This window comes from Uloborus diversus, unplaced genomic scaffold, assembly GCF_026930045.1.
Source record: "Uloborus diversus isolate 005 unplaced genomic scaffold, Udiv.v.3.1 scaffold_296, whole genome shotgun sequence".
Taxonomy (NCBI): Eukaryota; Metazoa; Arthropoda; class Arachnida; order Araneae; family Uloboridae; genus Uloborus; species Uloborus diversus.
The window spans coordinates 119,735-191,823 of NW_026558457.1; the positions used below are offsets into that span (position 1 = coordinate 119,735).

Sequence of the window (72,089 nt, forward strand, 5' to 3'; positions counted from 1 at the left end):
AGGGGGGTGGGGGCCTTGTTTTGGCACATTCCTCAAATTTTGAATAATTGTTTCATTTTGGTGAGTTCAGCCAGACTGCAGGAATTTCGCGCCCATTTGCCTGGTGCTGGCGGTAATGATGCGGTAATATTTGATGAACAAGAGCGCCAAATTCGAATCGCAACGTGATCCATAATTTGTTTTATCAATCCTGCAAATGCTTTTAATTTGCAGATTGATAATGCTGCGTTTCGAAGGAAAACGAAATGTTAATGATCCTACTGCATATCCTTCTTGTGCATAAAAAGTAGCATGTGAAAGCATTTTAATAAATCAAATTTAGAAAACAAATAACGAATATAAAATTAACAAAATTTCGAGTTTCAGTGCATAAGGAAAGGAAAGTTAGGCACAAAACACCGATTGTGTAGAAGATTTCGGTCGAAACTAAAAGAATGCGCTAAAAGAGTCAACGCAAAAATTGTATGTGGTCATCCAATACTATACACGGACCCTCTTCCCCTGCCAATAAATTTTGAGCGGTGACAGCATAGAGGGGAAGACGTCCCCCAAAACCTGTCAGCCGCTCCACGTAGAGGGGAAGGAAAACGCTACAGCTTTCTCTCTCTCTCTTCCGAAAGCTAGAAATTTTCTGTCTGATGAGTCCTCTTAACCGTTTCCCTCCATCCCCTTCCGAAGAAGACCCCACATTTGGTCAGAGGTCAAAAGTCAAGCGGGGGTGAGAGACGACCTTGGGTGAGCGTGGGAGCAGCTGCCCACAATAGAGCCCCTAGGGGCCTTAGCCCCCAAGAGTGCTGCTGGTAACTTGCGCCTGACTTTCGTGTCATTATCAACTCCGACTTGCAAAATGGCATCAACGTCTTCCGGTAGCTCATTAAACAAGTTGAGAAAAGATTTCTACATTGATCTTGTTGGCAACATTTCTAATCAAATTGTTGGAGCAAAGCTACCATCGAATAGACAAGTCTTGAGCGTCTTTTTTTACAATATAAAAGTTGTAAATATGACAAAAAAAGAAAGTGCAACATTAGTGATTCAAGAAGTATCTGTTTTTTGGCAAAAGGCAAGAATTCCCACTAAAAGAACGGATCACTGCGTTGACAAGTTAGTCAAACTCCATGATGAATGGAAACATTTGCAGAAAAGTTTTTCGAGAACTTCAGGGAAAGGAAAAATGAGAAGAGATTCTTTTGAAGAAATTATGGACGATCTCTTCGATATTGCTCATGCAAATGCTTTAGAAGACATCAAAATTGAAGAAGATAGGAAATTTCTAATTCTTCAGCGCCAAAAAGGAAGACCGGGCTCCATGGTTGGTGTTGACCTAAAATTAACACAAAAAGAAGAAAGGAAATCAAAGAAAAACAGAACAGAAGGTGCCCGAAAGAAACGAACTTATGAAGAAATGGAACGACAATTAGTCGACACATCTTATGATATAGTTTCAAGCAACCCAAGCAGTGACGGTTTTGACGACAGTAGCAGCCCTTCTTCTGTCATTGATAAACAATTACCAGAAACTGATATAGACACACTTGAGAGTACGGACAGTACGACTTACGCAGAAACTAGAGGTACATTGCATTTTTTTACTCCTCGTCTATCTGAAGTTTTTGATAGATGTAAAATCACAGATAGAAATGGAATTTACATACTGGTAGCTGCTGCAGAAGCATTTGGACTTGATACTAAAGACCTGATCATTAATCGAACTTCTCTTCAACGCCTCCGAAAGAAATTTAGAGAAGAAAGACATGCGGAAATTCAGAAAAAATTTAATTTAAATGATTGCCAAGAGCTTGTCTTACACTGGGATGGAAAATTGCTCCCAACACTTGCAGGAGTCGAAAAAACTGACAGACTGGCAATAATAGTAACTTTCCAAGGCAAGGAGCAAATGTTGGGAGTTCCTGAAATCCCATCCTCATCAGGAGAAGAACAAGCCATGGCTATTTATGAAGCAGTTGAAAAGTGGGGATTAAACGATAAAATTCAAGCACTTTGCTGTGATACAACAGCCAGCAACACAGGCCGAATAAATGGTGCCTGTATTAATCTAGAAAAATTGTTTGATCGTGATCTGCTGTACCTTCCTTGTCGTCATCACATTTTTGAGTTAGTTTTAAACAGGGCTGTGGAGTCGGAGTCGGAGTCGAAGAGTCGGAGTCGGACTGATTTTGGCGTAAAGGAGTTAGAGTCGGAGTCGGTAGAAAATATGCCGACTCCGACTCCGGTCTACTTTTTTTTCTTTAATTTTCGCTGACTCTCCTGGCATTTTTTGAAAAACTGACTACCAGTTGATTCGATTACATGTATAAAAGCCTACTAATAAGAAAACAACTGTCATTAATAACCAGCTGGCTTGATTGTTCATCGAATTTTCTGTAATAGCCACCTACGCTGTTCCCTAGTTTGCTTGTTTTTCAACATTCTTGAAATAATAGCAACTGTGAGCACGGTTTTCTTACCTAACATTTTATATTTTTTTAATCACTTTAAAACAACAATAATAAAAATTTTTAAAATCACTTTAAAACAACAATAATAAAATTTTTTAAAATCACTTTAAAACAACAATAATAACATTTTTTTTACTTCGACCTCAGTTATAAAATTGTAAAAGGAATGTACCCCTTGAGCAAGTTGGAGCCCGTAGTTCGAGAGGTATCTTACGGTGTTCTGTAATTCAACTTAGTGTTGGCGTGCAAAGGCGCAAATGTAAAAGACATGATAAAATATATCTGTCTTTTCAATTTAAGGACAACATCTACAAGCTTGATTCTCAACAAAAGTATGAAATAGAACAAATATCTTGGTTACAACACTCAAATAATTGCAGTTAATCTTAAAATCTTCATTTCAAGATTAATTCTAAAGCAGCCAGTAAAATTAAAATTAAAAATTGAGGGAATAATTATAGGAAAAAGAAAAGCTATTTGTACAAAGCTGTATATTGCCGCATTTTCTGTAAAATTTTCTCCAAGCGTACATGTACCCCATATTTTCCCTCAATACAGGTATAGTGCCTTATTTTCGTTGAAATTTTATAGATGAAATATAATTTCAAATTTATTGGGGATTTTTTTTTCAGAATTAAAGTATGTGTATTGTTTTTATAAACTCTGAAATATACTTGAGGTGTCACCCTCGGCCGGAGCGGACCGCCCTCGCTCTAGAAAGGTTTTTTGACTTAGCAAAAAAAGCGTTTTTGAAAATCACACGATTTGATCAACATCTATTCGTTAAACATTAATGGGGAGCAAGTTAAAGCTTTTCAATTTTTTTTAACAATAGGATGATTATGTTATTTCAATTTTAAAATCGTAATTATTGGAACAATTTGATTTTCAAATTCAATTTATGACGTTGTATGCTTCTTAATTTTACAAAAAAAAAATACAGCGCTTAAATTTCATAAGAAACAAATTAATATTTCAATCTCTGTATAGAGGTTTTCCTCCCTTCTCATGAGGGGGATAGGGGTTGAATTGAAAAATAAATAAATAAAAAAGCCGGAGTCGGAGTCGGAGTTGGAGTCGGAGTCGGGTGTTTCGAAACCCCGGAGTCGGAGTCGGGGTCGGAGTCGGCTATTTTCCTTCCGACTCCGCAGCCCTGGTTTTAAAGGGATGTTTTGACTCTCTAATGAGTGCAACTTCTGGTCCAGACATGCCACTTTTCAAAAGATTTAAAGAAACTTGGACAAAACTCGACAAAAAAAATTATACCACTGGTAGCAATGAAGTACCTCATGATATTCGTGCAACCATGCTCGAATTTCTTGATCAACACCTTTCAGCTCGGAAACAACAGCGCGATGATTACCGAGAACTGTTGGAATTAAGTATGATATTTCTTGGTGGGATTCCAAAGTGTGGAATATCATTTCGTAAGCCAGGAGCTGTAAGTCATGCTAGGTGGATGTCAAAGTCCATTTATGCACTCAAGATTTACTTATTTCAGGATCAGTTTCCCTTATCTGAAAGGGAGAAGAACTCTTTAAGAAGAATATGTATTTTTCTTGCTCGAGTCTACGTTCGATCTTGGTTTCTCTCCCCGGAAGCAGTTAAAGCTCCATATCACGATTTCCTATTTATGCGTCAACTGATCGATTACCAGGATATTGATACAGAAATCAGTATTGTTGCTCTCAAAAAATTTTCAAAACATCTCTGGTATTTAGCTCCTGAAACTATGGCTCTATCCTTATTTGATGATAATGTTCCAACCTCGGTTAAGAGAAACATGGCACAAATTATGTTGGAAGCAGATAAAGCTGAAGAATCGCAAGAAGCAGAAAACCAACAAAAGAGATACATTCCACATCAAAACAATTTTTCTAAGTTTATTAACAACGAATTTTCATCTTTTGTGACACCTGTTACAAAACATTTCCTCACCCGATTTTCTGTAAGTTCTGATTTTCTCAACAAAGACCCTTCAACTTGGAAAGATGACCCTGGTTACACAAGTGGGAAGGAAAAACTTGATAAAATAATTGTTGTGAATGATGCTGCAGAAAGAGGGGTCAAACTAATTCAGGAATACAACAATATTCTTACAAAAGATGAAAATGAAAAACAATTTGTTTTACAAATTGTTGCTGAAGATCGCAAAAGATACCCTACTGCTACTAAATCCTCACTTAGGAAAAAATAATGTTGAACATTCGCTTGTTCCCGCTGTGTTTTGGTTCTGTAGAAATTGTTTGTCATAATAAAATGTATTTATCCTCTAAAAGCTGTTGTGTTAGTAAAGAAAAATTAAATATTGTTAAAAAAGCACGAGATTTCTAGGATTTGCTGAACTTCAAGTCGTTTGCGGCACCCCTAGAAATTGTCCAAATGAAGAGAAATTTTACACAGCCTGCTTTATTATTCATTGGAACAAGATAAGAGGTTGGGAGCAATAAAATTTTAACTTTCGAAAAATACCCTATAGCTAAGGGCCACCCTATTGTATATGCTTAAATATAGTGCTTTCGTTTCTAAATCAATACTATTTTGTTCTTTATACTTATTGCTATTTTAGTTTTATGGGTAAGGAAGAAACTCAATTTTTAATCGCGTCAAAAAGATGTTTTAAATTCTTTCACTTAAAACAGAAAATAAAAGCAAGTAACGATTTTTTCTCATAATTATTACTGACTCAGGCAACACCGGGTATTTTTGCTAGTTATTAATAATCTTGATCAGTGACTGGGAATTGAGTAAATTTTACCGCTACATCAATATATTTAAATAAATAAAACTGAAATTTTATACTAATAACAAAACAATAAAATATAATTTTAAAAGAAATTCCTTAAAGACTCATTGTTGCGACATCTTGCCCGATAGATTTTAAAAACTGGTACGATTTTTTTTTTTTTTTTTTTTGGAAGTTTCAAAGCTAGAAATGTTTCAAGAGTGCAATATTTTGACTGCTTCATTTTGAAGCAACTAAAGTTGTTCATATAATTATTAACTAAATATAATTTAATGTAACTTATTTATTTCTTGGGAACTTTCAAGCTAAATTGAATATGTTATCAATTCTATTTCAGGGAAGGGGGGGGGGGGTTCTGGTTCCAAGGGTTCAGTACATAAACTTTTTAATTAAATATAATTTTCCACTAGATTTTGTGGTATGGTTTAGTTGTGTACTAGCTGCGTTGCCCGGCTTTGCCCGATCTATTTGAAAACAAAAATTGTGTCAATTCAACAATCAGGCATAAATAAAAGAAAAAACAATATCATGCAAAATTTCCCCTCCAAGCAATGACGACAGATATTAAAATACTTTTAAGAAATTAAAATAAAATGAGAAAGATGGATTTAAAAAGCGTAACCATGGAAACACAAAATAAAATAAGTTTCAGACTTGAAAATGAGAAAGATGGAAATAATAGATTCAAAAAGCGTTACCGTGGAAACGCAAAATAATATGGTTAAAAACTTGAATAGAGAACAGATTTTTGAACTTCATTTAATTCGCTTGTAACTTTTTTTCTAATTGAGATAGAGAATTAAACTTCCGACCATAGGTCAAGTTAGATCTGGAGTAAAAAAGGTAGCTATTTTCAATGGTGTCAAAAAGAAAACTGTAGGACAATTCCTTCACTTTTTATTGATAAATTTAATGAAGAAAGTAGTGCCTAAATTTCAGCTAAGCCTAAACAAATTCGAGCTAAAACGTAAATAACTCCCGCCGCAATTAAGTTAGAGCGTTTGAACAAATTGCGTAGAACGCAGAAAATTCTTCCCTTTCCAACGATATATAATATTACTAATTGCGAGTAATTTTTCACCCCCATATTCGGGAATTTATGTGAAAATTGGGCCTAAATTGGAATTAAAAAAAAAACTATTCATCGAATTGGATTCGAACTGGTCTGCAAACCTTCTCAGGACTTAAAGGAACAAATTGTGAAAATTTCAGCGAAATCGGCCGGGTAGTTCTCGAGTTTTGCGAGTTCAAACACACAGACGCTTTTTGGAGACTTCATTTTATACTATGTAGAGATAAGTAAAAGGACAATCTTAATATATAAAAATCTTCTGTGCGGACGTTTGTCACCATAAGGCTTTTAAACGGCTGGACCGATTTTGATCAAATTTTTTGTGTGTAATTTAGTTGTGGCAAGCATGGTTTCGAAGCGCGATGGATCGAATCGGAAACGTTTTTGCTAATGAATTAATTAATTTAAACATTGGATGGTAAAATCTCCCAAATAATTAATATTTATTTTAACCTATTGTTGAGCGAGAACTGAAATAAATATTTAATCCGTTGCCAAAGGACAATAAGAAAGTCAGTTCTGCTTTCTGTAATGAAATTTCCTGCTGTGATATGTCAATTCGCAACTCCAACGAACTATAGGGGGCACTGCAGTCACTGTTTAATGGCGGAATTTAAAACTAAAACAAACGCATGTGGTAACGAAGAAAATGCTAAAAGTGTTGTGATTTTTGTTGTTATGTATGATTTTTTTCGCTTTATTCATTTGAAAAGATTTTTCAAAGTCTTTTGGTTATTCTGACCCATATAGAAAGAGATTAGAAAGTAAACAATTAATGCAGAACACACAGTAAGTTGTTCTGAAGCAGCCATTTTCACGATGTTGAATTCGGAATTCCTAAATTTTTGGTTCGCTTCGAACGGCATTTTCATTTTGTACCGTTTTTTCTATACATTAGTACATATTCAGTTCAGTTTCGTGACGTTTCCGGCATTTGTTGACATTTTTGTCACATAGTGCACATACGTGACAGACTGTCAAGAGTAACGTTTAACACTAGATAATTTATTTCTATGACTATATGATTGGATATCCAAAGAAATCATGCATTTAATTCATTCGCCATGGAAATGATTTACCGGATATGCGAAATCTTGTCAAGATACATTATTCTTTCACACAATTTGAAAACCATAACCCTATAAACAGATTTTTGGCGAGCTTTTATTTTTTATTGTTCAAATTCTTAACGTTCTTTCTGGATTTTTCAATCTGTTCTGCGATAAATATTTTCAAGAAAATTTATTTGTCTATTTCAGTAGGATACTGTAGTAACAAAGGTTATTTAAATCATTTATGTGGAATTAGGTTAAGGAAAAGTGTCCAGTCAATGTTGTTAAGTTCGTTTTTTTTTTCATCGAATTGAAAAACTGATATTTATTCAAATTTACTCAGAACAAAATAAATAAAATGTGTACTCACAGTTTATATATGGTGGTAGTTTTCTTTTCAGTTGATTGACCATTATTTCTTTTTACTTATCGAATTCTGTAATCTTACTATCATTTTATTCCACTCATGATAAAAATTAAAAATGGTTTAACTAAAAACGCGAAATCTCGCCAAGGCTACTTTGCTCGCACAATTCCAAAACTATAACCCTAAACAAATTTGGCGAAACCTTTCAGCTGAGAATAAAAGAAATAAAGTAAATTCTTTCTCGGTTAAACATTTTTCATTTTGTTCTACGATAATAAATTCAAGAAAATATTTTGCATACTGTCCATTCCAACTAAATGCTGCTGTAAAATATGATTAATTAAATTAATTTAAGATTAAAAAAAACTCATATTCTTACAAATTCATACAAAACAATAAAAAATTTTACCTGGTATAACGTTATCCAATTTTGTTAATCCAGAGTTTTCTTGTTTACGCTTCCATCATTTAATACTTTTTTGAAAGAAATAAGGAAAACTAACATTATTTTGAGAAGCTCGAGAATACTACTAAGGGACGAATTAATTTCTGTTGTTGAAGGCGTTCTTAGACAGGTTGAATGCGTTACTCAGAACAAACTGACCGCGTTTACGTCAACAGATACACGTGGAGCGCAACGTGGCAATGTTTTAGTTGCATTCGCAGTTTTATAAATCACCGCAAGGTAGCGTATTCGAGCGCTGGAGTTCCGAATTGAGAATAGATAAAATGTAGAGAGAGAGAGAGAGTGAAGCCTTCCTTTCTTGAAAGCAACGATTTTAGGTCTCGACATATATTTTAAAGTAAAGTACTGGTAAAGTAAAGTTCACGCAAAACGTGTGTTCTGTCGTCGTAGTTGAACCATGTGACCGGATCGGTGCTTTAGGTTATCCTAACCAAATGATGAGAAAGTACCGTCCCCAGCAACATTTCTTTCTCGGCTCAAATCCATTTGAGTTTTGGCACCAATGTTAAGAATACTTTAATAATAAACTGATTAGTTTGATAATTCTTAAAGGAAAAGATGATGGAATTTAAAGACGAAACAAATTTTATTTTCGTCCAGATAAATTAATACAGGGTAGTTCTATACACAAAAGATCAGTGCAGTGGAAGATCTTTATATCTTTAAAGGAAAGAACAAATTAGACAATATTTGAAGTTTTAAAAGTTTTCGTTCAAAAGATCGGACCGCTAATCGATAGGAGTTGGCTTCGCTAACTGATCGGCTGGATTACAGTAACGTGGTGGCTTGGCGACTTCGGCTATAAACAATAGAGTTGCGTGATCATTAGTTTGCATTTTAAAGCTACTGTTAATGTAATTTTATTGTATTTTTTGTTTATTTGGCGAATCATTTCAAATTGCAAAGAATTGCTTTTCGTTTTTAAAGAGTTTTTAGTCATTTTAGTTGAAGAATGTGTTTATTTTGCATCGGTAGAGAGGGGGGGGGGGATGGGCGATTTTCGCTTATTCAGAGAACTGTTTTCACCTTTCTCATTTTTTTAAACGATATCCTTTCGATTGTTTTATTCTTTTTTATATGGGGGATGTTGCAGCGGGATTTCCCGTTTGTTCTAGATACGTAGTTAGTTTTTTACACTTAATATCTGAGGACGCTTTTTATCCTTTGAGTAGAGCTGAAGGAACAAACCATCGTATAAACCGTACAGATGGCAATCTCCCCGGAAATTTAAAGAAAAACCTAAAACCATAATTTTAATACCTATTCGGTTTCATCAAAGGGGATCATGACCCGCTTTAGATCCACGCTTGAGCTTGCTCCACATTTTTATTTGCCTCTTGCGTTGCATTCGTCCTGGTTTTACCCACCACTATATATCCGTCATAGTACATCTTAACCCAATAAAAAAAATTTTGAAAAAAAAAAAAAAAAAGAACCGACTTCAAAATTGCTCTAAAAAGTGAAAAATAATTTTATTCTTTAAACACCATCGATAATACTTTTAAACATAATTTTTGAAGTTGGCGCAAAAACGACCGATAAAATCATTCACAGCCATAACTCAACTACAAGTATAAATTTAACCAGGTCCAGTTTCTTTACTACCACATGCATTACGCATTGATGACAGCATATTTGAGTAACGATATAAATGTTTCGTTCCTAACTTTGGATGATTTTTTGATAAAAATATGAACGAAGCATAGTTACAATGGATTTTACTTTTTGTTTATGCGCCAACTTCAAAAATTATGTTTAAAAGTATTATCGATGGTGTTTAAAGAATAAAATTATTTTTCACTTTTTAGAGCAATTTTGAAGTAGTTTTTTTTTTTTTTTTTTTCAAAATTTTTCTATTTTATTCTTTTTAGTGTAAATGTAGATATTTCAGTAAAAGTAAGTTACCTTGTAAGAAGTTCGGCTCTATATCACAGTATTGCTTTAGAAAAGCCTTTATTCAAAATTATCATTACAATTACTATTAATGTTACTGTTATATGGCACCAAATTTTTATAACAATGAGTTTCATGTTGTCGCGCAGATGAAGATAGCAAAGACAATGTGAAAGCCAAATGAAGCGAATACTCGTTAGTGTCAACTCGAGATCTTTATTCAGAACCACGAATGAACGTTAGATCTCCTTATATACAACTTGAGAATGTGCTGGAACTTTCCAGACTTGGAAAGATACAGAAATTAATAGAACATTCGAGAAAATACGGGAAACAGTAGAAACGAAATTTTAGTAAAATTCACTTTGTCCTAGTCGGGATTTGAACCCGGGTCGCTCGTGTGGGAGGCGAGAATTCTACCACTGAGCCACCGTTATCCACGGACGAAAAGTACGAACTTCGCTACAATATCATTTTAATCATTTAATAGGGAAATTGCATATAATTTACTGTTTTTTGCCCATAACTTTTTTATAAAGAACAAATTTGGTCAAACAAAGTCATGGGACCTAAGTTGAGCCATCCTCTATCAATTAAAAAAAGAATCATCAAAATCGGTTCACTAAGTGAGACGCTTATGAGGTGACAAACAAAAAAAAATGAAAAAATTAATTTGAATTTTGTCATCTTGAATTCAAATTATGTTTTTCGCAATCACGAGTGTGTTTGCATGTGTGTGTGTGGGGGGGGGATGTGTATGTGTGTAGGGATGTGTGTTTGTGTCTGTGTGCAGTCATGAGTGTGTGGGTAGTTGCGTTTATGAGTGTTTGTGTGCGTGGGGGTGGGGTCTGTGTATATGTGTGTAAGCATATGTGTTTGTGTCTGTGTGCAGGCATGAATGTGTGGGCAGTTGTGTGTATTTGTGTGTATGTGTAGGTGTCTGTATGCATGCGTGTGTGTATGTGTCTGTGTGTAGGGGTATGTGTGTGTATGGTGGTGTATGTGTGTAGAGGTATGTGTGTGTATGGTGGTGTATGTGTGTAGAGGTATGTGTGTGTATGGTGGTGTATGTGTGTGCGTGTGTGTTGGTGCGTGTATGTATGCGTGTGTGTGTAGGATATGGACGCAACCTGGAGACGGTTTTCGCTAGAGGAGCAGCATCGTGAGGCCGGCCGCCGCGACGGGTGGTGCTGGCAGAGGGTGGCGCCGCGCCGGTGGGAAAAATGATAGCACGCCAAAAACAGTCAAATGAAAGCAATAAGCAATCGTGATTGCTCAAAAAAAAAAAAAAAACGTACATACGGTATGAACTGATAACCGCCTCCTTTTTGAAGTCGGTTAAAAAAGAAAAATATTTGTTATTTTTGACACAGCGAAATTTACCGCCGCTAAAATCCACCCCCTATCTTATTAGGTGGCAGCAAAGGTATCCCGATACAGGAACCATCCTGCACATACTTCCGTCAGTGATTATTAAATAAAACTGTTTTTAGCGCTACAGGGCAATAATTAATATAAACTAATATGCAATCATAACACAAAGCGAAGTTTTTAATTTCGAAGCTTTTTGCTTCCGCAAATATATTTTGTGTGTGTGTGTGTGTGTGTGGACTTTGAGCCAAGAAAATGCGAATTTGGGGACTACCGTGAAATCCGACTGAGAATGATCATCCTAGATAAAGATTATTATTTGAAGTGTAGTAGTCTTTGAATTTTAGACGGGGGAAAGTTTACAAAGACAATCACATGTTGAAGAAAAAAAAAAAAATGGGCGGACGCTTTGGTTGCGTTCGACGAGCTCAACCGATAGACCAGTGGCCAACCGCAGCGTTCTTGAAAGCCACCGGTTAACTGGTTGCTTCCGAGGTCGTTCTATGAACCTATAACTGGTTGATCTACCGGTAAACCGCAACTTTAGCTGATTCATTGGTTGATGGAACCACGTGGACATTTTTGACCAATAATAAGTATTTTTCACCTGCGTGTTATTCGTCTGCGCAAGTAACCGGTGATCAACCGAATGCGTTCGATGAAGCATTATTTCGGTCTAGGAAGATTGGGCGCCGCAGATTGGGCGCCGACTATTGGGCGCCGGGAACTTTGGACGCCGAGCACTTTGGGCGCCGGGAACTTTGGGCGCCGAGCATTTTGGGGCGCCGGGAACTTTGGGCGCCGAGCATTTTGGGCGCCGGGAACTTTGGGCGCCGAGCACTTTGGGCGCCAAGCATATTGTGCCCAGTATTCCCGGGGCCTAAAATGCTCGGCGCCCAATGTTCCCGGCGGCGAATTTTGAAAGGCTCTCAATGATTACGTTACGGTAGCTACCGGTTAGTTAACCACGTGACAGCTAATGATCACGTGCTCCAATCAACTGCTTAGAACGGTAACCGGTTGATCATAGAACGCTGGGGTTAGTAGCCGGTCGACCGGTGAGGTTCGTCGAACGTAAGGAATGCTTGCGTTCGCCGAGCTCAACTGGTAGCTACCAGTTAATTGATCACGTGACATTTATGATCACGTGCTTCATATTAATACGGTAACCGGTTGATGATAGAACGCAGCGGTTAGCACCGGTTACTCAGTGGTCGACCGGTTAGGATCGCCGAACAAAACCAATTACAGTACATTGGCGAAATGAGAAATAAAAACGAGCGCGTTCTATTAAACAGCATGGTAACCTGGATACATTAAAGCAACCCCGAGTAAAATGTAAACAGAGCCGCCCCTTTAAATTGTGAGGTAGAAATTGCAATGCGAAATATTACTGTTTAAAGTTTTAGTTCGTTTTAATTTCACGATTTACTGTTTTTTGTGTTGTGAAATATTTCCGTTTTCTTAGGGTTTCTTCTGAATCTTAATTTACGTCTGTATTGTTGTTATGTTTGGAAAATTCTGCTTGCTGTAAACATTCGCAATAAACTCACATTGAAAGAAACGCAGAGCAGATTTTAACATGGTAGACATGCTGTTTCAAAATGAGTTTCTTTGACTGTTGATTTTTTTTTTTATATTCTTGAGAATAGTAACTGAAATACAATCTGAGTGCGCTTCTCTTATGTTGTTGATATTTTAATTTATTGGTTTTTTCTCTGAACAATATGTTGAAGATTTTAGTTATTTCATAAAGTTTTTTAACAATAAAAATGTCGTGAGAAAATCTGTAAAAAATACTACCATTTAATGATCTAAGAAATACATTTTATCTCAGGAAAGAATATAATCCTTTTCAGTTAATTTAATTTCACCTTCATCTGTCTCAGTTTTTAGTTTTATAAAAAAAAATAAAAAGGGGAAAGGATGAGTGGGAAGATGTTGAGTCACTGCTCCTATGCTCTGTGGGGCTGGTGAGAATTTGTGCGAACAGTGTCAGCCTTTGCTCACTCCCCCCCCCCCCCCCCATTTCCTAGAAAAAACTAAAATGACACTTTTTGGCTACCACCAACTACTCGCAATCAGTAGTCATTGGCCCCAGGAACTGTAAGCTTTTTCATTTCGATTGTTTTATGCTCCGAGCTTGTGTCACTACTTAACTGTACTAAATCATTATAGTCTAATAGGTGTGAGTTCATTTGTATGCTAATGATAATAATATATTCAAAGCTCTAAAAAAATTTTTTTTGGCCTTGTTAATTTTGCCTGAATGAACTGATAATTGAAAACAATTTGCAGATTGCACCAAAAATTAAATTCTTAATTATATTAAAATGTTCCCTATCAAAGAAGTTTACAGCAAATATTGTATAATTGACTTTGAATTCATAGCACCTGTGATAGTTAAGTTAGAGGGGGGAGACGAGCCAAAGTGAGTGCCCTTGGCTAGTGCATTCTTGCACCCTTTGAACTTGTTCGTTTCCGTTTTTTTCCCTTACATTCATGGCATGCGAAAAATCCGGAAAACTTGCAGAAGGGGTTGCTATTCATATTGTATTGTAGTTAACTCTGAATTTGGAGCACTTCAGAAGTGATTGGTAGTTGGGGGAAAGGGTTCCAAACATAATAACAATACAGACGTAAATTAAGATTCAGAAGAAACCCTACGAAAGCGGAAATATTTCACAAAACAAAAAAACAGTAAATCGTGAAATTAAAACGAACTAAAACTTTAAACAGCAATATTTCGTATTGCAATTTCTACCTCACAATTTAAAGGGGCGGCTCTGTTTACATTTTACTCGGGGTTGCTTTAATGTATCCAGGTCACCATGCTGTTTAATAGAACGCGCTTGTTTTTATTTCTCATTTTGCCAATGTACTGTAATTGGTTTTGTTTGGCGATCCTAACCGGTCGACCACTGAGTAACCGGTTGCTAACCGCTGCGTGATCATTAGATGTCACGTGATCAAATAACTGGTAGCTACCAGTTGAGCTCGGCGAACACAAGCATTCCTTGCGTTCGACGAACCTCACCGGTCGACCGGTTACTAACCGCAGCGTTCTATGATCAACCGGTTACCATTAGCTATCACGTGGTTAACTGACCGGTAGCTACCGTAACGTAAGCATTGAGAGCGTTTCAAAATTCGCCGCCGGGAACATTGGGCGCCGAGCATTTTACGCCCCGGGAATACTGGGCACAATATGCTCGGCGCCCAAAGTTCCCGGCGCCCAAAATGCTCGACGCCCAAAGTTCCCGGCGCCCAAAGTGCTCGGCGCCTAAAGTTTCCGGCGCCCAAAATGCTTGGCGCCCAAAGTTCCCGGCGCCCAATAGTCGGCGCCCAATCTTCCCATTTCGGCATTATTTCGTGAAAAACCGGTTACTAACTACTAACGTCATTGTTGTCACGTGATCAACCAACCGGCCGTGCTCGTCGAACGTAAGCTTTGTGGGAAGACGCTTATGAAAACGAAACTAACTTCCTACTTCCGTCTTGGGTGTACTTTTAAATTTCCTATTCGCAACTCCAACGAACTATAGGGAGCACTGAAGTCGCTGTCTAATGGCGGACTTAAAAACTAAAACAAACGCACATGGTAACGAAGAAAATGCTAAAAGTGTTGTGATTTTTGCTCGTACGTATGATTTTTTCGCTTTATTCTTTTTAAATTAATTTTCAAAGTCTTGTGGATATTCTGGCCCACGTAGAAAGAAATGAAAATTCAAGAAGCATTACTAAACATCAAAGATTAATGCAAACTACGTAGTTCGTAGTTCTAAGCAGCTATTTCCACGATGTTGAATTCGATATTTATCAATTCTTGATAAAACTAAATAATAATTGTGGCCTGACAAGAATAACAATTAATGCTAGAAAATTCAATATGACATTACAAATTGTTATCGAAAGAAGATGATACTTTTTTGCCGTGCTTGGCTAGCGCTTATTGTTTTCCATTTGTAGCTGAGTTATTTCTCTCGAATTCCCGAATCGGTTAATTTAAAAGTTTTCTGTTTCGATTTTTCTAATTTCTGAGTTACGATTTAATTGTGTCATGTTATGCAAATCATCAACGAAAATCTCACGGATATATGGTGGTAGTTTTCTTTTCAGTTGATTGACCATTATTTCTTTTCACTTATCGAATTCTGTAATCTTACTACCATTTTATTTCACTCATGATAAAAATTAAAAATGGTTTAACTAAAAACGCGAAATCTCGCCAAGGCTACTTTTCTCGCACTATACTAAAACTATAACCCTAAACAAATTTGGCGAAACCTTTCAGCTGAGAATAAAAGGAATAAAGTAAATTCTTTCTCGGTGAAACATTTTGTTCTACGATAATATATTCAAGAAAATATTTTGCATACTGTCAATTCCAACTAAATGCTGCTGTACAATATGGTAAGTTTAATTAATTTAAGATTAAAAAAACTCCCATATTCTTACAAATTCATACAAAACAATAAAAAATTTTACCTTGTATTCGGAACTCCAGCGCTCGAATACGCTACCTTGCGGTGATTTATAAAACTGCGAATGCAACTATAACATTGCCACGTTGCGCTCTACGTGTATCTGTTGACGTAAACGCGGTTAGTTTGTTCTGAGTAACGCATTCAACATGTCTAAGAACGCCTTCAACAACAGAAATTAATTCGTCCCTTAGTAGTATTCTCGAGCTTCTCAAAATAATGTTAGTTTTCCTTATTTCTTTCAAAAACGTATTAAATGGTGGAAGCGTAAACAAGAAAACTCTGGATTAACAAAATTGGATAACGTTATACCAGGTATTTTTTATTGTTTTGTATGAATTTGTAAGAATATGAGTTTTTTTTTAATCTTAACTTAATTTAACTAATCATATTTTACAGCAGCATTTAGTTGGAATGGACAGTATGCAAAATATTTTCTTGAATTTATTATCGTAGAACAAAATGAAAAATGTTTAACCGAGAAAGAATTTACTTTAAATCCTTTTATTCTCAGCTGAAAGGTTTCGCCAAATTTGTTTAGGGTTATAGTTTTTGAAATGTGCGAGCAAAGTAGCCTTGGCGAGATTTCGCGTTTTTAGTTAAACCATTTTTAATTTTTATCATGAGTGGAATAAAATGATAGTAAGATTACAGAATTCGATAAGTAAAAAGAAATAATGGTTAATCAACTGAAAAGAAAACTACCACCATATATAAACTGTGAGTACACATTTTATTTATTTTGTTCTGAGTGAATTTGAATAAATATCAGTTTTTCAATTCGATGAAAAAAAAAACGAACTTAACAATATTGACTGGACACTTTTCCTTAACCTAATTCCACATAAATGATTTAAATAACCTTTGTTACTACAGTATCCTACTGAAATAGACAGTATGCAAATAAATTTTCTTGAAAATATTTATCGCAGAACAGATTGAAAATTCCAGAAAGAACGTTAAGAATTTGAACAATAAAAAATAAAAGTTCGCCAAAAATCTGTTTATAGGGTTATGGTTTTAAAATTGTGTGAAAGAATAATGTATCTTGACAAGATTTCGCATATCAGGTAAATCATTTCCATGACGAATGAATTAAATGCATGATTTCTTTAGATATCCAATCATATAGTCATAGAAATAAATTATCTAGTGTTAAACGTTACTCTTGACAGTCTGCCACGTATGTGCACTATGTGACAAAAATGTCAACAAATGCCGGAAATGTCACGAAACTGAACTTAATATGTACTAATGTATAGAAAAAACGGTACAAAATGAAAATGCCGTTCGAAGCGAACCAAAAATTTATGAATTCCGAATTCAACATCGTGAAAATGGCTGCTTCAGAACAACTTACTGTGTGTTCTGCATTAATTGTTTACTTTCGTAATACTTTTTGGTTTCTAATCTCTTTCTATATGGGTCAGAATAACTAAAAGATTTTGAAAAATCTTTTCAAATGAATAAAGCGAAAAAATCATACATAAGAACAAAAAACACAACACTTTTAGCATTTTCTTCGTTACCACATGCGTTTGTTTTAGTTTTTAATAACGTTATCCAATTTTGTTAATCCAGAGTTTTCTTGTTTACGCTTCCACCATTTAATACTTTTTTGAAAGAAATAATGAAAACTAACATTATTTTGAGGAGCTCGAGAATACTACTAAGGGACGAATTAATTTCTGTAGCTGAAAGCAAACTAAGACACATCGATTGCGTTAATAAATACTCAGAACAAACTGCCTGTGTTTACGTCAACAGACACACATGGAACGCAACGTGGCAATGTTTTAGTTTCATTTGCAGTTTTGTAAATCACCGCAAGGTAGCGTATTCGAGCGCTGGAGTTTCGAATGAGTTGTACGCATCTTTCGTGCGATCATATAACTTCTTTTTTTGAGTGCGATTAGTCCGTTTCATATACTGCTGATGAATCAAAAATTCATTATTATTTCAAATTTAGATTACAGATTTATCTATTCGTAAGTTGCCATTCACATTCGCAACCCTAGAACTCGAATACGCTACCTTGCGGAGATTAACAATACTAAAGAAAAAGGTAAAACATTCCATTCCACGTGTTTTCTTTGGGGCAAATTACAGGCATCAGACAGTTTGTGAAGTAATGTAAATTCAGAAGAATAGAAAAGAAAGACTTCCCACAAACACGATGAAAAATTACTGTCATTCACTAAGCGTCAAAGCAAGTTATAAGTTGCGGCGTGTGTTTGTTTTACCTTTTTCGCCCGCCATTAGACAGTGGCTGCAGCGCCCCAAAAGATTATTGGAGTTGCGAATTTGTTCTCCTCCATAAAAATGATGTCCTCCATCGATTGTTGTGTAAACGAGTGTGCCTTACGAAGACGAAGTGAAATGAAGTGACAACTTAACGAGCGATATATGTTTTGTTTTCATTTAGGGATGTAAAATTGATTTTGTTTTTCATGTCTGATTATAACCATGTGTGAAAACGAGCCATTTCTAGTTTTATGATGAACAGCTTACCATGATTAAAAATGCTTCCAATTACACGCTACCGAATTTATGTATGTTTGTTTTTAGCTGTTGTATTAGCACCCTTTTACATTGCTCTCTTGCGATTTCAAGGTAAAGTGTAAAATTTACTTATTACTTTCAAGCTTATAAATGGAATGATTATAGAAAAAATCAAGCTTTTTCTCGTTTGTTCTGAAACTTTTTTACTGATCCTGATCACTTGATCATAGAAATTGAACAATTTGAACATAATTCTTTTGATGCTTTTGGGCAGTTCCATGATAAGGTAGGTCAAGCAGATGATCAAATTTTCAAAATTGAAATATGTAAACAAATGAGGTGTCATTTTAAAGGTAAAGAGTCGTATATTTTGAAATGCCTGTCTAAAATTTGATCACTTCAGTTATAAATAAGTTACAGCAGGTTAAACCAAGTTCAACATCTTGAGTATTTTCAAGCCATATTTGGAGACTCAAGAAGAAATTCTGTTTTTTCCAAAACATTCATGCTAATATTATGAATTGAGATGAATAACCATTTAAAGATACAGAGTGTTGCTGGTGATGCTCCAAAAATACGTAAAAATATAATTCATTTAGATTTGTAAAAGAATTCCTCTCGGGTACATTAAGTGTTTTACGTCCGACACCAAAATGGGCAGTTAATTATGCTGAGCCAATAATTTCAAAGCTACATACATGTATTTTTGGGTACAAAGTAAGAATTTCAATCTCTTTGATGTAACCTATTTTCATTTTGTAACAAGTGAATATTTTTTACTAAAATCTAGGTGTCGGACGTAAAGAAAATTTTACATCCGACACTGTTACATTCCTTTAAATAGCATATGTTTTCAACTGTGTTTCTCCTTTTTTTGCCTTTAATTTTAAAGTTGAAGTGAAACATACATAAAAAGCAGCTTAGTGAATTTATTGTATATACATTCATGGTTGATAGGGGTAAGTTGGACCCCTTTTGAGAAAAGGTGTGTTGAATGAACGTAATACAGTTGATTAAGATCAATTTTGACAAATTTGCCAAAACTATAAGTGTAAAAAGAAATTAGAAACACTATAAATGACGGCGTCTATGTAAAGTTCGCTAAGGAAGAATCATTATCAACATTCAACCTATATAAATCTTGATGGTTTTCTTTCATGTAAGTTTCACAAATAACTAATCACCAGCTTTTGTAGCTGAACTATCAATTCCTACTAAGTCATCATAGTTGTCTTGTATTTCAGTAATACAAATATTTCATCAAAGTTGCTTTTGATTTTCAAATCCTCACTGTTAGCGGGGGGGGGGGATACTTACCCCATAGTGTGGGGACATCTTATAGCAAAATTTTACTTGGTAAGTGGAGCCCCTCCTCTAAAAGTTTTTAGTAATATTTTACTCAAAAATTCTGACTGCAGTTATGCACTTTAAGTTAAACTGTACATGAATGTTTAATGATCATAAAAAATAAATGCTAACCGGGAAACACTTCATTGAAAAATGCTGCTTAAACTGGCCAAAAAATATTGTTCAGATTTTTTTTTTTTGACTAAGTTCTCTGACCTAGAAAAAATATTCCACTTAACCCAAATATATGCAAAACTAATCACTATGATGAACCATGACATGATCAATGTAAAAAAGTATAAAAACCATATGGATATTTCAGTTTTTGGGGGGTGACCCACTTACCCCAATGTCCCACTTCCCCCAATCAACCCTACTTTTGAATTTACTTGGTAAATTTTGTTTCAGTATATGTAACCCATAATTTACATATTTATAACAGTAATCATTGTTATGAATTTACATTTAAGAGCAATAGTTTACATCCAATATGAACAATTTACTTCCGACACCGAAAATTTACGTCCAACACCAAGCTAAAAATATTTTTTTAAATAATTTTATTCCTTATATTATCATTTGAAAACTGTAATATATGCTTCAATCATAAGTGTACTTTAGAATTATGCTGTTTTTAAAATTAAAAAGTAAGCCAATTCAAGACTTTCAATCATTTTTAAGTGAACCATCAATTTCACTATTTGTGTGTTTACGTCTGACACCAAGTCTTTAAATTTTTTTAATTTATACTTTAGGAATCTATTTATCTATTTTGAAAAACTAACATGATTTTTTTATTCAGTGGGATGTAGTAAGTATCTTGTAAATAAATTTGATCATTTTGGAACAGTTTATATTTGGCAAATGGAATTAAAACTGAGAAATTTTTCTTCATTTTTAACGTCCGACACCATGGAATTGCCCTTTTCGGAAATATTTCCGTTAAAAAGATGCACAACTGATGACTAGAATTTTGTGCAAAACTTGTGTTAAAAATTTTTACTTGTTTGTAAATTATTTACACGTTCTTTCTTCTTCATGTTCATTGCAAAGTTTTTAGGAATATATATATTTTTTTCTCTTGAACAAAACTAAAAAATAGATTCTAATTCAGTCTCACATTCAGTAAATTTCTATATTGCTGAATAGTATTATGATGCACTCTTAATGTTTCAACATTTTCCAACTTTCTATTCATTGAAATTGCACAATAGGAAGTTGTTCTTTTTTAAGACTGAATTTAGAGCGGGCCTGCACTAGGGATTTCAAAATCCTAGCCAACTAATTGGTCAGATTTTAAAAGACTTAGCCAAGTTGTAAAAGCCAAAGACTTAATTTTAATAGGTTTTTGTTGTGAATTTGTATATTATTATATATTTTTTTTTAAATAGGAAACAAAGTTATAATTTGAAAAAATATAGGTGCAGGTACAATGCAAGTGCCTATATATTTTGAGTATCCTACAGCATACTCTTAAGTTAAAATTTCATATCTTTAAAATTGATGATTCACAAAATTTCATTAGTAAAACCTGCTTTTTCGTCACTTTTACACTCAATCGATTTGTCTAAAAGCAAAACATAGTAAAAAATCTCCTGCTTTCTATATGATTCCTAACAGGCCTGGATTACTATAGGGCTCTAGGCTGTAAAGATGTTTGTTTTGAAAACATACGATGACATTTTTCAGCATATTTTGTTGGATGGCTTACTGTAGTATTTATTAAATGTTTTGTTTCATTTAGTTTTTTCTATATTGGAGTTGCAGAGTCAAGAAGATGATCTTCATATTTTTCTTAATTCCATTTCAGTAAACCTATGTTATCATTTGATAGGTATCCATACAATTTGAAACCTACTTTGAACAGTATCTTATTTATAAGTGATTTTTTAATACACATTGATAAATGAAGTTATGAGTTTAATTTCAGTTAACTCTTGTTACAGGTGAATTGAGTACTAACCTGGAAGAAACAAGAGAAGCTGTAAGTTTCACTACATTATTGCTTTTTTAACAATGAAATTATGTACTTATGTTCAGAAATTATATTTAAAAGTAGTTCTATTTTCTTTCTTTCTTTTTTTTGTATAGATATTTTTATTTCATATTCAAAATGCCAAACATTATAAAATAAAAAATCCAATAGTATCTTTTTTTCCCCTGCCATCTTTCATCTCATACTTAAAAAGTTAAGTTTTTGTTTTATTTTTTAAATTTATCTTTTTTATAGAATGATCACTGTTATGATCTTACTGTCATCATATATTTCACTCTTCAAAAACTAATTTAACTCTAAAAAATGTTGAGCTGTATTTTCCACGTCTTGAAAAAAAACTTTAGCAATATCTCCGATTGTGAGCAATTGATGCAGTTTTAATTTTGTGCGAAATTTGTTCACTACTGATTATGGTTAGCATGTTTTTGCCAAAGATGAAAAAACTAGTAAAAACCGTTAGGAGAAACACCCTTTTGTTGAAATGACAAAAATAGTTAGCTTTATTTACAGGGATGTTGTTGAATTTTTACTTTAAAGTCAGGGATGAGAGTGATCAGAGAGTAAAAAGGAGGAAATCTAAAAAAATTTCGTAAAAGGGATGATATCCAAAAAAAAAAAAAAAAAATCTTGAAAGGGATGATATCCAAAACTGCATCAAAATAGAAACTGGAAGCCATGATATTCAAAAATTCAACAAAAAAAAAAAGGCTAATTTACCAGCTTTAAAGGTAATACGTATTCAGTTAAGCATAAGTAATAATTTTGTACAATTTGCTGCATTGCACCATTTTTTGCAAGAGTATTTAATCCTAAATAAATCTAAATTTTGTAAAAGAGGCAGCAATTTCTAACCCCTGAGTCCTTGAACAAAGGGTTGGGAGAGTCAGAGATCAATCTTGGCTGCATCACACAGTAGTGTCAACTTTTTATATATTTTAAAGAAAAATAATTTTTTTCATTAAAAACATATGAGTTTATACTTTTAAACGAGTGAGAACATAGGTCTGTTTGTAAAAAGTAAAAATTTACAACAGAGAGAAAAATCTAAAATTTCTTTATGTGGTAGAACATACTTTTCATAGTAAAAATTGAAAATAAATAAATATATATATGCATATAAACAATTGGTCATCTTTTTCCTTGCCATTGGAACTTAAAATTTGTTTTTAAAACTTCCTAATACGATTTTTGAATCAAAAGAACAACTTGCAACTGCCTCATGAAATCACAAAACTTTCAACAGGCTGTAAACCGTTTGAGATTCACAATAAATATTTTTTACTTTCTTAAATACACAAAAAAAGTGACCATGCTAAGTTTCAATAACATTCGAGGCTGTGGATGTTAAGCCACATTTTTTGATTAACTTTTGCATTTTTTCTAAAATAAATTAAAGTAATAAAAATATTATTGAAAATGATGAATAAAATAAGCAGATATAAGGTAGCATATAGCAAATAACCGCTCAACATTAAAAATAATTGAAATACTTGCAGGATGCAAAAAGATTGAAATCTCAAATGAGGCATGCAACTTTCGGCGCAGCACGTGTCTGACGTCGTTGGCATGATTCCAAAACATACGTTTTTGGCAGATATCGCGGAGGATTAAGATTCGAAGGGAGAAAATAGAAAGATTAAGAAATCGGAGACCGAAAATTTTAAAAAATCGTTTTTTTTTTTTCCGATTTTCGTGAAAAATAAGGCTTGAAAAAGGCAAAAAAAGGGGGAAAAGGAGGAAAGGTTTAAAAAGCCAACAGAAAAAGCTGGAATTCCGGCAAAAGCCAGAAAAATCTCATCCCTGTTTAAAGTACTTTTTTAACTTAGAGTATTATTCAGTGCAACATTGAAATACAAATCTAAATGTTAAGTTTGTACTCTCCTAGTAAAGTGTATTGTGGTCGATTTCATAGGCATATGCAAAATTTTAAGGGGGGGGGGAGGGCTCAGATATTTTCCCCATGGTTTAGAAGGATATTAACCTCATGGAAACCGATTTCAGTACTGATAAGAGTTATTAAACTTTGACATTTTTAATAACTTAATTAATTCATTAATGGTTGGAGAAGAAATGTTTTTACATTTTTCAAAGAAAAAAGTACTAAAAGCTGGGAAGTTCTAATTTCTAGCCCCCGCTTATCCCCCCTCCCCCCCGTACTATGGGCACCCATGGTGAATTCATGAATGTAGAAGAATAAAGGAGAGAGTAAATAACAAATTCAGATGGGTGCCAAGGGATCCATGAGCCTTCCCAAAATAAATTTAAAACTACTCATTGTGACAAGGTTTTGAATATTTTCTGTGCTAAAATTGGAAAGTTCTCATAATATTTGTCTTTGGTCCCTCCAAAAAAAAATTCCTATCTACGAGCCTGGTAAATAACTACAACATATACCACTGACTTAGGTAAAAAAAATTTAAATGCAAAGCTACACTCATAACTAGGGGTGTACTGAAGGGGGATTAGGGGTCAACCCCCAGAACTCTTTTATTTAACAGTAGTAATAGTGCAGTTGCCAGTAGTAATAGTACAGTTAACTCTCAATAACTCAAATTCCCAAGTGACTGGCTAAAACCTTTGAGTTATTGGAAGTTCTCACAGTTTTCCCAAGTTTTGGACCCAATAAAAATTTTAAGGTAAAGGATTATATGAGTTATCGCAAATTGACTGTATTTTATATACATGTAAGAACTGTTCTGACCCCCGCATTAAAGATGGATTCTAGTCGCCTTGGTGGTTGTAACTTAGAACAAATTCATATCTTTCAATTAGTTTTTAACAGACAGGCAATACAGATTTAAAAAATTGAAGAGAAACAAGCTATAGTTAATGTATACTATTATGAAAAAACAACTTATATATACACTGATCAACACTGAAAATGCAACACCAAGAAGAAGTGGTCAGAAAGTGATAAAATTTGGAAAAAAGACAGAGATAGCAAGGAGTAGGGTCAGGTGGGGTAAAATGGATATAAAATAGCCTACTTTTGGATTTTGACTCAAATATTTTTGTCAAAATATTTTTTTTTGTTTTATGTATTCATTACATATGTTAAAAGTAGAATTAAATGATTTTCACACATAATTTGATACAAATTTATTTTTGAGAGGAATGTTTATGACTATATGTTTTACTATACCCATTTTACCCCACGTAGGTGAAAATGGGTAGCCTGTGGGGTAAAATGGGTATTGAAGTCTAAGAAGTGATAAAAAAGCATACTGTTACAAATCCTGTAAATAGTAATTATTGTAGTAACGTAACCTGTAAATAGTTTCCCGTAATGAATATACAACCCCTTTTTCATATGGCTAAAGTATACGACCCCTATTTCCTTTTTGTTCATTGATAAAATTTGATAACGGTCTACTACTTTACAGAAGCGTGTGGAATATTTGAGAAATTTCTTTTCGGTGTCTATATAAGCCGTTAGCGATGGATAAACAGTGGAGTTTCGATTGATATTTCGAACTGAGAGCATTTTTGCTCTGTTTATTGCGAGGCATTTCGCTGTGTTGTTTTCGTATTTGTAAGTAAATACGTGTGTAAATGTTGAGTTTACAGTGTTGTGTGATAATTGCTTAATTGCTGATGAATAATTTAGCAGTTGTTGACGATCTTTCCTGTACATAGTGTAAATAAATTTCCTGTGCTTTTATCAAGAACTGTGTCTTCATTTCAAGAAAGTGGAAGTCGCACCGAATCCGTTACAATTTGGCGCCCAACGTGGGGCTTCTTCTGGACTTTCTTGGAATAAGTGTGACTTTGGACATTTTTTTTTCATAAAGACTGTTTGAATTTATAGACTTTGTTTTTATGGTGATTACTCGCGCAATGGATGACCAATTAAAACAACTTCTGGAAGCAATTAATGCTGTGAAAAATGAATTGGCGACTAACCAAGAACAGTTAAATAGTGATTTAACTGCTAAAATTACTACAAGTCAAGATGAAATAAAAAGTGACCTAACGTCGATGAAAACCATGATGGAGAATCAACTAACCGCCATGGGAGATAAAGTTGATGCTCTGGAAGAAAAATTTGATACTGTGGAAGGGCGTATCGCCAATGTGGAAAATAAGTTGGAAGAAGAAGACAAGAAATTTACTTCATTTAAGCATAGGCGGCTCGTGCGGGGGGGCAGGGGGGGGCGACCGCCCCTCCACTTTTAAAAGTGGAGGAACCTTGCCCCCTCACTTTTCAAAGATCAAAATTAACGATCGACGAAAAGTGACTTTTTTCATTTTTTTACTTTAGGAAAGCGAAAAACTACATTTGAATAATTTCAGATAAACCAGCTAAACGACCGATATACCATCCTTCTTAGCTTCCTATCCTCTACTTTTGCATTCACAGTTTTAAAATACTTCTATAATTCCAAAAACAATCACGTGAATTAACTTTAACTCGGCGGTTCTCAACTTGTGCAATGCTTTCCTCGAGGGGAGGGGGAAGGGACGTTATTGTGCCACTTGTTGAAAAGCGTCAAATGTGTTCGGATTACAAAGTTTTTTTTTTTTTTTCTTTTTGTATGACTTTTCTGTGTAGAAAATGATGCGTACGACAGAGAGAGATTCCAAATGAACAGAGCAAAATAAGATAACGTAGTAAAACAAAGTTTTTCATTTTTAGTACGAAGTATTTGACAATTTCTCCAGCCCTTTTAGTTAATGCAATTCAGGTTAGAAAATTTATCAAACTGCACAGATACACGGATTAATCGGAAACCAGCGACATTTTTCTGATTATTTGTAATCGGCAGATTTTACCCATTAATTGGTTGAAATATCATTTTTTATTTTAAATTAATTAAAGCAAGAAATTATGCTGAATGAGTTTAAAAAACAATTAATACATGTATTTTTCCTTAAATAAGATGATTTGTAGCAATAAATAAATTCATAAAAATAAAAATATACAGAATTTAAAACAAGTTGCTTAGTTTATTTTTTAAAAAATAGTTTACTGAAATATTTTGCATTAAAGAAAATGTGACTGTGATTAGTTCTCCCCCTCCCCGTCCCCCAAGCGATTGATGGAAAACTACAATACAATCTCTCTCCTTTTTTTTTTCAGTTATTACATTCAAAGTTTATACATACAATTACAACGTACATTTAACAATTTTCCAATTTAGTACCTTTTTATTCAACCAGAACTTTGTATTATTAAAAAATTTTTGACTTCATAAAATTTAGTAAATATGCTTTAAGTTTTTTCACAAAAATTAACGGTAAAGACATTTTAATTTATTATATTGATCTGTACATATGTGCGTGGAAGGTTGCACACGTCTCTTGTGTTAGTACTTTTCGTCCTATCTAACCTACGGTGTAGATCTTTTTAAGATTGCTTTATAATTTTTACAATAATTAAACGTTCGTTGTTAAATGGCTACTAATAATAAAAGAAATCAATTCTAAATTTAAAATACCTGCCAATCATGGACTACTAAACAAATATTTGAATTTTCTTGTCCAATTAACAGAATGAAATTTTATGAACAATGATAAGAAACATTGCGCACAGTTTGAGTAAAATTTCGAAATATTATTTGCAAAAAAATATGAAAATAATAAAAAAAAAAACTATCACTCACATGAATGAACTAATAATAACCAATTTTGAAAAGTTGAAATTTCAAAAATAAATAAATGAATATGTGGTGATTGAGTTACTGTACATTTTAATAAATCAACTGTTGTCTATTACCGATAAACCCACAAAAGGTCAGTTTGCATATATCGGTGCCTCCCCACTAAGGAACTTTGTCTAAAATATGACAAATAATACATTTTTTAATAAATTAGTTCCTATTTCCATATTACCTATAATCTAAAATTTTAATTGATTTTTGACATTAATATTACACCTTTATTTCATACTTATTGTGTTTTGTGTCAAGATAGTCCATTGGAAAAAAAACGGGCAGGTCCACCAAGCATCTTTGAAATTCTTATTTGGTCTGAAGTCCCTATCTTCATAAAAACAGGTGAAGCGTTCGGAAATTTTTTTTTAGTCTGGAGTTTGATGTGCCAATGGCGCCACACATTCACTTCTTTCTCGTACGGCAATAGCGGTGCTAGTTTTTACGAGGCTCTGTGCATTAGGAGTCAATATAAATGGGAGACCCTTTTCGAATGCGCCACGTAGTCCCTAGAGGAACTAAGCCCTATGCGATGGACAGTTCTCATTGTGTGTAGCGTTGCCTGAGATATTTGGAGTGTCCGGCCACGACACAAAGAGGAGACATCATGCAAGGTCACCATGTTTATCTTTCAATTTTCTGCGGTGTCACTGCAGGTGCCTCCATGTCTAGTCTATTATTTAAAGTGTTCGCTTGACGCGTGCCACACAAAGGTGTCCAGCTCCTGTCCGTTAACCGGTATGTACTTCTGGGTCAAGATGAGAAATCCCGAAACATTCAAAGGGCGATCATCTGTAAGGAGCACTTGAACGTTTCATTTTCGAATGCGAATTCGAAGCAGGTGCTGCCTTTTTTTTCCATTTAGAAACTTCATTTGTTTCGTCTCTGTTTTTGCAAAATGTTTCGAAAAGCAAAGCGACTTAAAAACCAACCTACTATTAGTGCATGTTTCCGCAAGATTCCTACTGTGGAAAATGCAGGTGAAAGTCAATCGAAAGACGCGGATTTTTTAAATTTCAATGCAACACTGTCTGATTCCATGCCAACGACGTCAATCAATACAAATACAGAAGACTCGATGGTTAATGAAGAGACCACATCTTGCGACAACCATGATATCAGAAAAAATGAAGTTAATGTAGGCCCGCATCAGCCTTTGGACATTCAATATCCAGTTAATAATGGGAGGAAATTCCAGAAAAACTGGTTCGACCAATTTCCATGGTTGGAATATTATGGAGAACTGAACAAGGCATTTTGTTTTCCATGTCGAATGTACCAAAATGAACTTCAAGGTTGTGCAGAAAAAACATTCACAGAAATAGGATTTCAAAACTGGAAAAAAGGTGTTGAGAAATTCAAAGCCCACGGAAACAGTGAAGCTCATAAGTCGTCTGCTGAGAGACTCAGAGCATATAAAACTTCATTGAGACAAGGGAGCGTGTGTGTTCAACTAATCTCCCAAAGAGCAATCGAAATTGAAGAAAACAAAAAGTATCTCGAGTCCGTTTGTCAGTCTTGCATAATATAGACGAACGCGGGAACGGCGTTCGCAGAAAATTTTTGGCTCTGCAGAAATTTGTTTTCAAACTGCTAACGTGTTGATTTAAAAAAAAAAAAGTTTTTTTTTTTTTTAAGGGGAATTTTTAAGAAAATCCCAGAGTTTATTTCTGTTAAAGCCTTTCTCCAAAAGCCTTTTAAAGCACATGTGTAAAAAAAATAATGGTTCTGGCAGTTTTCTTCAGTTGGTGAAAAATAAGCAAACTATGTGTTATTGTAAAAAAAAATTAAATGATTCAAAGCACTTTTTTTTTTGTCTCTTTCATATTTGAATATACATTTAATTTTTTATTCAAGGCTGAGTTAGAGAAAATAATTATTTGCAGAAAATTTTCCAGTAAGGATTTGTGTTCGTTCGTAGAAAGCTTTTCATTTTATCTAAGTCTGCCGTTTGTGAAACTTTGTTGTTTTGTGCCAGACAAGGCATTGCGTTAAGAGGACATGACGAAAAGGAAGAAGCAAGCAACAGAGGAACTTTTTTAGAACTGTTGAATCTCCGTTCAAAGGACAATACTCTAATTAAAAAATTCTTTAAAGGAAAAGAAAAATATTTTTCTTACAGTAGTAAGGAAATTCAAAATGAAATTTTAGAGCTCATGGGCAAGCAGGTCTGTGAATTCATAGCTAGCGAAGCAAATCGGTCGGGTTGTTATGCAATACTTGTTGATTTTATCTGTTATGTTGTTAAAATCTAATGTTACTGCTCAATTATGCGAAAAAGAAAAAAGAAAAGAAGCTTGAAGGGTGTTGTGCCCCGCCCACGCACTCACATCGCTTTTGCCCCCCCCCCCACTTTTTTGAGGCACCAGCCGCCTATGCATTTAAGGAAGAAATAATTAAAGACATGGAACGGAGATTGGCGACCGCGGAAAGCAGTTCTGTACAGTTTGGCGCTCCCACATCTGTTGCTCGACCGTCCATTAAACTGGCCACATTTGATGGGAAAAGTTCGTGGCAGGTATACAAGACCCAATTCATGATAGTAGCGGAAGCGAACGGATGGGACTCTGCTACCAAGGCCTGCCATCTTGCAGCATCCCTGAGAGGTGACGCAGCGGACATTCTTCAGACCCTTCCCGACAGCCAGCGCCTGGATTTCGTCGCCCTCACATCTGTGTTGGAGCTTCGCTTCGGTGAGAAGTGCCAGAAAGATTTCAGCCGACTCCAGTTGAAGTCCCGCTTCCAGAAAACCGGGGAAACCCTGCAAGAGCTAGCAGCGGACGTCGAGAGACTGTCTCATCTTGCTTTTTACGACTGTCCTGCGGATGTTCGAGACAACCTGGCACTCAACTACTACATCGACGGGGTTCGAGATCCGGAAATCCAGAAAGCTCTACGGATGGCGGATGTCAAAGACCTGAATTCTGCTGTTGTGTATGCGATGAAGTTGGAGGCCGCCCAGCAAGCAACCCGTGTGGATCGCCATCCCATCCGAACTCTGGAAGCTGATGAGTCTGATTCCAGGTCGTCCCACCTCACTGAACTCGAGAGACAACTCGGTGACTTGGCAAGACATCTGAGCAGCATAACAGCCCAAAAGAAACAAGAGCAGAAGTGCTGGAAATGCGGTAGTGAAGGACACCTGCGAAGGAGTTGTCCGGCTCGCCAAGCTACGCGAGGGAAGGAAATCACCACCACCAGAGCTCTGCAGATTTCCTCTTCTAGCAGTGGCAGTGATGGACTTTTCATTTATGCCCCATGTAAATGGGAATCCTTGCAAACTGATTGTCGACACTGGAACCAATGTGACAATCGTTAGGACAGATGTGGCTCGTGAATTTGGATTGAAACTGCTGTGGACATCGCCACGCGTAAGTCTCCAGACTGTGACAAGTGACAAAATCGAGATTGACGGTAAAGTGGACTTGGAAATAGTGTTTGGGAATGCCACCTACCATCATACGGCATTCGTCGCTAATATCACGGACCCCTTCATTCTCGGATTGGACTTTTTGAAGAAATATGACTTCACTCTCGACTTCAAGACTAATGAGCTGCACTCGATGAGAGAAGACATAGCCGTTTTCCCCGCAGAAAGTGATGTAAAATCCGCTCATCAAATAATAGCCCAAACAGATTTATCGATTCTCTAAGGTCAGAATCATTAATACCTGGCTCCCTTGAAGAAAGCAATAGTTTTCGATTTGGACTCATTGAATTCCCTAACCTAAGCAATAACCTAAAAGGAGTGCTGGTAGCATCTACACTTGTGGACCTTTCTAAGGATGTAATTCCTGTAAGAGTCGCCAACGTGAGTGAAAGGCCAAGGAATATCCGGAAAGGCGAAGTGTTAGCAACTTGTACTCCCGTAAACTGCATCATTAGAAGAATCAATTCCCACGAGATTGTGTCTTCTGAGTCCTTGACATCGAAGTTAATTGGGAGTGCACCCTTATCGAAAGATCAAAGAACTGCTGCGGAACAATTGGTGGATAACTTCAAGCATCTGTTTTCATCTACATCGGAGGATGTTGGCCATACGAATTTAACACAGCATAGGATCTACACTGGAGAACACCCCCCTATTAAACAGCATCCAAGACGACTACCGTTCGCCAAGAAGGAAGAGGTTGAGACCCTCCTGAAAGAGATGAAGGAGAATGATGTAATCGAACCTTCATCCAGTCCTTGGGCCTCTCCCATCGTCTTGGTCCGAAAGAAAGATGGCTCCACCAGATTTTGTGTCGATTACTGACGGCTGAATGAAATCACCAAGAAAGACAGCTACCCTCTTCCACGGATAGACGACACCTTGGACACTTTCCGGACACAAGTGGTTTTCGACCCTGAACTTGAAGAGCGGCTACTGGCAGGTTGAAATACACCCTGATGACCGAGAGAAGACAGCGTTTACAACTGGACAAGGCTTGTGGCAGTTTAAAGTGATGCCCTTCGGCCTCTGCAATGCACCAGCTACGTTCGAGCGTCTTATGGAGACAGTGTTAAGAGGACTTTCCTACGAATCCTGTCTGGTCTATTTAGACGATATCATCATCGTGGGACGCAGTTTCGAAGAACATCTGGCAAATCTTAGGAAGGTGCTGCAAAAGCTTAAGGAAGCCAATCTGAAGTTAAACCCGTCCAAATGTAATTTGTTCCGCCGGGAAGTGAACTACCTTGGTCACATCATCTCTTCTGAAGGTGTACAAACCGATCCAGAAAAGGTACCTGCGGTCAAGAGTTGGAGTCGTCCCGAAAACATCCATCAGCTGCGAAGTTTCCTGGGGCTCTGCACGTACTACAGGAAGTTTGTGAAGGGTTTTTCCAACATTGCACGACCTTTGCATAAGCTGACGGAGAGCAAGCAAAAGTTTGAATGGTCCAAAGAATGCGAAGATGCATTTCTACGACTGAAGGAGGCTTTAACATCAACGCCTATCCTCGCCTATCCTCAGCCTGAAAAATCCTTCATCCTAGACACTGTTGCGAGCCACAAGGGCATCGGAGCTGTTTTATCCCAAGAAATTGACGGAAATGAACATGTCATCGCTTACTGGAGCAAATGCTTATCAAAGTCGGAGCGAAATTACTGCGTCACCAGAAAGGAGTTACTGGCCATAATGAAAGCTATAGAACACTTCCATCATTACCTCTACGGCCGAAAATTTCTGCTTCGGACAGATCATGCCTCATTAACTTGGCTTTTGAACTTCAAAAATCCGGAAGGTCAGATAGCCAGATGGATACAGCGGCTCCAGGAATATGACATGGAGATCAAGCATCGAAAAGGGTTATCTCACGGTAATGCTGACGCTTTATCAAGGAGACCCTGTCCTGAGAACTGCCACTATTGTTCCCGAATCGAGAAACAGTATGGAACGACTAGCCCTACCGCCTATCAGGTGACAGTGACTCCAATATTATCAGAACCTGATCCATGGAGTGACGACCAAGTTCGAAAAGATCAACTTGAAGACCCCGACATAAAACCAATTTTGGAGTTCATGGAAAGTGACAGTCGGCGACCTAGCTGGCAGGACGTTTCCATCTTCAGTCCTGCAACAAAAAGATACTGGGCTTTATGGAACTCGCTCCATTTACGGAACGGCGTGCTACACCGAAAATGGGAATCTGACGATGGCAAAACATCTAGGTGGTAGTTATACTACTTCCTCGATCAAGGATTTCAGATGTTCTGAAAGAAATACATAGTAGTGCGACTGGAGGACATTTTGGTGTCTTGAAAACCCTCAATAAAGTTCGGGAGTGCTTCTCCTGGAGCAAGGCGAAGGATGACGTGGAGAAGTGGTGACATTCTTGTGACGCCTGTGCTGCTCGTAAAGGACCGAAGAAAAGAAGCAGAGGGAAGCTACATCTGTACAACGTTGGAGCTCCTTTCGAACGAATTGGGATCGACATCCTGGGTCCTCTACCAAGAACTGCTGATGGGAACAAATACATTCTTGTTTCCATCGACTATTTCACCAAATGGCCCGAAGCGTATCCCATTCCAGATCAAGAAGCTACCACCGTAGCAGAGACTCTAGTCCAACATTGGATCTCGAGATACGGAACACCTTTGCAGATTCATTCCGATCAAGGGAGGAATTTCATCTCTGCTGTGTTTAAGGGCCTATGTCAAATTTTTGGAATTGAGAAAAGTAGGACAACACCAGTACACCCACAATCGGACGGCATGGTGGAGAGATTTAACCGCACAATCCTGAACAATCTCTCACTTATGGTATCCAGAAATCAACAGGATTGGGACAAGAAGCTACCTTTGTTCCTGCTGGCCTACCGCAGTGCTGTCCACGAGACTACCGGATATGCCCCATCTCAGATGCTCTTCGGACGAGAGCTTCGGCTACCTTGTGATCTCGTCTTCGGTCGTCCTCCGGATGCGCCTGCATCGCCTGAGGAGTACATCCAGGATCTCCAGGCCCGGTTGGAAGACGTTCATAACTTCGCACGAGAGCATAAAAAAATTCCTTTAATGAACTTTCCCAACGTTCTAAGCCCATGTAGCAGTTGTTTTTGAAAGAAAAACTAATTTTTAAAAACTCGTCGTTTATTTGAACACTCAATCAGAACTATTTACAGGATAATAAAAATAAAAACAGAATCACTTAAAAACAAAAACGATCTCCATCTATCAACTTGATAGTCACCCTCACTCACTCATTCCAAACACCACCTCATTCCATCTCAATGCACGTGTCTTATGCACGTCGACTCGGCACGTGCCGATCGCCGATTGGAGATGACGTCAATCGCGTCAGCCCGCACCCAACCGACGTGCAAGAACGAATTTGCATGGGAATCAATAATTTTTTCAATAGCCAACATCGGCCCCCTTCCCATGCAAATCACTCTTCAAACATACTATCACTTTCACAACATCAAAAACATCAATTGCAAATGTAACTAACATTTCAAAAACACAATACATAAATATCACCAGTATTAAATCAAAAAAATTTGAAATTTGAAGAAAATCTAATAAGTAAAAAGTTTAGCATAACTAAAGCTCAATAAGTTCACTTTGAAATAAAGTCAAAAAGTTCAAAGTCAATGAATCTCAAAAAATCACACAGCATCTCGCTGGTCAAAACGTAAAGTCCGGAAAAGTCATTCTTTCCAAAAGAAAGCACATTCAAACAAATACTTGATCACAAAATTTCTTTAACTCCAATCTAGTAGGTGGCTTCGTAAACAAATCTGCAACATTTTCTTTCCCAGAAACAAATTTCAAACTAAAAATTTCATCATTTACTAAATTGCGAATAAAATGGTATCTAACGTCTATATGTTTCGTTCGCGCATTTTCTACACTTGATTTCGTGAAATCAATTGCCGATTTGTTGTCGCAAAATAAAGTACAATCTCCAAGACTGAAGTTCAAATTTTTATCCGCTAGTACATTTTTCAGCCACACAGACTCTTTCGCCGCGTCAGCTAGTGCGATATATTCAGATTCCATCGAGGACAGACTCACACATTTCTGCTTCGTTGTTTTCCACACAATAGGAACTTCGTCGATAAAAATTATCATTCCTCCCAATGAAACTCTGTCGTCCCTACTTGCAGCGTAGTCGGCATCTGAAAAACTTTTCATTTCAATGTTTCGCACTTTGGACAAGTTCAGCTTATATTCTTTGGTAGACCTAACGTAACCTAGAAGCTTAAGTAGTATTTCCCAGTGTTTGATTCCGGGATTTTCCTGCACTTGCGATAAAACATTTACCGCGTAGGTTATGTCGGGGCGAGTGCGGTTTGCTAAAAATGCTAAACTACCGAGCAAACTTCGATAGGGAATTCTTTAGATTTCTTCTATTTCACACTTCGAACTTGGGCAATCTAATTTTGAAATAACAGTTCCTTTTACTATGGGTAAAGAAGTTATCGGGATTTTATATTCTTTAAATTTTTCACAAATTTCTTCTATGTAACTTTGTTGATGCAAAAACAAATTTTTATGATCTTGACAAAATTCGATCCCTAACAATTTTCTCGTTTCTCCGAGGACTTTCAGATCGAAAATTTTTCGCAGACTTTTTATGACTTCATCTATATACTGGTTTTCCTTTCCGAATATTACGATATCATCTACGTAGAGTAATAGGATGGTATTTCGTCCTTTAAACACGCAATTACACCATTCTACTTTAATGAAATTAATATTTTTTAATGCTTTCTCGATTTCTATATACCAGTTTCTTCCGCTTTGATGTAGTCCGTAGATTGACTTTTTCAGAAGACAAACTTTATTTTTATCTTTACAAAAACCTACGGGTTGGTGCATATATATACTTTCCTTTAATTCGGCATATAAATAAGCGTTTTTTATGTCTACTTGACAATTTTTCCAACTATAAAAACAAACCAAAATACAAAAAAATAGTCGAATAATTGAAAAATTGACTACTGGGCAAAAAATAGCGTCAAAATCTTCTCTCCTTTGTTGACAACCTAAAATTACCAACCTCGATTTGAATCTTGAAATTTGATTATTTACATCCCTTTTTACGCTGTACACCCATCTATTTCCTAGTATAGTTTTGTTCGGCGGTCTCTCAACTAACTCAAAAACTTTTCTTTCTTTCATCGTATTTAACTCGTCGTTCATGGATTCGATCCAATCTTGAGCATTTTCGGATTCTATAGCGTCTTTGAAACTTGTCGGAATTTTCACCTCAACAATGTTTGCTTCATTTTTTTCAGTTTCGCGTTCCGTATCATTTGTAAATTTAATCTTTCCTGAAAAAACATTCTTTCCGCTAAAATCAAACAGCTGTTTTTCGAATTTTAAATTTTTACTTTTGCAATATTTTTCTATATCATTACATGATCTAAATCTTTGTTTCGTTCCCTCTAAGAAATAATAAATGTCATTTCGCGTTCCGTCTGGTCTCGGCACTGCATTTCTAACCCAATTCAATTCTGACGCGCTTTTCGCAAATTCAGATCCGTTTTCTTCGGAAACTTTCTCAGTTGAATCTTCACTAGATGTTCCACCTTCATCGCGATTTTGCGCGCTTTCTTCCTCATCTAACTCATAATGGAATTCCGAGTATTGAGTTCGTTTTTTAGGTTTTTCTATTGGGTCCAGGACTTCTTCCACTGCATTCTTATTTTCATTAAACTTAACATTACAAGTTTCAATTACTTTTTGCTCGTTATTTAACCAAATTCTATATCCTCTGGTATTTATCGCATATCCTATCATTATTCCCTCAATTGCACGCATTTCGAATTTATTTCTCCGTTGTTTTGGAACATTAACGAAAACTTTACTTCCGAAAGCTTTTAGGAATACTACCGAGGGTTTTCTGCCGAAAAACATTTCAAAAGGAGTTTTGGTTGTTTTATGACAAATTCGATTCCAAGTGAAAGTGAAACAATATAATGCTTCCGCCCACCATTCATTGTTCATTTTCGCGTCTTTTAGCATTGCTTTTATCCCGTCTAAAGCTGTCTTGTTGAAACGTTCGCAAATCCCGTTTTCCTCTGGCGTATAAGCATTTGTTCTTTGGGCTTGAATACCGTAAGAACTTAAATACCGTTCAAACTCTTCATTGCAAAATTCGCCCCCGTTGTCTGTACGAATGCTAACAAGTTTCTTTCCCGTTATTCTTTCCATTTTCTTATGATAGTGGATGAATTTGTTTAAAACTTCATCTTTTCGTTTTAAAGTGTAAACAGTCACGAAACGACTAAAATCATCAATTATCGAAAGAAAATATCTACTCCCACTTTTTGATGGCGTTGGTAGAGGACCACAAGCGTCCATAAAAACTAACTGTAGTGCAGAATTTGAGGTCTTAGGATTTGATTTAAAAGAAATCCTAGTTGACTTAGCTAGAATACAAACTTCACATTTTTCGTCTGGTTTTTCTATTTTTGGAAGACCATTCACGCTTTGATTTTTACTAGTATCTCGGATGTAATCATAATTTATGTGACAAAATCTCCTATGCCAAAGGTTAGAGAGTTGATTTTGTTTAACAGTTCCAGCATTTACGTTAAATCCGACTTCAGTTTGTTTATTTTCTACAATTTGCGTTTGTTTAACAGTACCGGCATTTACGTTGAATCCGCTTTCTACTTGTTTATTTTCTGCAGTATCGTACGCAAACGGTTCTACATAGTATAAACCCTCTTCTCTCCGTGCATAAAATAGCTTTCGCCAATTATTGAAGAACACGCAAATTTTTCCTTTACTACCAACAAAATGTGCACCGGCTGCTTCTAAATGTGCACCGGAGATTAAATTTCTTCTCATGTTTGGGTTGTATAAATCGTTTGTTAACTCTATCCAATTAACTTTCCCGTTCATTTTTACAGCAAATCTCACAGTTCCTCTTCCCAAAACTTTACTATTAGCATTTCCCACTGCCAAAGCCATATTTACATCGGAAATTTCTTCGAAATTTTTCATTAAGTTCTTGTTATTACAAAAATGCGTTGTTGCCGCACAATCAAAAATCCAGTGAAACTGATTCCTATTACAATCTTTACCTGCTCCTGATTCAGAGGTCGAAATGTAACTCTCAACTAACATCGAATATCTATCATTGAAGTTCGAAAAGTTATTACGATTTACGTTACTTTTACATTGAGCGATCAAATGTCCGTATTCATGACATCTATGACACGGTCCTATTAACTTTCTATCCTTCGTATTTTTAACAAATTTAGCATTTCCTTTGTTTTCTACTACTTTTCCTGTCTTCTTGCTTCTATTAGTAATATTGAAAGCACTCACCTCAGGTTTTTCATTGTCGGCTTTTACCTGTTTCAGTCTACTTTCTTCTTTCACCAGCTCCTCAGCAATCTTGTTGATGTCAAAATCTTCATCACTCCAACGGTAAATTAGTTGGATTATACCGGTATATTCCGGCGGTAAATGCCTAATAACTTGGAAGCCTTGAAAAAGCGAATCTAAACTATGGCCCGCGTCATACAATTTCTTCACAGCTAATTTAACTCTAGCTATAAAAAGACCCATTTCTTCGTTATCTTTATAACGGATGTTAAAGAATTCATCCAAAAGTTGTATAACTCTCGCTCGCGTTTTTGGTTCAAACTGAGCTTGCAGAATCTCCCATGCTTTTTTGCCATCTGATGTGTCCTGAATGAGTGGTCTGAACTCAGGCTTTATAGCATAATAAAGTGTGGTGTAAGCTCGATCCTGCAACAGGAGAAATTCGCTACGCTCACGACTAGTTGCCTTTTCATCTAAAGCGACTACTTTCCCTTCAATAAATTTCCAACATCCTTTATCGAGAAGTAATACCTTAACATCTATTTTCCATCTATCCCAGTTCTTTTTGCTGAGCAGTTCAAAACCTTCGGGGAGCAAAGCCATGGCTGTAAAGCAATGTTCAAAATTTCTAACTTAAACTTGAAAATCTTCAGACTTTAAAAAGCTCATAAGATTTTTCAATCCTTACGGCCCCCGAAGCCGATATATCTCTCAAAATGAAATATTGCAACATGGGCACGGCCCATAACCTGTTGACATAAAAAAATTCCTTTAATGAACTTTCCCAACGTTCTAAGCCCATGTAGCAGTTGTTTTTGAAAGAAAAACTAATTTTTAAAAACTCGTCGTTTATTTGAACACTCAATCAGAACTATTTACAGGATAATAAAAATAAAAACAGAATCGCTTAAAAACAAAAACAATCTCCATCTATCAACTTGATAGTCACCCTCACTCACTCATTCCAAACACCACCTCATTCCATCTCAATGCACGTGTCTTATGCACGTCGACTCAGCACGTGCCGATCGCCGATTGGAGATGACGTCAATCGCGTCAGCCCGCACCCAACCGACGTGCAAGAACGAATTTGCATGGGAATCAATAATTTTTTCAATAGCCAACAGAATCAACATCGCGGCGGAGAAGATGAAGACCCGATACGACACAAGGTCTACTGGACATGAATTCAACGAAGGCGACAAGGTTTGGTTATGGAATCCCGTCTGACGGAAAGGTCTGTCACCCAAATTGCAGTCGCATTGGGATGGACCCTACAAAGTCCTTAACCGACTAAATGACGTCGTAGTGAGGATCCAAAAATCACCTAATGCAAAACCTAGGGTTGTACATTATGATCGGTTAGCCCCATACTATGGCCATAGTTCATGAGTATTACGTAAACAACCATGGTTGATAACATAAAAGTTGTAGATAATTAATTTTTGCTTTTAATGTTTAGTAATATTTCTTGTTATTATTGTGTTTCCTATGCATTATTGGTTATTATTTAATGTGTGTATTTGTGAACATGTGATAGAAGTTTGGCACCCTTTCTGGGGATTGTACTGCCCGGGACGTGCAGTCCTTAGGAAGGGGGCAATGTTACAAATCCTGTAAATAGTAATTATTGTAGTAACGTAACCTGTAAATAGTTTCCCGTAATGAATATACAACCCCTTTTTCATATGGCTAAAGTATATGACCCCTATTTCCTTTTTGTTCATTGATAAAATTTGATAACGGTCTACTACTTTACAGAAGCGTGTGGAATATTTGAGAAATTTCTTTTCGGTGTCTATATAAGCCGTTAGCGATGGATAAACAGTGGAGTTTCGATTGATATTTCGAACTGAGAGCATTTTTGCTCTGTTTATTGCGAGGCATTTCGCTGTGTTGTTTTCGTATTTGTAAGTAAATACGTGTGTAAACGTTGAGTTTACGGTGTTGTGTGATAATTGCTTAATTACTGATGAATAATTTAGCAGTTGTTGACGATCTTTCCTGTACATAGTGTAAATAAATTTCCTGTGCTTTTATCAAGAACTGTGTCTTCATTTCAAGAAAGTGGAAGTCGCACCGAATCCGTTACAATACTATTTGTTCAATGCAGTGTGATAATATAGACTTAAGAGTCAGTTTACAGTTTAATTTAAAAAAAATAGTGCAACCAGTAAATTTGACAAAATATTAATGAGGTTTCTTTCAATGCATGATATCCATACTTGTCATTCTTTTAAAAAAGTAATGGCCTCTATTGTTAAATTGTGGCTCATTAATTATTTTTATTATTTGATGTTTTTCAATGAAATCCATGTCGTCTACATCAGGAAAAATTAAAAAAAATCCCCAATCTCGGATTTTTTAAAAAATATTTTATTTCATAATATTTCCATCAACAGCCATATATTTGCCAATAAATTCTTTCTTGCTTGTTTCCTCTAAGTATAATATTTATACCCAGGCACCTGTGGTTAAACTTTGCTTCATAAGCATATTTTTAGCAGTTTCTATTCCAGATACTTCCTCTGAATGGAAACTTTCTTTTTCTACTATTTTTTATTTTCTTGTTTTTTAATTCATTATTTTTTTCACTTTCAACTCTTAGCCGTTCTGAAACATCTTTGTCAATACTTCCTGTATTTGCCAGCATACATTTAAGTTGTTTTAAATAACTCATGCAGGTAGTTGTCAAATCTGAAGCACTTGTTGAAATTGCTGACAATATTGTACTTTTCAAATCTTTATCCACTATAATATTAAAATCTGTTCGCGTCTGTCTGTCTGAAGAGCTATCTTCTCGAGAACCACTGCAAATCGAGAGTCAAGCGAGATACCGATCAATTCGAAATTTTCCAAAGAAAACAATAGGACCAATCTCGTAATTGTGCGATTTTAATTAGCGGAAATATTAATTAAAACGTTAATTAACATAACGTTATTCAGGAATTTTTATTTCTTTCCTGTTGCCATTTTGCATATGCGTGAGCAAGTAAAATTCTAATAATTGTTTTAAAAGAGATTTTTTTTGGATGCTGTACAAATCTTAAAACAACGTTTCCATCTAGAATTTCATTTTAAATTAATTTAAAATTGGTTGCCCTATTCGGACATAGCCTTTATTTTATCGTCTGTCCATTTTTTATTTTTTACATTCAACGTTCGTAACTGTTTTCAGCATATGAAAGTTGTTTATTTCGCTATGTTTATTGACTGTAGTGTAAGTTTATCATTCACCGGCCTCATATTTTGGTACACTTAGGATGTGCAACTAATTATGCTTATTTTGTTGGACTTTTTCCTGTCACATGGGTGAGTTTTCGAATTATAATAACTCTTGTTTTCCTTCCTGTTTCTATTTTTAAAATACAGTTTATATCGTTAAAAGAACATGTTAAATTAAGATTGTTTGGATTTCTTTGTGAAACAGAGTTAAACAAAAAAGATTGTTTTTAAGGATTTTAACTAAAGCTAAATTGGAATCTGATGACTTGGTATTAAATTAATGCTTATTGGTAGTTATTTAGTCTTGGTGCTTTAGTTTCGTGTAATCAACCAAAAAGTATGTGTCATTCTATGTAAAAAGGTGATAGTAATTGTACATAAATAGTTCAGATATAGTCTATCAGATGTAATTCATTTTAACGTGAGCACAGATTATAGTTGATAATGCATATATTTTCATCTTTTGTGCTAATTGAAAATACTCATAACTTGTATCATTGATAACTATGATTAACGTTAAAGAGATTTTTGACAAAAATATGCTCTACTGGTGTTTTGCAAACCTTGCATTACGCGTATTTATTTACTCCTTAGCGCTTTAGAAACTGATATCAAAGTAATACAAAAACATCTATTGGACATCTCTTTCATTTTTTAAGTAGCCCGTGCAACGCCGGGCACGCAGCTAGTAAGGTGATTAAATCTTGCTTTGTGACGCATACTTTTCGGATTGAAATGAGGATGTGTTCCAAGAATTTAAAAGTACATTAGAGAAATCTGTAGCATCTGATTGCAATCAAATACAAATGTGACGACCAGCAACAGGCTGGGCCCAGCATATTCTGAGGAAAATGTGATTTTGTGCACAAGTGCATGGCTTCTTATTATTTATTATGATGGAGCGAAGTTTATTTTATAATGTCATGGCATTGCATACTTTTATGTTTCAATCATTTTAAATTAGCCACAAATGAATTAATATTCATTTAAAGGAAACTATGCTGTATCATTTAAAACTACTTGCTGGAATGATAAGCCTAACCATATACCCATTTTACCCCATTTTCAAAATATGAGATTAAAAATAAAAATAAAAATTTTTCTTCTTCTCTGTATGTTGAAGCAGCAACAAAAATGTCCAACTAAATATATTATGACACAGTAATAAAAATTTCTCAAAAATCAGGAGCTGGAGATAGAAGTTTAAGCAGACAACATGCGGCTTGAATTTATCAACTTCAATTTAAAGTGTTACCTCTCACTAAAAAATAATCAATTGAAAAAATATATTTTGTGAAATAGAATTCAGAACAGCCAAGTATAATGTCTCACTCGAAAAAATGCAAATTGAACTTAAAATAATTTGTTTTTAAAACTCTATATGTTGACTACCCATTTTACCCCACCTGACCCTACTAAATGATCTTAATTTCGAAATGATAGGCAGAATACAGAGCGAGAACGGCGTCGGTTCAGTAGGATGTAGGACCACCGCGGACAGCGATGCACGAAGAAACACGTTTAGGCATAGAGCCAATAAGTGTGCGGATGGTGTCCAGATGGACGGCTCTCCATTCCCTTTCAACCATTTACCACAGTTTGTCTTCTGAACAAGGCAGGGACAGAGTCTGCAAACGGCGTCCAATCACATCCCACACATGTTCGATTTGTGACAGGTCAGGAGAGTATGGTGGCCAGGAAAACATCTGTGTGCCTTGGAGAGCATGTTGGCAGATGCAAGCTCTGTGGTCGGGGCCTTATCCTGCTGAAAAAATTGCATTAGGTAGCCCTTGCAGGTAAGGGATTGCCACCGGCCGCAGCACATTATCCAAGTATCGTTGGGCCATCATAGTGCCCTGAATATGAACTAGGGGTGATATGGAATTGTACGCAATTGCTCCCCAAATCATGCCAGGTTGCCGTGCGGTGGGACGTTCCACAGTTACTGCCGGATTAGATCTGTATCCACGTCGACGCCACACACGTATGCGGCGACTATCACTGGATAAACAGAAGCGGGATTCATATCAGAACACGAGATTTCGCCATTAATGTCATCCACATCACTCTAGTCCCGGCACCATACTAAACGCTGCTGTCTATGTTGTGTGGTCAATGGCAGTCTTCTTAGCGGACGCCGTGATTGAAGATCATGTGCAACCAAAGGTCGGGAAATGGTTCTAGTTGACACGGGAACATTCAGGGTATCTTGCTCCTGCTGCAGAATCGAGGAACAAGTGACTTGTGGCATGCTACAGCTTGTCAGTGGATGCGTCGATCCACGCGTTCTGACATTACTCTGGCTGCCCCTGCACCCCTCAGTCTTTACACATTTCGTTGTTCCAACCATCTTCGGCACAGCCGATGCACCGTGCTCGCATCCATGTGGGTATCAGCTGCGCTTTGATGTACGGACCAACCTCCCCTTCTCCGTCTGATCACCATCCCCCTCGTAAAAATCGTCTATCCGCTGGAAGTGCCTTCGCTGACGTCGGCCTGGCATTCTCTCGTGTTTAAGCATATCCCTCCGAGACAAAAACAAAATTTCTTCGATAATTCTCCAGTCAGAAATAACGCCACGAATATTGCCCATTCTGCAAGTTCCTTCCCTTATATCTTACTTCACGTGCGTCGGAGAGATGCACATTTCACATCATTTACATAACTCAGTGATGTACTTCTACTCTAAAATTTGCATAAATTTCTGAACACTCCTTCTTGGTGTTGCATTTTCAATGTCAAGCAGTGTATTTAGCCTGATAATTAACTGTAGATAACTTTTTGTAATGAAAATAATTTCATAAAATAGTTGACTCATCAAATTTAATTAAATTTTCCATACTAGAATATGTTTTTTGTTTTTCCCAAAATTGCATAGCAAAAAACAACTTTTGAAACATTTCCAATCTATTTCAAGTTTTCGTTCAAGTATTCTTTAAAATTGCTTTAATTATCAAATTAATATTCATGAAAATTTCAAATTATATTCTAATTTAACTGTCAATTGTATTAGGTACAAAGTGATATGGTTTTCTAGTATATTTTTTTAATCCAGCCAATTTTCCTAGATTTTGCCATTTTACCAGTTGTGGCCACAATCTCAGCAAAGATATCATTTTAGTGGCAAAATGATTAACCTAACTAATTATAAAGCAAGCAGGACTTGAGTTACATAGGAGCTCTAGGAAGCTGAGCTCCTTTTTCTTCTAAAAGTTTTTTTTTTTACAAATACAACAGGTTAGGTGAAATTTAAGCTATTTATGAATAAATATAATGTGTGGGAACTACAGGCTCCTGCATTTCTCTTGGTAAAAATTAAGCCCTGAAAGCAAGTGAATGTATTTTGTTTTTGAAAAATTTCTTTATGAATATTTGGATACATTGTATATAAACATTTTCTTAAAATTTTTATGTTCCTGTATATATCCATTATTTTATCATTCTAGTTTTTTAAGACTGATATTGAACAAAGAAGACGTAAGAAGCTTGCAGACAAAACATGTCAATTTTTGAAGATTAATCAGACAGTTGAAAACATACCAAGCTCATATTTTGACCATTTTATTGTAGACGATGCACATAAGCTGATTTATTGTTTTGTTCCAAAGGTAATTATTATTTTTTAATTGAAATTCTTAGGGAATGCAGTCATTATAAATTAGTTCAAAATGAGTGTGTAAATTATAAAATAATTTAAATATTTACTTTATGGCAAATGTTAAAAATGCTGACACATATTTCTTTATTTTTTCAAACTGCAATAGAAATGTTAAAAACTTGGCTTCTTATCATAAGGTTTAAGTGTCAGTGTTTTAATAGCATATCAGTCTGCTAAAATAAATGTCAGGGAATGGGAGTTTTTTTGATATAGAATGTACTTGCTAATTAGTTAAAGTTAGCTATTAAGTGAAAGTTTTTTCCTGATCAGTAACTTTTCTGTCTACCTACTTGTTAAGTAACTAAAATTAAAAATTAAAAAAAAAACCCTGACTGGGTCGCAAATGTAGAATCAAGAGGGAAAATTGAAAGTCCTTTTAAAAGCCTTGTACTGTTAAAATCAATTACAAGTATTTTATTTGTTAACAAATAAAAACTGGCAACTGATAAAAATTTAAAATCACTGCCTTTAATTTCCTTGTCGGCCAGCAATGAATTCGGTTACTAATCGCTGAATAAAGGCTTAGCCACGTTTAAAATCTGCTTTAAAAAGCGTTATAATTCGAATTCTATATAACATGGGAGTTCCAAACACATTTTATCAGATGCAGGAAAAATGCTCTTTATTTTGGTACTAAATTTTAAAATTTTTCAAATATATTTTCATTATAAAAATCAGGAAAAAACTTTTAGAGGTTTTTAATTAATATCTTCGTTAATTAATGTCATGCAAAGATGCAACCTAGCTAAGAACAATCTCGATCAAATTTCCTTTTGAACAAATTTCTTTTTTCAAAATCGGTCCATCCGTTTAGGCGCTCAAGTGCCACAGACAGTTACATACACAGACACGTCAAACTTATAACCCACTTCCTTTGTGCATCGGGGATTAAAAAGCTAGCTCATTTTTTTCTCATTCACACATAATTATCAGGGTTGGGTTTTTAACTGTCCAAAACTGGTTTAGGACAGGGCAGGTGGTTTTTACCGTCCAAAAGTGTCCGAAAGTATCTTAAAAAAAGTATGCTAACTCTAAAGGAGTGTAATCTAATCAATTAGTATATAATGCAATATTCCTGATGCAGAAATATATATATAATTAAGCTTTAATTAATGAGTATTTGATAATATTTTTTTAAAATGTTTATTAAAAAATATTTTACTTAAAAAATTGCCAATAACTCTATTACGTAAAAACTTTCTCATGTAACAATTGGTAGAGTACTAATTTTAGTTCCATTCATAACTCAATGGAATGTTATTAAATGTGCATTATTTAGGTGCAGCAAAAAAAAAAAAAAAGCTTAATTTTTTAAATGGTTTTTGCAAAAAGTTTTACATGATGTTTTAACAAAAAAAAATTTTTAATCATAGATTAAAAAACAATAAAGTGATGATTAAATGTGTGCACTTATATATTTTAAAACTTGTGCAATTTCTTGTTTTTTAATTCATATTTTCAATACAATATATTCTGTTACTACAATGAACAAGAACTATGTAGCTTGACAATTTTTAGAAACAAATTATTGGCATTTTCATAAAGTAGTTAGGAAGTTAATTTTAGATCATGAAATGGCACCATAGTCAAGAAGAAAAGACACAAAGCTGTAAAAGATTCGCAAATACATATTTTTCCCCTTCAGTTCAAAAATTATCATTTATTGCATTCAAGATAATTATTGCACTATATTTTCATTTGCACACAAGCATAAACGTCGAAAATTTTAGTTACTATTATGCGAGGAAAAAAATTCAAATTGAAATTTTTAATGAATTCAACTTTTATGTAACTAGATTAGAATCAGCTGTATAAATAAGTTACAGGGATATTCATACTGGAATGTTCACATATATTTAACGTAAAACTTAACTTTGACACATTGTGTTCTGTTTTTAATGAAATATATGTGACGTCACGTACCCGACAAAATGGCTGTTTTCCGTAGAATTGCCACGTGGTGTTTTCTTCTTCAATAAAGGTAGTCTGCTCCAAAAAAATTCAATGCTAAAGTCTGCACTGTGCTTCCTCCTCATAGATGCTGTTGTTAAAAATATTTTGTATTGCTTCATAATTTTTCCACAAAAAATGATTTGCAGTCGAGTTTGTTTGCAAAGGAAACTAGTCATAGATAAGGTGTATTTGTTTTGGAATGCAAAAAGATTGTTCTCCAGGCACTCTCTCAGCAGATTAAAAAATATGGCCTTTTTCAGGCCCATTTCTAATTGTATGTATTGTGACTTCAGGGCAGCAGCATAGCAAGAACATTTTCATGGTGAGTGGACGCTGGTTAATTGAATCAGTTAATTGAGTCAACTGCTTTAATAAATCAAATTGCCAAAAAGAGAACAAAATCCAGCTTTATTGAAACAGCTGCTTTATGGAATCAGAACTGTTTAGAACAAAGGTGTATTTAGGGGTGGACTGGATCCCGCAAGAGGACGTTGGCCTCCAGAAGGCTCAAAAAAAAAAAAAAAAAAAAAAAAAACTGATACATAAGTTTATGAGTTGTAAGAAAAGAAAAACAAAAGGTAGCCCAGTCAATGAAGGTAAAAAAAATAGGCTTTGTCGCAACTAAGTTAGGGAAAGCTGAATTTTTGCAGGATGTTAGCACACCAAGTACACACTAAAAAACACAAAGTCCCGACCCCCACCCCTCTTGCTTTCCTCCCCACCCCCTCCGAAACATTGCAAGAGCAGTGCTATGATCATAACATTTTTGTTTCGCGACTAATTAAGAGAAAGCTGCATTTTTGCAGGATTTGTGTTTTTTTAGTGTATACTTTAAGAACTAAGTCCCGACTACCACCCCTCTTGATTTCTACCCCACTCCCTTCGAAACATTGCAAGAGCAGTACTATGATTATACGCTTTTTGTGTTGCAAAAAATAAGGGGAAAGCTGTTTTTTAGCAGGATGTTAGTAATTAAACTGTACACTAAAAAAACAAAGTCCCGACTCCCCCCCCCCCCCTCTTGCTCCGCCCCGCCCAATCCTTCCGAAACATTGCAAGAGAAGTACTATGATTATATGCTTACAGCTCAAAAATTAATGATGTTACCAGGGAGTTCCTTTTTTTTATTTCATTCTTAACAATATTATAAACAAGTGGTGCCCAACCTACGGCACACTGGACACATCCAGCCCGTGAAGCTGATCCGTGTGGCCCATTGGTTTAAAATTTTACAACTCAAAAGCGCCGTTCACATGACGCTTTTCGACCCAGGAAAAACCCTGCTTTCGACCGCAAGCCGGTTATTTGCTGGGGAAATGCTGGAATTTTTTTCCTCCTGCTTGGGGGTAGGAGAAAAGCCGGGTTGTTACCCAGAATGCACTGCGCCAACTGTGACGGTTTACTTCCTCCATTTAGGATTTGCGCAAAGGATGCTGGGTAAATCCGCTCTCTGGGATAAACCAGCTTTTCACATGTGAATGAGGAATTTTTCGATCCGGGTTTTGGCAGAGCCGGAGCGAGAAAATGCGAGGTAGAAAAACGTCATGTGAACGGCCCTATTGAGTGCGATTAATGACAATGTTACAAATTAGGAGCCAAATATTTAGAAATAGGTTTCTGAAAAACAGGTTACATTTAACAAAATAAGCATCAATTAATGCTAACAACAATTATTGATTTGCATTTTTTTTTCTTTTTCCGTATTTTCCCATTTTATTTAGAAAAGAGTAAAATATTTTAAAATTTCATAGGTGCCCGTGAGAACGATTTTAGTATGATCTGCGGCGCTCGGGAAAAAAATGTTATGGATTATGGACAGCTCTTATAAACAAATTATGTTACATACACTTTTAAAGTAGATAGCTCAGTTTCACCATTTTAATAACTTCATCATAAACAGAAAACTCACTACAAAAAGTAACTTCAACTAATTACAGCTTTTTATCTATACATCTTGGGAAGAAATGTTTGGACAAAATTTATAGGTAATAAATGTAATGACTCATTTAGTTGAAATGAAACAATATAATGACGTTCACTTTAAGTTTTACTACCATTGTACAATTTTTTGTCACAAAAAGTTCATAGTTCGTTTGTGTGTTGCAGATAGTAGTCTACAAAATAATGGTCAATGTTTGGCTAACTATTTAAGTCTTGCATTAAATAAATCAAGAATACAGTAAAACTTGTCAAGTTCACCACCCTTGTAAATTAACCACCTGTCTAAGTTGACTGCTTTTTTCAGGTACAAAATTAGTCCTATATCATATAAATTAACCTCTATAAGTTGACCACCTGTTTAAGTTGACCACTAAAATAGTGCACCGCAAGTGGTCAACTTTCAGAGGTTTCACTGTAGTATATTTCAACTGATTAGTTCCTCGCAGCGGATATTATTACTTTTATTGTTTAATATTACTTTTTGTTATTATTTTTTAGTCTTTTATAAGGGGTTATCTTCTAATATTTTGTTGGTTTGGTCCGAAAATATTGTTACAGTGCATTCCACTACAGTGTCCACACATTGACGTGTAATCGAACCAAGCTTTACAACAGATACAGTTTGTTGTAACTAATAATGTTTTACAGTTGCAAGGTATTAGTTGGAGAAGTTCACTTAGAGCAGAGGTATTCACCATGAGCTTAGGAATCAGTCTTGCTTGAAGTAAATTGACAACCCGACTCTTCTGGGGGAAGTTTAAAACCTAACCAAGTTTGAATCTAGTGGTAAACCCTAAAAAGATGTTTTTGAGCGGCGTCTAAGGTTGGTGGAAGTGTTGCTAAATCAAAATTTGACTTTAGGGACATTTTTGCTATTACTTGCTTATACAGAAACTTTTTATACTTCAAACTTGGTTAGGTTTTAAATTTCCAGCAGAAGAATGGGGTTGGCAATTTACTTCAAGCAACTGACTGACACCTAAGCCCATAACAATTATCCCCGCTCCAAATGAATTTCTCCTGCTAATAATCTTGCAATTGTAAAACATTGTGTGTTACAAACTGTAGCTGTCCTAAAGCTGGGTTCGATTGCAGGTCCATTTGTGGAATGCACTATAACAATATTTTTGGACCAAACATTATTCTATAGACTATCAGCAACACAAATGAACTATAAACTTTTGTAACAAAATATTGCATTTTCGTTGTAAAACCTTAAAGTGAACGTAATTACATTGATGCGCCATTTCAACTAAATAAATATTGCAGATCATCATTGTATTATTATCTATAAGTTTTGTTCAAACATTTCTTCCCAAGAGTGTAATGATAAAAGGCTGTTGTTTGTTGAATTTATTTTTTGTTTTTTGTAGTGAGTTTTCTGTATGTGATTAAGTTAGTAAAACGGGTGTATGTAGCATAATTTGTTTATAACAGTGGTCCCCAATCCTTTTCTTCCCATAAGGGCCGCAGATGGTACTAAAATCGTTCTCCCGGGCTGGAGCCCATATAAAATTTCAAAACGTTTTACTCTTTCCTAAATGACATGGGAAAATACTTGATGCTTCTTTTATTAAATGCAACATGTTTTTCAAAAACCAATTTCTAAATATTTGGCTCCAAATTTGGAACACTGTCATTAATGGTGGTAAAATTTCACAAAAGAGCGAGCCACGTGGATCAGCTTTGGGGGCCGAATGTGTCCCGCGGGACATAGGTTGGACACCGCTGGTTTCTCATATTGTTAGGAGTGAAATAAAAAAAAAGGAACTCCTCGGTAACATCATTAATTTTTGAGCTGTATGAGTATAATCATAGTTCTGCGCTTACAATGTTTTGGAAGGGTTGGGGGGGGGGGAGCAAGAGGAGGGGTCAAGACTTTATGTTTCTAAGTATGTAATTTAAGAACTAACATCGTGCAAAAAATCAGCTTTCCCTAAATTAGTTGCGACACAAAAAACGTATAATCATAGGGGTGGAGGTCGGGACTTGGTGTTTTTTTAGTGTTTGCTGTATGTGCTAACATTCTGCAAAAATTCAGCTTTTCCTAAATTAGTTGAGACACGAAACCTGTATTGACTAGGCTAGAAGTAAAGTGGCACAGGTTTGAGCGCAAAAAATAATAATGAATAAATGAAATAAGGAAGTTGCACCAAAAATTTTTTTAAAAAATTAAAAAGGTGTTCAGGCTTAAGGGCCCATTGGCCGGTCCGCCCCTGGGTAAATTTCATATAAGCAGCGGCCACTGTATTATAAAACAGCAGCTATGATAAAAACTGGGGTTGGAGTATTTTAAAGCAAATTTAAAAAATTTTCCCATATTATTTGCAGTAACTGCTGGTCCATTCATGGTCCCACTCTGGAAATTTTTTGGATGTATTCAAGAAAGAGAACATTGGGGGGGGGGGGGGGGGGGGGGGGGGGGGGGGGGGGGCGGATTTTCTTTTTTTGTCAGCATTTTCAAAGGACCTCAAAAAACCAGGATTTTTTAACTTTAAAAACTTGAAAATCATATATTAAATTAAAGAGCATATAATTGTCTTAGTTATTCTATTGTGATAGATTTAAAAAATATATATTTGCATGAATTTAACACGCCAAGACTTTTGAAAGTTTCATGAAAATGACATGGAATGATCCAAATGATAAAAAAAAAAGGCTTTTGATTTATTTTTAGGGCTTTTGACTGCAAAATATGGCCCTTAGAGGTAGAGGGGCCCTTACAAACAATACTTGAAAATAGGGGCTTTTGAGGGTCCATGGGAGCCCTGTCCCCAATATTGTAAATCTTGGATATCTATATATGTCCTTGAATTTTGGACGGTCTTCAAATTCAGATTATCTTGAAACTATGTTGGTAATTTTATTTAGAGATGTGCAAATTTCTCAAACATGAAAATTTGCAACTAAAAATATGCTCCTTTTTTTTGCAAAACTTTTGAATGAAGTTATGTATTGTGGTGGTCTTTTTTGTTTACAGTTCAAACTTGTCTAATTGTTTTTACTGTAGACTTTATCATTCATATTCAACATCTGCTGATGGTCTATTTTGAGCTTTCAAGTGTGACTTTTTTCCCCATGGTTTCTTGGTAGTGAAAAGAGAAAAGTATTCTATTATTTTAATTTTGGGTTGTTACCCAAAATGAATTCAAATTTAAGAAAAATTCTGGAAATTATGTGTTGCACTTAGTGGTTCATCAAACTTTCAAATTAATGCAATTTACATAAAAATAGTAATATTTAGCTTAATACATTTTTTTTAATTCCTTACATTATAGATAAAATGTATTTATCATATGTAATGTATATTTTAGGTGGCCTGTACAAATTGGAAAAGAATACTTTTGGCTTTAAGAAGTGCTGACAAAGATCCGTTATCTATTAGTGGTAATGAAACACATCAGGCTACTGCTTTTACATTGCTGAGTCAATATAGCAAACAAGAAATTAGTGACAAGTTAAAGCACTATTGGAAGTTCTTTTTTGCCAGGCATCCCTATGAGAGACTTCTTTCGGCATACAGGAACAAATTAGAGGAGAGTTACGTTGATTATTTCAGAACTCGATTTGGTACTGAAATCATAAAAAAATTTAGACCCAACCCTTCTGAAGAATCCATTGAAAAAGGACATGATGTAAGATTTTTGGAATTTATACAATATGTTACAAGTTTAAATGTGGAGGATTGGAAAAAGGCTTTTAATGAGCATTGGCGACCTGTATTTGATTTATGCTTTCCTTGCCATATTAAATATGACTTTATTGGAAAATATGAAACATTGAGTGATGATGCCACATTTATACTGAGGAAAACTGGCATATCGACTAAAGTCAAATTTCCAGATAGGCTCCAGAGCTATAAAAAGCAACCAACTGGGGATTTAATGCAATTGTATTACAGAAATATATCGACAAATTTACACAGAAAGCTTTTTGAAGTTTATAAAGAAGATTTTACATTATTTGAATATGAGTCTCCATATTTATAATTAGAATGTGTACTACGTATGCTGAACCAATTTATTTCTACTTAAATTCAACTTGACAAATTTAAGTTGTAACATTTGTATACGATTTTAATGCATTTTAGAAAATGATGTTGTAAATTGTATATTTAATATATATTTGGTTTGTAATTTTAATTGCATATTTTTATGCTTTGATTTACAGCCAAAAATTTGTGTTATAATTTTTATACTTTACCAATGCAGCTATGAACATTTGCATTTCATGTTTTAATGCCATTTGATAACTGCCATATTGCTGAGTCATTTTTCATTGAAAGCTAAATATCAATATGTTGAAAGCATCTTTGTATGATAAATGAAGCTTCTCATGTAGCGCTTGTGAATTTGTGAAATCATATTTTTATACTAACTTTTATGTATTAAGAGTTTATATTAAACTCTTGTTGTTTAATGTGGTCTGTTCATGTTTATTTATAGTTATGTACAGTGATCTAATTGGGGGAAAATGTTTGAGGAACTTGTCCCTTTATTAGGTACATGACATTACTGACGAATTTTTGTTAGGCCACAAAAGGTCCGTTTAGACAATTGGCAGTTTTTATTTAAAAAGGATTTTTTTTTATACGAAAGCTTTAACAAAGCTACAAAAATAGGCAAACAGAACAAAAAGTGAACATGTTCTTTAGGTTAAGTTGAAATTCTGTATTAATATTGTTGAATATTTTACTGTAAGTTTTAGTAATTACAGTGATAACGAGTTCATACATACCTTTGGAACACACAAAAAAAATATAATTTGAACTTTGACATCTTGAATTCAAATTATGTTTTTCGCAATCACGAGTGTGTGTTTGTGTGTGGAGGGGGATGTTTATGTGTGGGTAGTTGTAAGTGTAGGCAAGTAAGTGACGCAACCTGGAGACGGTTTTCGCTAGAGGAGCAGCATCGTGAGGCGGCCGGTCGACGGTGGTGCTGCAGAGGGAGGCGGGTGGGGGGGGGGGGGGAATAAAATCATAAGAATTCAGAACAGTCAAGTGAGAACAATAAGCAATCGTGATTGCTCAAAAAATTGTTGTTTAAACATGTTAAGATTTTACTTCATTCTCAGGTAAAAATTTAAACCATAAAACAGCAGAATTTAAAAGAACTGTACAAAAAAATTTCGGGACTTGAAAATAAATCTCACAAAGTACACTGATCATCAATAAATATCTCTTTCCTCCCACAGGTGGTTCTTCCTGAAAACGTGCTCCTTATGGATCCTGCCCCCCCCCCCACACAAGCACCATTGTCCCCCCCCCCCAAGACTGAGAGAACAATTAATATCAGACGGATTTTCATTTGCAACTTCTGCTGTTGATAAAAAATCGTTGGCGCTCACATCTGAAATTGACAAATGTAACCAGAATTCGAGATATAGAGGATCTGGGAACAATTTATTTGAGATAAACTTATGTTATAAATGCAGGGAAATTGAAAATATTCAACATATTTTTGATATAAAACTGTTTGACAAAATTAAAATTACAAAATGGGAATCTTCAGATTAAAAAAAACAACCCTAAATAATTAGTATTCATAAAAGTTACTGTTTGATCATGACACCATTCATAAAATCAATTGCAGTTGGAGTGTCTCAGCAGGAATTTCCGCCCATTTAGGTGAGCCCTTTCATATTTGATTAGTTGATTTTTAAAGCACCAGATTTAAGATTTGTTTCAGAATTTTTTTCATTTGTTTTATGCACTTTTATTTAAATTAGAAAAGCACGTTATGCGTTAATAAATAATTTTGTGTAATGTGGGGAAAGTATTCCAAGCGAGAAACTTAAACATAGAGCCTATGGAGGTTGTTTCTATTCCCGAAGGTTTTATTCTTGTGAGCAGATTATTTCTTTATCCATTATCTGATCAAGCAGGGCAGATATTATTTACATTCATATGTTATTATTTTATCTTCTGGTTTGTTTTTTTTTTTTTTTTAAAGAGGGAATTAAAGCAATGTCAAAATAATTGTGAAGAATGTTAAAGGGATGAAAAAATGTATTGCATCAAAGTAATCCCAATCTGTAATCACAATTTAACCAACATAAGTTAAACATCAAAGAAATATATTTCTTGCTCGTTAAAATAAAACAGTATTGTGTTTCAAACGCCAAAATGTGGAAGATATTTAGCACAAGTCTCATTTAGAAGATATTAACAGGTTTTCCGCTCACCAGGTAAGTCATGGATTTTGACCATGATCAAAATTTGTCATGAAAAGTGATTTTCAGCAAAAAATGCTAAAAAAAAAGTTAAGGAAACTGGCTGTTGGTCATGGAGTTTTAGAACATGCAAAAGTACTAAATTATAACTATTTGATGTAAAACGTTTGCAGTTTAGCTGTTTTTTATGCATGTTCCAAGTTTTTATGCATTTTGAAATCTAGTCGCATCCACTAATATAAAATTTCTTGTTTTTTTTTTTTTTTTTGCTACATAATTCTACCACATGGACATTAATAATTTTGTTTTTCATTTTTTTAAAAATCTTTTTTGTATTTTATTTTATGAAATGACTTGCAGGCTTGTCATTTTTTCACAGCCAAAAATTTTATTTTAGGATATAAAAGTTGTTTAAAAATTTAGTTTAGGACATTTCAGGTGGTGATAGAACATGAAATCATTGGTTGCATCAATTTTTTTAGGCATAATGTTGTAATAGTTGATCAGCTTGTTACATTTTGCTTTAACTTTAATTTTAGAAACATGTATGTAAAATATATGGCATATGGTTGGACGTTCATTTTTACAAAGCACTAATCACAACACTCTTGTTTTTCTGAAATTATTACATCCTGTGAGTCATGGAATATTACTAACAGAAATGGGGTCGTTTCCAAAATTTTAAAAGTATTTTTTTCTGAAAGAGCATGCTTAAAAACATAGGATCGGACAATTTTTTGATAAATTTGTTTACGTTTAATACTTTAAAAAAATTACTTAAATCGGTGATCTTTCATTGTTTACATTTCTTGCCGATGACAACACAAATGATAAAATACCATTCAAAGTGCAAAATATTTAATTCGCATCTTTACTCATGCGTATTGGCAACGATCTAGTTGATAGCAAGCGTAGAGCGCAATTTTAATTCGCTGCTGGAATATCATAAAGTGGAAATGTGGTAGAAATGTGGTGTGATGCGGCAAAGTGCATCATTTGTGACGTCATCAAGACCACTGCCTTGTTTGAAAAATCGGACATTTTAAAAAATTAATTTAAAAAAAACTGTTGGGAAAATGAAAGTATTTTCTGGGTCCATGTTATTTTTTTATTTTTTTTTGCTCATTCTATCCATTTCAATGACTAAAAGTATTACTTTTGATTGAAGGAAACCACCCCATTATGAATTTGAAAACTTTAAATGTAGCAGATATCCTGCATTAAATTTCTTCTTTTGGATTTATTTCATGTTCACAAGTAAAGTTTAATGATGAAAAAATAAGCTCAAAGCATGAATGAATGTAATGGGACAGTTATACAAATAGGACTTATGCTACAATACGATTTGGCTTGCAGGAAAATGGATATCGTGCACGTTTTCCACGAACAACTTATCTCAGAGCGGACGTGAACTCCTCACTGGTTAACGTAAGCTTTTCTAGAAGCAAGGCCTGGGCATCTGGTTCATTATTGGCTGCTAAATATTGACTTCGAGAATGAACTTCATCACTAAAGGCGGAAGCAGTAGTCCAGTCAATAGATACATTTTACCTTGCAAAAAATGGGGTCAAAGATTTTATTTTTTTAATTTGTACATATTGGTGCCGACATGGAAAAGCCAAGTTATCCAACACGAAAGACCCCGGGAAAACTTTTGGGGACCGAAAAACCACAAAAATTTATGACTTTTTTTGTTTTTTCCAAAATATCTCCGAAATGGTTCAACTTAGAAAAAAGTTTTAAATATAAAGTTTAAAGAACATAAAATGTCCTACAACTTTTGTATTTACAACTTTTTTGTAGCATAAATAACAAGCTTGCTATAGCTCTTTTAAAATAGACAGTTTTCCTCCACTCCGAAAAAAAAAGCTTTCACACCGAAAGCAAGGCGTCATAATTATTAGAACTTGAAGAGAAACTTCAGTTTCAGAGAGTTTATCGACAGTTAGAGTAGTTTGAGTTTCTTGCTCCACCCCCCCACCCCCCGCTGGACACAGAGTAGCATTTCTGGCTGACAGATTAGTTCCCACTAGACTCCAAAAACAAACGATGTATTATGAAACTGAAATACATATATACGCATTCATTTAAAGCACATACGACGATGCAATAATAATAAAAAAAACCCTTCCCCACTGCTCATGAACTAACTTTTCTGATCTGACAGAGGTAATCTTCATCAGACTCCAATAATAGATGATAAATTGCTATTTATAACTGGATTGCACAATATATACATTCATTTGAGGGATGTAATTCGTACATTCTAGTCTAATTATTGCAAACAAAGATGCGATTTTTAAATATTAATGTGAAAGAATGAATATTAGGCAGCTAATAAGCAAACAATCAACACAGTCATGCATCCTATGCTCTGATACAATAATAATAATAAACCCTCCCCCACCGCTCATGAACTAATATTTCTAGTCTGACAGAGGTCGTCTTCAGTCAGACTCCAATAACATATGATTTATATTGCAGTTTTTAATTGAATTACATAATCTTCTCATTCATTTAAAGCACATAATTCGTACCATCTATTCTATTACAAGTGAAAATGCAATATTCGAAAATATAAATGTGAATGAATAAATGTTAGGGTGATAATAAGCAAACAATAGACATAATAATGCATAAATAAAGGTACAATAGTAATACGTAATGAACACTTTGAAAAAATTCTGCAGGAACTGACTTTTTGAGGCATGAAAAACTCAAAAGAATTTACCTTTCAAAATGAAAATACAACTGTAGAAGCTTAATACAGATTAATTACAGACAGAATAATACAGATCTAAATTACAGAGAGATTAATTCGACCTTAAAGCAAATAGAGAAAGGACAACAAAATACGCTGTTTATCTTCTTCGAAGTCATTTTGAAGGTCCAGGTTCTCCCGGTTCAGAATCTGTAGGGGGTAGAAAGAAGCTGTGGTCCTTTAATTGTTCATCTCCTTGTTGCGGTAATTCCAAAAGCTCCTGGAACAAATCATCTTCTTCAGCAGTCTCATCCAAAGATGAAATTTCTGCAACATTTTCACAATTTGTGCCACTGCAGTGTTTGCACGTGCTGGAGCATTTTAAACCTGCCTTGTGACAAGAACAGGCTCTAGTACAATTTTTCTTGAAGGTTTAAGGTACAATCTTCAAAAGATTCTGAGTAACTGAATCTCTTTTCGTGTCAACATGCATTAGACCTTGCGTTCTGCATTCCCAACCCCACTTCTCTGGATCAATTATGTCGCCCAACTTTGAATTTGGTGGTAGAACCGATATGAGTGATAACGTGAAGCATCCCCCCCCCCCCCTCTACGCACGTTGGAGGTAGCCCTTCAAGATTTATCTTAGTCCTGTACTAGTTTTATAAAAAGATTAAATTGCAAAGTATCCAAAGATAGGTTCAAATACTTTACGTCACCTGTGTATAATATTTGCAAAATGTTTTCTCCAGCTGCAGCTAAGGCATCATGATGACAGATTGGGTCTCTAAATACTTCAATAGCTTCCTTAATTTCAGGAGTTTTTTTCTTTTTTAACTATTTTGTACAACTTAATTTTGCCTTGGTCAAAGACTGCCGAAGTCGTATCACACCCACTAAAAGCATAGATCAAAAGAATATTGCTGGGGTCAAACTTAAAAGATTTAGTGGGGAAAAAACAAATCACAAGTATTCCCTCTTCCAGGTTTTAAAAAGAACAAGTTGCTGAAAGGCTGTCCTAAAGCTGTCATCAGCACCAACAGATCTACATCCTCTCGCCCACTATAACAAACTTTTCAATTTCTTTTGCCTTTGAAAGAGCAGTAAGTAAGTCGGCATCATCTTGAGTCTGCCTGACTTCAATGCCACACTCTTCGAAATATGTCTCAAGAAGTTGAATAAGACTATTCTTGTTGTTATAATTTGCCAGAAATCTTTCTTGAGGAATTTAGTTAACACGTTAGGTTCAACCATTACTTCAAGGGAAGAGATTGATTGCTCATTGATATAGCATTTGTGACAGACAGTGTGAATTATCACTTCTTTTAAGAACTTCAAAAAACGCAGATGTTTTTCATTTTGCCGTTTTGCACTGCATTTTTGAAGATTTTCTATTCTCTTCTCCTTCACAATCTTTATTTCGCATTCACGCAAACTGATTTCGCAAATAATAATAATAATAATAATAATAATAATAAAACACTTTGGTCAGGCCTATTCATTTCTAGGGAAAAAAATTGTAATACAGAACACACAAATTGATAAAACATACTCTGGCCCAAACGCTGAAGTGACCAACATGAGTAGCTATTGAGTCGATTCATCTCATTTGGAGAAAAAAAAGGGGGGATGGAATGGGGGTGTTTTGTTTAAGTTAAAGGGAACGGAGGCATTTACCCTCAGCTGTGAAAGACAAATGATTTCCAAGGTCAGACTGCCGGCGTTTCTCCTTTTTTCCTCCGTTATCCGATGCGCTTTCACGCACTTTGCTGAGGGGAGTTCAGAAAAAGTGTGACTTTCAAGAAGCTGTAACTCGCTTGCTTTTTATGCTACAAAAATGTTGTAATGACAAAAGTTGAAGGAAATTTAATCCTCTTTAACATTTGCATTGGAAGTTTTTCTGTAATTTTAACCATTTTTGAGATATTTTGAAAATACTACAAAAAGTCACAATTTTCGGGGGGGTTTCGGCCCCCAAAACTTCTCCCGAGGTCTTTTGTGTTGGATAACTTGGTTTTTTCATATTGGCACTAGTATACACAAATTTAAAAAATAAAATCTTTGACCCCATTTTTTGTAAGGCAAGCCCGTTTTTGTTCTACCTATTGACTAGACTACAGTGGCACTTTGATAGAAAGGTTCCATGACCTCCCAAAAATTTTCTTTTTTGGCAAAATTTGGAGGTTTTTTTTGGCAACGTTATCATTATTTGGCAAAATTTGGAGTTTCATTTGGCAAAACTTGGAGTTCAATTCGGCGAATAGCGAATTTCTGCCCTCCCAAAAATTTTAATTTGGGGCGTCTCTGGGTGGAAGTTTACATACTGTATCAGCCTAAACCTCACTTTGTTAGTGTGTACAAATAACCAATCTGTATTTCCCTTTTTTTTTTCCCTTCTAGATGTCAAAGTTTAAAGAGATGGGAGAAAAATTATCTTACAATTAAAGAAAATGTGAAGACTCTTGATAAGCATTAGAACACCAATAATGATCTGATCAGCTGGACAGCACCAAACATCTTTTTTGTTCTGTTAAAACGTCCTGTATAAATTCAATGCTTTGTGTGTGAAACATTTGTATGTAGTTAAAGAATTGTTTAAAATATTTTGAGAAGTAAATAGCAATCAACAATGTTCTGAAGCACAAAAGCAGATTACTGCAGACACGTGTTTTGGGGTTGCAGGGAACTCCTTTTTCAATGCAAAATGTCTTTCATCTAAAAAATCACTATTTTGCATTGTAAAAGGGGTTCCCTGCAGCTTCGAAACACACGTCTGCAGTAACGTGCTAATTTTGTGCATCAAAATGTTGATTGATATTTACTTCTACATACTAAGGTACTTAATTATTTCTTAGTTTGAGGAGTATTTACAAGGGTCTAAAATAATAGTGTATGTTCCTCAAATGAACTATGCGAAATGTCTTGGAGTACATCGCCCACGCAAGTCTAGACACTACTATATATCGTAAGAAAAGCGGCCAAGATGAAAAAAAAGAGAGTATTTTTTGATTAAATTTAATTTAATACAAATATTTTAATCATAAATATAATTTTTTGTAAATATCACTTAACTCAATTTCATGTTTAGTTATGAGTTGATATCAAGGGATTGCAAAGTTATTTACATATATCATTGCGAGGGAACATTGTATTCAGTCTTGAGGATAGAGAGCTTTCAACCATGGCCTTGGAATATATTGAGCTCCATCAAAATTTTCAAAATGATCATCAAGCAGAGGATGAAGTACCTGATAAAAAAGGAACTTAAAAGATCTTAAATAATGTCTTCAGAACAGAAATGTATTTAAAAAAACAGAAGACTCCCTTTTTACACAGGGGTTACGTTCCATGAAAGCTCTGAGTAAATTAAAATCACATAAATTAAGACTTAATAGTAGTTTTAAAATAGGGGTTAGATTAAAAAATAAAACTAATGAAGAATAAATATAATAAAATTCATGTGAAATTATTTAAATACATAAGTCCGACATGCATGAAGAACTGGTTATGATAGTCTGTTGACAATCAATAATAATTTTTCCTTGAAGTTTTTTGTAGAGCATTAAGGCATTCATGGTTTCTTGTGTCACTTCCACGTCAAGTGTGAAATTTTTGATTGTATGTCATCAGAGTTGGTATCCTTGTTGCCAAGGCCCAATTAATGACTTTTGGGACACTGGGCACAAACTTCGGTTGGTTCCCCTCGCCCCCCCCCCCTTCCTTTTTACAATATATTACAATAATAAAATATTGTGGATTTGGATTTAAGGTTGATGTTGCTATAATGTCACATACTCCATTTTTTTCAAACTTTTGATACAGATTTGGTTACCCCCAAACTTTGGTGCCCTGGACCTGTGCCCCATGTGCCCATGCCTTAATCTGGTCCTGCTAGTTGGTTTTCTTCTGGAAAGAAGAAGCTCTAAAAACCAGTCCCAAAGAATGTTTCGAGTGACTCGAGCTTGTGTATTAGCATGATTAAATGTAGTTCATTGCATATGTTATCTGCAATTTCAAGAGTTAGGATTTTGAAGGAGGGAATTTTTTTTTTGTATGCGTACATTCAAAACTCATTTGAGTAAAACAAAACCAATACATAAAATCTTAAATTGTGTTTAGTCAAATCCATGTAAAACGAGGGTCCACTATATTTCAAACCATTATGCCATAAAAACTAATTTCAGATGCAGAACAAATTTTACTTTTTTGACTTCAATCACACAGGAAATTCCCTTTAGATTTGAATAACAGCGATTTCAAAATAAGAAAAATCATTTTTTAATAATAAAATAAGGCATTGAAAAAGTCTTTCTGTGGGCTTTGCATGTATATGGTAGGGAATCATTTCTACAATGATAATAATAAATAATAGAGATTTTGCAAGCTGTCAAGAAAATTTTAAAATTTAAAACATATAGCAACCTGAAACCTTCAAATCTGATATTCACAATAATCCTTTTAAAGGGTCATCTACAAATGTCACAGTCACATCATGAGGGGGAGAAGGATTCATGTAACTGTGAGTTTATGACGAGAGAGGTAGGGGCTAACAAGAAGTGTGAAATCATATTCTGGTTAAAGTAAAGCTATTTTTATAACAATATAAATAATATGTGACAAGGCGAGGGAATAAGGTGAAATGCGACATTTTGGGAGGAGGCTCAAATATGTTCAAAAACAGTGACATCATGATATAGGATAGTCTCTAATGAGGATTTTGTAATTTGACTATGGAAAGCATCTTATAACAACTTCATTTGTCTTGATATTATACATTATGAGGGGTAAGCCTGTGTTTGTATTTTTGATCCATCCATAATCACATTTTTTCCATTACTGAAATAATTTTTTATGTCACATACATGTAACTCATTAAAATCACTTTAAATAACATCTGATTCGTTGTATCCTAGTTTTCCTTTTTATAGAATAAGATGAAACCACAAAATTAAGTAGCCTAAATAAGGTTTTTCTCCTCTATTTCTCTCTTTAAATCCTACACATATTGTTGTATTTCAAGCAGGACAGTCTATAAATATGCCGTTATGTGCACCATCTGGCACTAGAAAATAATTATAAATATCATAGAAAAATGTAGCCATTTGACAGCTGAATTTCGTTTTTAAGAAACAAAATAAAACTTTCTGTTGGCTATTGACAAAATTAAGTCCTTTAGAAATAGAAAGTAAAACGTAACTTAAAATTAAATTCTAAAACCCAAGGGAGCCTCCTTTAGATGTCTTAATGAGAGGAAATTCATTGTGTTAAGAATTTGGAATGGAATCAGCCCACAGTAATCTCTCACTAATGTCATTATTTCTCGGTTTTACATTAATTTATGAATTTCCTGACCTAGAGAGTTTATATAGATACAATTTAACTTTTGTTTGTCCATCACTCTTAGTAATGTAAAGTAAAATCTTTAGATTACTTTTTTTCTCTTATTCTTTTCATTAGTAATCTTATACGAAATATTGATACACATGCTTGAACACATGAACATTTAAATGAGAGCAGAAAATTATAATCTATAAAAAAAATTTCATGCTTAAAATTTTTATAAAATATTAAAACATGTAAGTTGTAAAAATTTTACTTTATTTTTGCTGACATTGTTTTTAACTGACAAATTAATTCAGGGCCGGATTTGGAAGTGTGGAGGCACCGGGGCAATGAAGAAGTGGAGGCCCCTAATCAGGGTTCGAAAAGATCATCATATTTTCGAAAATATCCAATACTTTGATGTATATCCGAATATTTTGATATGTATTTATATATCCAATATTTTTGACCCGTGAAAGTTAGGATATTTTGTAAAAATTTTATTAATTTATTAAAATGAAACCGATTTCTTTCTACATTTTTTGTGCTATTTTGGTACCCTTTAACTAAAGTTGTTTTAAAACAAATTTAAATTTCCTTTATAGCTTCCTCTTGTGTCTTTTTCGCTTGATCTCTTTGCACCAACGTTAAAGGGAAAGATAATGTAATTATAAAAAAATACTTCTCAATTTAAAGTATCTTAACTTACTTATGAAGGCAGTTACATGTTAAAAGTTACTCCTCAAACAATTTTTGCAGAGTCCTTAACAATTTCTGAAAATTGCTTTCTACAAATAAATTCTGCAGTGACTACAATATCTTTTGTACTTTTTGTGTAACTCATTTAATGTATGGATGCCTCACTTGCCAAATCGATTAGCTCCACTTGTTAAAAAAAATCTTCATTTCTGCTTTAATAGTGCTTAATCAATTAGCATGTGAATTTATATTAAACTTTTGGTTCGGTACAATTCTGATCCTGCAATGGTAGAAAATGTAACACGAGGGCCGATTCACTCTTATGGATAAAACCATCTTCTTCATCACTTTTCTCGACTTTTTTTTTTTATGGAGTTAATTGATTTGGCAAGTGAAGCATCCATGTAATTTTTCTAAATGATTTTGTTTATTATCAGAAAGCATATTTAATTTTAATATTTTTTTCTATAACTGCTACATAATTTTTATTTTAATAATAAGGTTATATGCAAAACAATGGAAACTTACCCTCATGTTTGTAACAACTTCTATGTTTTCTTGTGGAACATATCCAATTTGTGGTATCAGTTTATCTCGGGTATCAACCAAAATAGAATAATTTGGCATATCTTTCCAGTGCTGAAATTATTTTGAGTGAATATTTTGAAATACATATCTTAAAATTAACGCTAACGGGAGCCCTTTAAAGCCAAAGTGGTGTAAGTCTTACCAATAAACGTAACACTGTTTTGAGATACAGAGACTTATAGCTGTCAGGAGATTGATTTTCATTGATTGCATAATGTTGCCATACCACCTGTGTGGTTTTATGGGAATCTAGCCATCATGTGCGGTCTGCTCAAGCAAGTCAAGTAGTGCTTGGGCGCTCCTAAAGAAAATTTTCAAAAATAATGTTTGCTCATTAAGGACAAAATATGAATATGATATACATTTTCTGTTCCTCAAAATGAGTAAAATTTGCGAATAGCTGGATTGAGATCCACCTGGGCACCTTTCTCCCATCTGGTAAACAGCAAACCACGAGAATTAAACAAGCCTAATCTAAGCAAAAACATGAATGAAAGGATGTTGCAATGACAACCCATGTCGCTCGAGCTTCTATCCAGTGGAAAAAAGACTGCCAAAGAAGCGCATTTTACGGCGTCAATCCAAGCAGGCTTGGTTTGCGTGAGCGGACTGCATGTTACTGGAATATAGTAGTAATAATATCTTTATTGTATATAATTTTACTATCCAGAAGTTGTTAATGGCATTAACTGAAATTTTTCTAAACTAAAAGGTAACTTAATACCACTCTGGTTTTTAAAGGCAAGAAGAACAGGCAAAACAAGAAGTGATTGAATAAGCTAAAAGACTTACTTTGTGTTTTTCCCCATGCATTACTTTTAGCCACTCTTTTGGGGCCTAAAATGATAAAATAAACAAATGAAACAGCAACACAAAATCTTTTCACATGAAGATAAATCATGCATAATTTTATTTACTCTAATTTTTACCATACAGGAGTTACATTTTATGTTGAAGAATTTAATTTATTTTAATGTAAAACATAACTACAGTGGCCACCGCTTATATGAATCACGTTTCTATAATCTATTACAAAGTTAATATTGCACAACAAACTTTTTTTAAGGGCAAATTTTTTAAAGATTGAGTTTTCAAGAACATTGTTTCCAATATTACTCATGTTTCATAATGCTTTAAATACTTGTCTTATGCAAAAATGTTAAACATGCAAAAGAAGATTAAACTGCATTTTTGAATGCAGGATTAATTCTTTGCAACATGGTGGGAAATTTTGAGTGGTCCTTTTCATGCAAGAAAACAAAATAAGTTATAATTTAAAAACTTTAAAAATCAAAATTGATTCTTTGAGATATTTTCAAACATTTTTGTATGAGTACTATAATAATTAGCTTTATAATTCACTGTATTAAAACAAACAAAAAAAAAACGTGTTTCCAAATGATTCATATTTCAAAAAAATTTTACTTTTACCTTATTTTTATGTTCTATCAATACAACATGTCAAGCATAATTTTAACATTTTCTTGCAATAGTGCAGCAGTCATAAAGCATCAGCTTTCGGTTCACAATATTTCATACTTTCAATAGTTCACAATATAACACATGTTGAGCGAAAAGTTCAAGTTTTTTCAGGACAAATATGATTTTTTATTATATTGATTGTAGGACTCGACCGATGCATTGGCGCCGATGGTTTCAACAATTTAGCCATCGGCATCGGCGGCCGATGCTAACTTGCAGAAAACATCGGCCCATCGACCTTAAAAAACATCAAAAAGCCGATGGAACTGGCCGATGTTTTGGACCTTTGTTGTTTTACTTTTTAATACGAAGTAAAGGGCGTTATTGTTTTCATATACAATTGTTTGCTTAAATTTCAGTATGAATTTCTATTTTAGTCAGTCCTGAAAGAGTTTTTAATACTGCATTCAGATACCAAACAAGTTAATTATTGCGTTGTTTCTTGCTGCTGAATGTATGTATGTATCTCTCTAAGTCATAACTAAAAAATGGTAAGCTGTAGAAAACTAAATTTTCGCATGTGGGGTGTGTGTACGTTCCAGTTGTGCATTTCCCTTTTTGTTTTCGATCGGGTGTTCTAAAAAGCCGATTTAATAATTTTTTGTGGCTATTAATTACTTATTTCAACGGAAACTAATATAGCGTCTCAGACTGACGATCACTTGGTGATATATTGCCGAATTGGAGACCATGGAAACAAATATGAGATGGCTGAACCGATTTTGTTTCATTTTGTTAGATTCCCGTTGAACCGATGGTAATTCTTAATTTTTCGATATTTGTAATATGAATCACAGTAATGCAGTCTTTTCTGTATCGCTTCGGCGGAGCTACAAGTTTAGGGCCCGTCGAAATACATTTTGGGGTCCCTATTTCTCTATCACAGAAGTATTTTAACCTTTTTTGTTTAATTTGAAGACTAAAAAATGTCTGCGTGCAATCTTTTCACTTTAATTGCGTAATTGGTTGACGGTTTAATAGTTTTATTCTTATTTTTTTTTGAATGATTAAACAACATAATTTAATGTTTTTTAACAATGTTTAGTGCAACTAAATCCATACATTATTACAATATTACTGAAATCTTAGTTATATGTTCAATTTAAAAAGCAAATCAATTGGTTATTAAACAGTCTCTTTGTGTTTCTTCCTTTTTTTCTTCCTGTCTTTCTTCCTTTCTTTTTCTTTTCTTTTCTTTTTTTTTTGTCTGTTGTTGTTTGTCTTTCATCATACAGCAGTCAAAAAAGGAGAAGCATAGCTACACCCTATACAGATTGTACGTAGTACGATCCAAAAGTTCAGGGGACAAGCTGTATAAAACCTTACCCAGAATAGTTCACATTAATGAAGCACATCCACCTTCAAAAGGTCACCTTGAAAAACTATGTACTACTTCTGCCAGTGTTCATATAACTTTTGGAAATACTCCTGGAAGCCATTTTTTGCTACCTTCTGTGATGCAGCTTTATCTTCTCCTGACGGAAGAAAGCGGCGTCCATACAAATGTTTTTTTGCTGGAAACTGGTAAAAGTCACACGGAGCTAAGTCCGATGAAACGTTATGTTATTTGTTTGTCATATCAGAGTATTGATCAATCGGACCGTGCATCCTCAACATGAAAGTTGCCTTGTTCCCCACAATGAAATTAAAGCAGCAGCGCAAGAGGCCTTACAGGAGGTTGCGATAAATGTCTTCCAGGAGTTCTTCTAAAAGCTATACGAACGTTGGCAGAAGTGCATAGTCGTTCAAGGTGAATATTTGGTAGATAGATGTACTTCGGTAATGTGAACTATTCAGGGTAAGGTTTTATACAACTTGTCCTTGAACTTTTAGGATCATACAGAGGCGTATGAACTTTGTAGAAGTAGGGGGAGCTGGGATACATTATGAGAAGTGTCTGGTATGTAAGGGGCAGAAGCAGTGGTCCCTTAAAGTAATTGGTGGGGGGGGGGACTTTAATTTTTTTTCTACATATGAAATTAGCTTCGAGGCTTCCATCTCTTTTTTTATCTTGTATCAATTGTTTGTGGAGAGAATGAGGTGATAAAATTTCTGATTTTGAAATAAGGTCAGTCAGTACTCGATGATGAGCACGTAGAAATGAAGGAGTTTCGGGGATCCTCCCCCGGAAATTTTTCAGAATTCTTGTTCTAAAAACGAATTTTTAGGCGATCTTTGGTAATGTTAAGGGGAGAAAAGTTTTGAATACCTTCCCTGAAAATATTTCGAAATTAATGTCTTAAAAACGCGATTGTATACCATATATGTTGACTTTAGTGAAAATATGACTCGAAGGATTGTCCTCGATCGATTTTTCGAATCGATTTACATCTCCCGCCCAATATTTCGATTTTGAAGTCTTAAACGTAATTGTAGACAACCTTCAATGATGTCAGAGGAAAAGACTGTACTAGGGCTCTACTTTGGAGACTTTCAAACTTGAAATTCTACTAGAGAGCGTTTTTCAATGGTGTTATCAGAAAAGGTTCAGAGGTTCCTTCTCGTTAATTTTTTCGAAATTGTAATCGCTAAAACACGCGACTGTGGATCATATTTGTTGGCGTTAGGGACCCAGCAATTTTTTTTAAATTAAAGTCCCAAACAGGGGCGTAGCTAAGGGGGGGGGGGGTTTTGGGGACAAACCCCCCCCCCCCGAAAAGTTAGTCTCAAAAAAAAAAAGAGAAAAAGAAGAGAGAAGAGAAAGAAAAAAAAAAAGAAGAAAAGGAAAAAATTCCAAGCGATTACACACACACACACACACATATATATATATATATATATATATATGTAGAGAGAGAGAGAGACAGATATAAAAGAAGTAACCCCCCCCGAAAGTCGGGTCTAGCTACGCCACTGGTCCCAAAAACGGAACATTACATAATCTCCCATGTTGTTGGATGGCAAATTAATTTTTTTTTTACTTTTTTTTTTTTTGCCATCGGCCATCGGCATCGGCTCATCGGCCAAAAAATGCCATCGGTCGAGCCCTAATCGATTGGTATGTGGTATATTGCATAATAATAGGACACAGCCCATTATCCGTGGATTCTATATTTTTCTCAACATTCCAAAATATGCCATCTGTGACTTATATAGGCCAAAAAAATGGCAGTAGAATACTTCAAATATTCTACATTAGTTTTCAACTCAAATGAAGAAGAAAAGAACTATAAGCAGGATCATTATGTTTCATATTGATATTGTGCAGAAGTATTTTGAGAAAAAGATCCTGCAAAAAATACAACATTATAAAGAGGAAAATTGATTGGAAATGCTGTTCTTATGGACCAGTTCTCTTAAAAGAGGAAAGAACATTTTTTCCATTCAGTTGAAAGATCTTGGTGTTACATATAAATATTAAAAGTAATATTAGACTAGAAAAAAAAAGATTGTAACATTTAGCAGGGGTGCCCACCTGGGGGGGGGGGTTCATGGGGCAGACTGCAATAGGCGGATTTAGGACTGAGTACCTGGGGGGGGGGCAGGATTTTTTTTTAGCAACATTTTTATTGCCCCCCCCCCCCCTCCCACTCTCATGTTTTTGTCCTTTTCCTGTGATGCATAAGTCCATGCTTTACTTTTTTGTGTGTCGTTAATGTGTGTTTTCATGCTGTCCCTTTTTAAATTGACCTTAAGAGAGGGAGCCGGTATCAAGGGAGTAATGCAGGGCTCCCTTTTAAGTGGGAAATAGAATATCTCCAATTTTAGGCGGCCGGGGGTTTCTCCTCCGCAGGAAATTTTGTAAAATGGATATAAAATTCTGCATTTTGAAACCTTTTAGAGGTTAATTGGATAGACATAGAAATTGATAACTAGATTACACACTTGTACAGTTTAGTTCAAACTTTGTAAGAAATAGCCATTTTAAGTTTGAAAGAAAAAATAAACTATAGATTTCTCATTATAACAACCTTTTTTTAATTATAAGTAGAGTGCAGAAAACGAAAAGGAATAGAGGTAGTGCATCATTTTTTTTCCCCTGGCTAAAAAGATTAACAATCTGCAGTAGAAGTAATTAGAGCCCATTTTGCTTAGGATTTTCAAAGTCGTATCTAATTATTTTTAAGGACTCTAGAATAAGTAAAATAAATAAAATTATTTAATGCACTTCATATGTACTTTCCAGTCTCTGATATTTTAGTACTTGATTGTAAATTTTTACAATCCTGTTCTAACTTTGAGAAATAGCTGTTTTAAATTTAAAAGAGAAAAGTAACCAGTGATTTCTCATGACAGCAATTTTTCTTCAGTTGCAAATGGGGCAGAAAATGAAAAGAAATAGAAGTAGTGTATTGTGTATTTTTTTCCGTGCTAAGCAGATAGACAATATACAAATACAAATACAAATGTGACGACCAGCAACAGGCTCTGGGCCCAGCTAGGCTGGTCCTAGTCAATTAATTAGACCCCAATGAAGATCAATGGCCCTCTTAAAGCTATCCACCCCCTTGCTCATTACCGTCTCTTCCGGTAAGCTATTCCAAGTGCCCACGACCCTGCTAAAGTAGTAGTTTTTCCTGATTTCCAAGTTAGCCTGAGATTTAAATAGCTTAAAACAATGACCCCTTGTCCTGCTTTCCCCACAAAAATTTAATCCATTTACATCTTTCATTTTGATAAATTTAAATAACTGAATCATGTCCCCTCTGACTCTCCTTTGCTCCAGGCTATACATGTTAAGCCTATTAAGTCTGGTATCATAATCTAAATCTGAGAGTCCCCTTACTAATTTAGTTACCCTTCTTTGAACCCTTTCCAATACAAAAATATCTTTCTTCAGATAAGGCGACCAAAACTGAACAGCGTACTCCAAATGAGGTCTTACTAAACTCCTATATAAAGGCAGAAGAACTTTCTTAGATTTGTTAGAAATAGATCTATTGATAAACCCAAGCATTCTGTTGGCTTTGTTACTAGCAATACTGCACTGTTGACTGAACTTGAAGTCCTGATTTATTAAGATACCCAGATCCATAACATTTTCTGCCTGATTTATGACTGAACCCTGTAAATGATATCTCATACGCTTATTTCCATGACCTAAGTGTAGCACTTGACATTCCCTACATTATGCAGAAGAAGTAAGATAAAAGCAATCAATACAAAAGAATTTCCAAATTACTACATTCGGGATTGAATAACTAGCAAGATATGAAACATATGAGTCACAAAAATTTATTTCAAATAATGTTACAAACGTGAGAACCATGATTTTTACATTTTTTATTCACGATGTGGCAAGGAGCTGAATTTGACATATTTTGGCATCCTCCCCCTCTACCATTTGTTAGACATTTTAAAATTTAAGGTTTGTAGTCACACGTTTTGAAATATTCAAGGTTTTCAACCACTTAAAAATGAAATTAGTTTTTTCAAGCAATTTCTATTTTTTAAGGAACAAATCATGAATTTTTTTTGAGAGTTAGGGACCCACCTCAAAGCAGGGGCCCTAAGCAATAGCTTGTTTATCTTATAGGCAAATTCGGCTCTGTTTGTAATTCACTCTTACCTGCAAATTTTTGCTTGATTTTTTGTAATTTTTACGAAAATCCGTCAGTTTTTACGGTTAAAGGATTTTTGCAATTTTACCAATCTTTGTCAGGTTTTTATGGACTTTAATAAAATTTCAGCAAAATTTTCCAAAACTTTTGATGACTCAATTATTTAGATTTCAATAATGGCAAGGACTGACTCATTTAGACTTAGATGATTATGACTAACCTTACATTTTAAACAGTATTTATAAAGTAAGTAAAATTGTACTCTCCCTCCAAGTAAAAAGATTCATTTAATCAGAACACTCACCCAGGTAGCACAAACCATCGGATTTACGTTGGAGAAAGGTTGAAAATGCATCGCAATGGTTGGAAATATGTTTTGGTTAGATATTGGTTTTTTTCATACGCTCATTCGATCATTCAAAGCATCGGAGGATGGTTTAAAACCAACCTATATCCGACTAAACGCATTCCCAACTTATTTCTAACCTTCAAACCTGTTTCACATTTATGCCCATTCATTGCATGCTCGTTGCTGATTTGCGCGTTCTGCGAAGCGTGCGTAAATGCGTCCCATAAGCCCCCCCCCCCGCCTCTGCAGTCTTGTTGAGACCCAGGATTTGAAAGGGGTGAGGGAGGAGTGCACATAGCCATTTTCTTTTCATTCCAGGGTC

General features: G+C 34.9%; 1 protein-coding gene across 1 annotated transcript; it reads left to right on the top strand.

The window, feature by feature from the left end:
• The first annotated feature begins 18,316 nt into the window (after nucleotides 1-18,316).
• LOC129233260 (carbohydrate sulfotransferase 11-like) lies at nucleotides 18,317-53,289 on the top strand. Its single transcript, XM_054867311.1, has 4 exons — nucleotides 18,317-18,523; nucleotides 21,706-21,743; nucleotides 44,846-45,007; nucleotides 52,266-53,289. The coding sequence occupies exons 1-4, from the start codon at nucleotides 18,433-18,435 to the stop codon at nucleotides 52,938-52,940; spliced, it is 966 nt and encodes a 321-aa protein (XP_054723286.1). The 5' UTR covers nucleotides 18,317-18,432; the 3' UTR covers nucleotides 52,941-53,289.
• Nucleotides 53,290-72,089: the final 18,800 nt, after the last annotated feature.

Coding starts and splice junctions, on each gene's coding strand:
- LOC129233260 (XM_054867311.1), top strand. CDS start 18,433: ATGCTTCCAATTACACGCTACCGAATTTATGTATGTTTGTTTTTAGCT. Junction 18,524..21,705: donor TGCTCTCTTGCGATTTCAAG/GTAAAGTGTAAA, acceptor CTCTTGTTACAG/GTGAATTGAGTACTAACCTG. Junction 21,744..44,845: donor TGGAAGAAACAAGAGAAGCT/GTAAGTTTCACT, acceptor TTATCATTCTAG/TTTTTTAAGACTGATATTGA.